The sequence below is a fragment of the Gossypium arboreum genome, chromosome 1 (genome assembly GCF_025698485.1).
Source record: "Gossypium arboreum isolate Shixiya-1 chromosome 1, ASM2569848v2, whole genome shotgun sequence".
Taxonomy (NCBI): domain Eukaryota; kingdom Viridiplantae; phylum Streptophyta; class Magnoliopsida; order Malvales; family Malvaceae; genus Gossypium; species Gossypium arboreum.
The window spans coordinates 11605842-11677930 of record NC_069070.1 but is presented as its reverse complement, the minus strand read 5'-3'; the positions used below and the strand labels follow the sequence as shown (position 1 = coordinate 11677930).

The 72089-nt window shown below is 35.2% G+C and overlaps 3 long non-coding RNA genes and 1 other non-coding gene across 4 annotated transcripts; 2 read left to right on the top strand and 2 right to left on the bottom strand.

The window, feature by feature from the left end:
• Positions 1 to 4698: 4698 nt before the first annotated feature.
• LOC128281980 (small nucleolar RNA R71) lies at positions 4699 to 4804 on the bottom strand. The gene has a single exon (XR_008272290.1). It is a non-coding gene; the product is annotated as a small nucleolar RNA R71 (small nucleolar RNA).
• Positions 4805 to 34333: 29529 nt separating this feature from the next.
• On the top strand, positions 34334 to 36872 carry LOC108465458 (uncharacterized). The gene is made up of 3 exons (XR_001868431.2): positions 34334 to 34928; positions 35020 to 35109; positions 36423 to 36872. It is a non-coding gene; the product is annotated as an uncharacterized LOC108465458 (long non-coding RNA).
• An 11607-nt stretch (positions 36873 to 48479) lies between these two features.
• Positions 48480 to 49557, top strand: LOC128293090 (uncharacterized). Its single transcript, XR_008283140.1, has 2 exons — positions 48480 to 48525; positions 48898 to 49557. It is a non-coding gene; the product is annotated as an uncharacterized LOC128293090 (long non-coding RNA).
• A 15924-nt stretch (positions 49558 to 65481) lies between these two features.
• Positions 65482 to 67907, bottom strand: LOC128293083 (uncharacterized). Its single transcript, XR_008283131.1, has 2 exons — positions 67405 to 67907; positions 65482 to 65770 (listed from the first exon to the last, which is right to left on the bottom strand). It is a non-coding gene; the product is annotated as an uncharacterized LOC128293083 (long non-coding RNA).
• Positions 67908 to 72089: the final 4182 nt, after the last annotated feature.

Genomic DNA, 72089 nt, shown 5'->3' with positions numbered 1-72089 from the left:
TTTATTTTGATTTTTATCTATTCTTGAAGACTTATATTTTATTATTTTGAACTATATTTATCTTTATGGTTTTTCTTGAGTAACCCCTTAATTGTCTTCCATAGTTGTGTTTAATTTTTTACTAGTAACTCAGGATCATGCCTTTTATTAGCATTATCTACAATTCTAGCTTTCGCTATTCCAAGGATTTCATCCAAAAATTCAAGGCAATTTTGCTTCTCCCTCTCTCTCTTCTGATATTATGCTTATAATTATTATTATCTGGCTTTGTACATTGAGGACAATGTACATTTTAAGTAGGGGGGAGGTTATTTATGATTTTCAGAAAATCCCTTAATTTTTATCTTGTTCTAAAATAAATCTCTCATATTACTATTATAATGAATTTTGATTGATTTATAATTTTTATTGATATGTTCTGCATTAAATCATAGGTAACTATTTGTTGATGGTTTAAACTTTTAGACATTAGAGGATCAAGCATGATAAGTTGACTTTCGAGAACTAAAATTGCTAGGTTATTTCCCTAAATTGAGCATTATCTTGAAGTTTTGAATTTGTAGGATTGACATCAAATATTCATAATTGTCGTGAGATTTTGAGCCTTTTAGAGCATATATCTTTCTTGCTCACTTATTTTATTGACTATGAGTGTGTCAACATTGATTTGCTATTCTAGAACTTGTATTGATTATACATGTCGAGACCACACCTTTGATTTGATATACTAAAATGATAAAGGCACTGAGGTTTTAACCCATTCACTCCACAAAAAGCCTTCCCACATAATTGACCCCTAGTTAACCCCTTTGAGCCTTAACTAATATTTCTTGATTTTCCCCTTAATAGTAACCCTCAACTTAACCCTTTTTGATTAGTTAAGAATTTCTTCCTTCTTATTAACTCCCTTTTTATCGATATTTGATTTGATTAGTTACCTAACTATGTTTGATCATTCCAATTGCTGAGTTATTTCTTATTATGTACTTTTCATTATTATACTTGTTCTTATTCTTAAAAAAAAAAGCATATATTTACATTTATTCAAATTACATATTGTTCTAAAAAGCTTGGAAAAGTTATCATACTGAGATAAAAGCTCACTTCATTAGTTCCGAATGGTTTTAATTTTGGCAATTGTTTGTAATTCAGTAATTAGATTTATTATTCTAAGTTTGGTAATTTATTAAATTGATCTCGATTCTAACACTTTATTTTCAGCCTTTATCCACACCTTTAACCCAAGCCCCATTACAACCCTGTTAAAGACCTTTTGATTTGTGTATCATCTCATTTATAGTGGTGGAGATTTGATTTTCATGCAAGCAAATGGTAATAACTTTTCATGTTTGACTATTGAGCGTTTAATTATTAAACCTTAAACACTTTAAGTGATTTAAGTGAATCTTTAATGAGGATGTCAACCCTTGTCGATTTGGAATTAAAGGTAATTACTTAAATAAAGGGGGATACCTATGATTTTATGATTGAAATGCTCAATTTGGATTGTTTGAAACTTTAATGATATTTTAGTTAAGCTCTTAACGTATGATTACTTGTGGATTATTTCAAACATTATTGATGATAATTATAAGTTGAGAAGAATTTATTTTAATTGTGAGTTAAAGATTTTGCTTGAGGACAAGTAAATGCTTAAGTGTGGGGATATTTGATAAACCGTAATATATACATATTTTTATCACATGTTTGGCATATTTATGAATGATTTTTCTTTAGTTTTAGTGAATTTAATGCTCCTAATCCTTTAATTTCATGTTTTATACTCAGGAGAGCTTAGGATAGCAAAAAGTGCAAGAAACGTGCCAAAAATGGACAAATTGGGCCGAATTCAGTGTTTCACACGGCCTAGGCACTTCCACACAGGTGATCCACATGTCCGTGTGTGACACACGAGTAGACCACATGCCCGTGTGTCATGGCCGTGTCGACACTAAACCAAGTCAGAATTACATACGGCCTGAGCACTTTTACACGGGCGTGGCACATGGTCATGTCCCTGTCGAGACCAAGTCTAATTCTACTCGAAAAATGCTAATTTTGAGGGTTTGGAGGCATTCTACAGTCTATATAAACATGCTAGAAGAGGATTGAAGGGGGACACGGAGAATAGAAGGTAGAAAATACTCGAGAACAGCCATCGGGATCAGCTCAGAAGGAGGATCTACATTAAGACTGAAAACTTCCATCCAATTTCCTAGAAGTTCTTTGGGTTCCTTTATAATTTGTTGCTTTCCAATTTTTGAGATGTTTTCCATTATTATGAACTAAACTCCCTAAATACCTAAGGGAGATGAAACCTAAGATGAATCTTATTACTCTTTGAATTATATGATAAATACTTGTTCTTATTTTTAATTGTGAGATTTAACCCTTGCTTTAATATTTCACGATATTAATTCAGGTTTTTGATGTGCTTATTCAGTGGAGCAAAAGTCCCTGTTTAAGAGTAGATTGTTCATAATTAAGCGGAGTTGTATGCAATCCTAGAGATAGGACGACATAAATCTGCCGGATTAGAGTCAAATCTAATAAGGGAATCCATAGATCGAATTAATGCGACAATTGGGGTTTTAATTAAAAAGAGATTTCGATTAATCAACCTAGAGTCAGTTGTTTTTAGTCTTGATAAAGCATAATTTGTACATATTTTTTACCTAATGCTTAGTATATTTTTAGATGAATTATCCTTAGATTTGGTGAATTCAATGCTCTTAATCCTTTAATTTCATGTTTTATACTTAGGTAAGCATAGGAGAGTAAAAAGAACGAGAAACGGGCCGAAAATGAAGAAAATAGACCAACAGGGGAAATCAACACGGCCTGGACTTCCTTACACGGATAAGTGACACAGCCGTGTCCATTTGGCAGGATCAAAGCACGACTTACACGGGTAGACCACACGCCCGTGCCTATTCAACAGCCTTGACCACAGTCTGAAGCAAACGCACACAGGCGTGTCCCTGTCGAGCCCAAGTATAGTCCTATTCAGAAAAGGCCACTTTTGAGGGCTCTTAGGCATTCTAAACCTATTTAAACACTTGAGGAGGTACTTAGGAGGAGACACATGGAGTAGGAGGCAAGGAATTACTCAAGAAAAGCTGATTGATCCATCACAGAAGCCGGATTCATCGTCAGGACTGAAGATCTTTCTTCAATTTCTTTCAAAAGTTTTAGGTTTTCTTTATGTTTTGTTATCTTCAGTCTTTTGAGATGTTTTCTTTCATAATTATGAACTAAAACCCCTAAATACCTAAGGGGAATGAAACCTAGGACAAATCTTGTTATTATTATCTGAATTGTATGATAAATATTTGATTTGTTCTTAATTATGTGTTCTTAATTCTTGTTTTAATATTCCAAGATATTGATTCAAGTTTATGCGCTTATTCAGAGGAGCAAAAGTCCCTGTCTAAGAGTAAATTTGTCATAATTAAGCGGAGTTGATTGCATGCTTAGAGATAGGGTGACAAGATTTTGCCGGATTAAGGTGAAACCTAATAAGGGAGTCCATAGATTGAGTTAATACAACACTAGGATGTTAATTAGAAAGGGATTTCAATTAATTAACCTAGGGTTAGACGTTATTAGTCTCGAGAGAGATAATAATATAACTTAGGAATTTCTACGGATCAAGTCAAATGAATAAATTCTCTGATTCAGAGTTAAATAACAAGTGAATTCTAGGTGGATTTTTCCTTGGATATTGTCTTAATCAATCGAGTTTTCCTAAAAGATTTTCCCCAATTTTCTCTCTGTGCACCCTTAGTTTATTTAATTAGTTTAGATACACAAATCTTTTAATTTTTAGGCTAGATAATAAAAAGAAAGTAATTACTAGTACTCTTGGTCCCTTTGGGTTCGACAATCCAGTCTTGCTAAAGCTATAATACTGTTCGATAGGTACACTTGCCTTCATCGTGATAATAGTTAGTTTCAAGAATGATTAATCATAAATTTTTTTAAAACCTGTCGCAAATATCACGCATCAAGTTTTTGGCGCCGTTGTCGGGGAATTAAGATATTAGGAACACTCGATTTTTATTACTTTAGCCATTTTACTTTTATTGCAATTTAAATTTTTATTTTCTTTTCTAATTTCTAGTTTATTTTCTTCTGATAGGTTTTTCTAGTTTATGACCAGAAGAAACCCTTTCAGGACCATTACTTTATGACAATGAGATCGATCGCATAGTTCATAGAAACCAAAGAGAAATAAGGCGAAGCTTAGGATACAAAGAGGAAGAGCAAGAGGACGATACTTCAACCACAACCGAGGAGATGGCTGAAAATCAGGAAAATCCGCTACCTCCTACTATTGCTGCTAATCAAAATCTTGCTCCACGTACTATGTATGATTATGCTAAACCTTCTTTAACAGGAATTGAATCAAGCATAGTTAGGCCTGCTGTCACTGCAAATAATTTTGAACTGAAACCTAACATAATTCAAATGATACAACAATTTGTTCAGTTTGATGGTTTGCAAGATGAGGATCCCAACGCTCACTTGACAAATTTTCTGGAACTTTGTGACACTTTTAAAATTAATGGCGTTTCAGATGATGCCATTCACCTTCGGTTATTCCCTTTTTCATTGAGGAACAAAGCTAAACAATGGTTGAACTCGTTACCACGAGGGTCAATCACTACTTGGGAACAAATGTCGCTAAAATGGCTAAATTACATAATGATATCTCTTCTTTTGTGCAGATGGATTTAGAAACACACTACGATGCATGAGAGAGATAGAAGGACCTTTTGAGAAGATGCCCTCACCATGGGTTACCACTCTAGCTACAGGTTCAAACGTTTCACAATGGCTTGAATTCTTTGACTAGATAGATGATTGACACAGCTGCTGGTGGAACTATCAATAATAAGCACCTGAGGATGCTTATGAATTTATAGAAGAGATGTCACTGAATAATTATCAGTAGCAAGTCATGAGGACAAAGCCAATGAAAACAGCTGGCATTTTTAACGTTGATTCGATCACCATGCTCTCTAATCAGGTAGAAATTTTAAATAGAAAAATTGATGATTTTCTTGGTTCTTCACAGGTTCACCCAGTAATGCAGTGTGAAGCAAGTGGAGGTGGATCAAGCAATTCAGAATACCCACCCTATGGCCACAACATGGAAAACGAGCAGTTAAATTACATGGGTAATAATCCTCGATCTCAAAATAATCGTTATAGTAACACTTACAATGCAGGTTGGAGGAACCACCCAAATTCTTCATGGGGAGGCCAAGGAAATCAGAGACCACCACCACCTCCAAGCTTCTAACAAAGACCTTACCAGCAAGAGAAAAGCCAAACCTTGAGGAGATGCTAACAAAATTCATCTTAGTGTCAGAAAATCATTTTCAGAATACCGAGACAGTAGTTAAGAATCAAGAAGCGTTGATCTAAGGGCTCGAAACTCAGATAGGACAGCTCACCAAATTAATATCTGAACGACCACAAGGTAGCCCGCCGAGTAACACTGAATCTAACCTAAGGGAACAACTCAACGCAATTACCATCCAAGCCAAGGAAGGGTTAGTGGAACCTGAACCAGAACCAAAGCAAGGAATCTTGGTAAGTAAAAGCAAAGGTGAGGTACACCACAGTGAACAAACACCGGTAAGTAAAGAGTACTAACCTCGTGTGCCATACCCCAATGCGACAGGGAAAGACCGCACAGACGAACAATTCAGAAAATTCCTTAAATTATTAATGAAATTACATATTAACTTACCATTTATTGAAGCTCTTTCGCAGATGCCAAAAGCAGTCAAATTCTTAAAAGAGCTTTTAACAAATAAGCAGAAGTTGGATGAGGCGGCACATGTGGAGCTAAATGCGGTTTGCTCAGCCATACTACAGAATAAGCTGGCCAACAAATTGGTAGCTTAGACGTTAATAATGCTTTGGCTGATTTAGAGGCTAGCATCAATGTCATGCCTTACAAAATGTTTAAGCAACTAGGTCTTAGGAAACCCAAACAAACTAGGATGAGTCTTCAATTAGCCGATAAAACAATCAGATTTCCTAGGGGTATTATTGAAGATGTACTCGTTAAAATTGACAAATTTATATTCCCAGTTGATTTCGCTATTCTAGACATAGAGGAGGATAATAACGTTCCTTTAACTTTAGGGAGGCCCTTTTTAGCAACTGATAGAACAATAATTGATGTTGGCACAGGTGAAATCACACTTCGTGTGGGAGTTGAAACAATCACCCGTCAAGCTCGTAATTTGAGTAACATATCGAAATTTGAAGGTGGTTGTATAAATCATTCTACTAAAACTAACCATGTGGTACAACCTACTTTGCAGGCAATAGGCTTGAAGAACATACATGAGCGATGTTCAAGCAACAACAAAGGACCTATTTATGAAAAACAAAGGCTACAAATCGAGGAGCTAGATGAATGGTGGACACATAAATCAAGAACACACGATAAACCAAAACCGTACCATGACAAGCTAAATTTTTCCCCAAATCAACTTAAGGTTGGAGACAAAGTGCTATTAGACGCAGTAGCCCCTCGTATTACCACTTCTAAACCGAATGAAGAAATCCCTCTTACGGTGCTTAGCATTTTTCCATACGGTATAGTCGAGTTACTTCATCCCAAATTCGGCACGTTTAAGGTAAATAGTACTCATCTTAAACCTTATGTTGATAAAATTTATAGTAAGGATGAGGAGTTTAAACTCCTTGAACCACCATGACCACGCAACAAGAGAGGTAAGTCGAGCTTAGACTATAAATAAGCGCTTCTTGGGAGGCTACCCGAGCACTAACAGTATTGATGTCTTTAAAGTTTTAGTTTTTAACATCTAATCACTAACTGAGTCCTTGAAACACAGGTTTTGCTAATCCATATCGTCAGGCACACGGGCGTGCCTTAGGCCGTGCTCACACCATGGGAGGAGACACGGCCATGCGGTACAGCCATGTGAAAACAGGGCAAAAATCTTTCCCCAACACAAGATGCGATAAGTTGCCACGGTCGTGCAATGTGGCTGTAGGCGAGTCTATCAAAACAACATGAGCGTGCGACACGCCTGTGTCTATAAACCGTGGTTGAGACTGACAATTTAGCAAGGGTGTACGACACGCCCGTGCCCACCACCCGTGCTCAAGACTGATAAAACAACACGGCCGTGTGCATCAACATGCCCAAAGAGCACAAGCGTGTGACGAATTTCTGGCGCGCCCAACTTTAAAAATTGTAAAACACACGGGCTAAAATTAGGGCATACGGGCGTGCCCCACGACCGTGTGCCCCAAAATCTATATAAACCCCTCACTATTCATCATCCTTTTCCCCAAAATCCCTAACCCTAGCCACCACAACTTCTTCACACACCCTCCCTGCCACACCCGTGCATCGACCACAGCATTACCCTCGACGACTCAAGCTTTTCCCTCTTACGTTTGTTTACTACTTTCTCTCTATTCTCTTCAAATATTTTACTTATTTCATTATTTTTTTTATTTGATTATTTTAAGTAAATATTCATAGTTATAATAATACTTATGCTCTTTGTTAGAAATTTTCCATTTTAGTCAATACATTATGCTACATTCATCCATTTTTTTGTGTCTCCATAGATTTCATGCTTACCCACACCATATTTCATATTATCAAACCCACATGCATTCATTCACTAGATATTTTCGTTAACATTATTCTCGTAGTCATATTCATAATAATGACCTGATATATCTGCTTTGGTTGTTTTAGTATATTTTTCATCTAGTAGAGAGCCTCATAAAGTATTCTTATTCAGTTTTAAGCATGCTTGCATTTTTTTCCACGCTATTCTTGGGGAGTATATAACTTCGACTTTGCATTGCAGGTATACAATGTCAACCTCACATGGCAAGAAGACTGTTGTCCCCGCTTCTAAGAAAAGGAAAGGAGTAGCGTCATCTTCGGGTCCTACCGCGGAGATCAGGCACCCCTTTATTCAGTTTCTCTTAGGACCCCAGGAAGAACTCTTTCAGATACTTCCGCCCCGACCCTTAGGTGCGGGCCATTGTATTAACTGGGCTACACTTGAACAAGTCCAACTGGCTAACACGGTCAGAGCCCTTCTTTCGACTGATCCATGGGAGCTCTTCTTTGGAATCATCGAGCCGACGTACCTCGAGCTCACACTAGAAATCTGTTCGACTTTTCACTTCTAAACCGTTATGACAGAGTTCGATGATCCTGGAACGGTCCAGTTTTGCCTTGATGGTTTAGTATGCCAGTTGAGCGTACCGGAGTTTGAAATTGTGGTAGGGCTGTATACGAAAGAGTTCATGGACGACAATGAATTCGACACCCTTCATCATCACATCCACTATTCACCGTCCAAATGTTGGAAGGACCTCGTCCCTGCCTCGGGCACCTACGACCCTAGCCGCTCCAAGGCATCGGCTCTCCCTCCATCGTTGAGGTACATACACGCCCTCTGGGCCTACACTCTGACAGGGAGATGAGAGAGCACCAGCGTCGTCAACACTCACGATGCCTACTTTCTATGGAGTATGGCAAATGGGCACATCTTTGACCTCGCCTATTTCATTGCCCTCTCCATTCGCCATCAAACAGAGCATCTCAAGCATTCTACATATGAGGATAATCAAAAAACGATGTGGAACCTACCCTCCTTAGTACCGCCTTGTCCAGCCCACCAAGGAAGAGGACCCAGAGGACATTACTAATGATGTCCCTCCACGTCATGAGGACCCACCGTCTCAGCCACCACCCATCCATCGTCCAGTTCATGCGGTGGCTTCATTCTCTAACATCTCTGAGCGCCTTACTCAATTTGAGCAGTAGTGTTTTCAGCGCTTTGATCACATTGATGCTACTCTTCATCATATTTGTCAGCACCTTCACATTTCATCGCCACTACCACCTCGCGAACCATCCGGCAATGAGAATTTTTAAATACTTTTTATTTTTTTATTTTTATTTCCACTTTTATCTTTATTTATCTTCTTTAAGTACTTTTTATTTTATTTTCCTTTAATATTATTTCAATTTTAGGTTTTATAATTTTTATTGATTTATTTATCGTTTCGGCTATTTCATTACGAGTAATTATGCTTCCTTATATTTCCTAAAGAGTTCTTGATTTTCTCACAGTTATAGAGAGCTTCAAAGCTCATCATCACTTAGGAATTAAAAACTCCACTGGAAAAGGTTCTCCACGACAGCCATGTCCTGCTCAACCACGACTATAGCTACCACCAGATATAATTTTCTTTTAGCGCAGGACTTGTGGACTAACGAACCTCTACCACCACCGAAGTATCCTCCGCTAATCTCATCATTACCCTGGCCGATTATTCTCCATAACTCCAATTCAAGGAATTCATTCATCATTCAGGAAGTTTCACTTCTCTCCCTATCTTATGATTATATATCTATACTTTTCAGTATATCTTTCTTGGTACATTGAGGGCAATGTACATCTTAAGTGTGGGGAGTCTTTTATATCATCATCAAAAAAATCCCTAAATTTTGTCCTGTTATCAAATAATCTTCTCATATCATTATTAGAATGAATTTTGATTAATTTATGATTGTTATTGATATGTCTTGAATTAAAACATAGGCATTCATGCATTGATGGTTTAAACTTGAAGGAATTAGAGAATCAAGTATGAAAAGTTGATTTTTAAGAATTAAAAGTTTTTAGGTTGTTTCCCTAAGTTTAGGTATTATCTTGAGTTAAAATTCCCAGGCTTAACATCAAAAAGCCATAATTTTTGTGAGATCTTGAGCCTTTAGAGCATATTTTATTTCTTTCATGCTCACTTTTAATATGAGTGTGTCAGTATTGATTTGTTATTCTAAAACTTGGCTAATTATGCATGTCAAAACCACATCTTTGATTTGATATTTCAAGATGATAAAGGCACTTAGGTTTAACCTACTCACGCCACAAAAGCCTACCTTCATAATTAACCCTTAGTGAACCCCTTTGAGCCTAACAAACCATCCATTGATTTACCCTCAATATTAACCCATAACCCATTATTGTTGAAATCCCCTAAATTAATTTGATCCTTATTTTTGTCGAGATTTGATTTGAATAAATTGCTTAGCTATGTTTTTTCTTTGACAATTAGTTTGACTTGTTCTTAAAAAAAATACAATACATACATATATATTAGTAGTTATTCATTGTTTTTTGAGCTTAAGTGTTAATTGAAGCTCACTTGTATTCAATTAATGATTAGTTATTTTTCTAGTTAGGTAATTTTTCAATTCAATCTCGATTCTAACCTTTTCTTTTAGCTTGTGACCACACCCCCTAAGCAAAGCCATGTTACAACCCTCTAAGGACCTTTTGATTGACATATCATCTCAATATATAGTGGTGGAGATTTGATTTTCATGCAAGCCTATGATAATAACTTTTTATATTGACTAATCAGTGCTTCATTTATTATCCTTAAACACCTCAAGTGATTTGAGTGAATCTTTAGTGAGGATGTTAAACTCTGTGATATTTTGAATCAAAGGTAATCACTTAGATAAGGGGAGATACCTACTTTTTTGTGATAAAATGCTCAACTTAGAATGTTTGAAACTTTGATGTTCTTTTAGTTGAATTCTCAATGTGTGATTACTTATGGTTTATTTTTAGATATTATTGATAAGATTATAAGTTTAGAAGAATTTATTTTGATTGTGAGTTGAGGATTTTGCTTGAGGATAAACAAATGTTTAAGTGTGGGGGTATTTGATAAACCATAATTTATACATATTTTTTACCTCATGCTTAACATATTTTTGGATGAATTATCCTTAGATTTGGTGAATTTGATACTCTTAATCCTTTAATTTCATGTTTTATACTTAGGTAAGCATAGGATAGTAAAAAGAGTGAGAAACAGACCGAAAACGAAGAAAATAGACCAACAGGGGAAATCAACACGGCCTGGACTTCCTCACACGGGTAAGCCACACGGCCGTGTCCATTTGGTAGGATCGAAACACAACTTACATGGGTAGACCACATGCCCATGCCTATTTAACAGCCTTGACCATGGTTTGAAGCAATCGCACACGGGCGTGTCCCTGTCAAGCCCAAGTATAGTCCTATTCGGAAAAGGCCACTTTTGAGGGCTCTTAGGCATTCTAAAGCCTATTTAAACACCTGAAGAGGTACTTAGGAGGAGACACACGGAGTAAGAGGCAAGGAATTACTCAAGGAAAGCCAATTAATCCATCTCAGAAGCCGAATTCATCGCCAAGACTGAAAATCTCTCTTCAATTTCCTTTAGGAGTTTTGGGTTTTCTTTATGTTTTGTTATCTTCATTCTTTTAAGATGTTTTCTTTCATAATTATGAACTAAAACCCCTAAATACCTAAGGGGAATGAAACCTAAGATGAATCTTGTTATTATTATCTGAATTGTATGATAAATATTTGATTTGTTCTTAATTATGTGTTCTTAATTCTTGTTTTAATATTCCAGGATATTGATTCAGGTTTATCGGCTTATTGAGAGGAGAAAAAGTCTCTGTCTAAGAGTAAATTTGTCATAATTAAGCAGAGTTGATTGCACGCCTAGAGATAGGGTGACAAGATTTTGTCGGATTAGGGTGAAACCTAATAAGGGAGTCCATAGATCGATTAATGCAACACTGGGGTGTTAATTAGAAAGAGATTTCAATTATTTAACCTAGGGTTAGACGTTATTAGTCTCGAGAGAGATAATAATATAACTTAAGGATTTCTATGGATCAAGTCAAATGAATAAACCGTTTGATTCAGAGTTAAATAACAAGTAAAGTCTAGGTAGATTTTTCCTTCGGTATTGTCTTAATCAATCGAGCTTTCCCAAAAGCTTTTCCCCAATTTTCTCTCTGTGCACCCTTAGTTTAGTTAATTAGTTTAGATAAACAAATCTCTTAATTTTTAGGCTAGATAATAAAAAGAAAGTAATCACTAGTACTCTTGGTTCCTTTGGGTTCGACAATCCGGTCTTGCTAAAGCTATACTACTGTTCGATAGGTACAATTGCCTTCATCGTGATAATAGTTAGTTTCAAGAATGATTAATCATAATTTCTTTTTAAAACCTATCACGAATATCACGCACAAGTCTCAAGAGAGATATTAACATAAATCAGGGATTTCTACAGATTAAGTCAAGTGAATAAATCGTCTAATTTAGAGGTAATAAGTGAAGTCTAGTTGAATTCTTCCTTGGGTATTGTCTTCTCCATTGGTTTTCCAAATATATTTTCCAACTTTAATCTCTGTCGCAATCTTAGTTAATTAGATAATTAATTGTAAACTAAAAATTCTCTTAATTGTTAGCTAGATAATAAAAAAATAGTAATTATTAGTACTTTTAGTCCTCGTGGATACGATATTTCCGATCTCACCATAACTATACTACTGTTCGATAGGTGCGCTTACCTTAGTCAAATTTTTTGTTAGTTTAGCGACCATCAACGTAGCATGGACACATGAAAAATGTCATGAATCTTTTCCAACTCTGGTGGTAAAGCCAATCGATAGGCAATCGGTTCTACTCTCTCGATAATCTCATAAGGCCCTATGAAACGAGACTCAATTTACCTCGTCTACTAAATCTGAGGACTTTCCTCCACAGGGACACTTTTAAAAATACCTTATCACCGACTTGAAATTCAATTTCCTTTCGTTTCAAGTTTGAATAGGATTTCTGTCTATCCGAGGCAGCCTTCAAGCAGTCATGAATCACTCTAACTTTCTCTTCAGTCTTCTTGACTAAATCGATCCCGTGAACCTGACCCTCTCTAAACTCAGTCCAATATAAAGGCGTTCAACACTTTCGCCTATACAAAGCCTTATAAGGAACCATTTTCAAACTTGTTTGATAACTATTATTATAGGCGAATTCAACCAACGTTAGATACTTTTCCCAACTACCTTGGAACTCAAGGACGCAACACCGTAACATGTCCTCTAATATCTGAATTACTCTCTCTGACTGACCATCAGTTTGCGGATGGAAAGCTGTGCTAAAACTCAACTTTTTTCCCAAAGTCTCTTGTAACTTTTTCTAAAACCTCAAGGTAGATCTCGAGTCTCTATCTGAAATAATCGATATGGGCACCCTGTGTAGTCTCACAATCTCAGAAATGTACAAGTCGGCTAATCTCTCAAGGAGTAGTCAGTACGCAGAGGTATGAAGTGTGCCAACTTTGTTAGCCTATCTACAACAACCCAAAAAACATCTTTTTTCTTCGGGGTTATCGGCAAACCTGTTACAAAATCTATAGTGATTTGATCCTATTTCCACTCAGGGATCATGATAGGCTAAAGTAGACCGAAGGTACTTGGTGTTCAGCCTTCACTTGCTGACACACTAGGCACTTAGACACAAACTCTGAAATGTTTCTTTTCATACCCGACCATCAATACATTTTCTTAAGGTCGTTGTACATTTTCATGCTACTCGGGTGGACGAAAAAACAACCACTATGTGCCTCTATTAGAATCTTCTGAATAAGCTCATTGTCCTTGGGTACACAAACTTTTTCTTTGAGTATTATACATCAATCGGTACTAATACGAAAATCTGATTCAACTCCCGACTCACACTGGGTTCTCTTGGCTTACAATTTCTCATCACTTTCTGAGCTTCACGGATCTCTTGAAGAAATGTCGATCTAGCTCTCAACTCTGCTAGAACTGAACCATCTTCAGACAGTGCCAAATTGGCATTCATTACTCACAATACAATTAACGATTTTCCACTCAATGCATCGGTGACCACGTTCGCCTTTCCCGGGTGGTAATCTATTACCAACTCGTAATCTTTTAACAGCTCTAACTATCAGTGTTGCCGCAAATTCAACTCCTTTTGAGTCATCAAGTACTTTAAGCTCTTATGGCCGGTGAATACCCGACATTTCTTGTAACGCCCCAATTTTCGGGAATTCTGTAAAAGTTGTAAAATTTAAAATTCTGTGTTCTGTTTGTTATGTGTAGGATTAATCATGTTGGTAGGCCTCTAGAAGGCCCAAGCTTAGGATAAAACCGGTAGTTTTAATTAAATTTAATTCTATAAGAGAAAGGGTTCGATAAATTGGGCTTTTAGGAATTATTTGTGAAAAATGGATCACAAGGAAGCAAGTGGTAAAGTGGCATGTGACGCCACTGGGAAGGAGGTAGTGGCGTGTGGAAGCTTGGGAGGACCTGTGTTCAAGTCACAATGACAAACAAATTAAGTGATTAATTTTTATGTACAGAAAGGGAAGTAGTGGAACCGAAATAAAAGTCATCGGGAAGAGTTTAAGAGGGTAAGGGATTGAATAAGGATAGAGATAAGGGAGGAAATCTAGGAGCTGATTAGGGTGAGTGTGTTGGCGAATTTTGGACTCTTCATGAGCAAGAGGTGGCCGCCAAGGGTTTCTTTAGGGGTAAATTCGACTAGGTTAAAGTGCCAAGATAAATTCGGTAATAGAGAGGAGTTGTGCCGTTTGTCGCTTTTCTCACCTTCTCCTTTAGCCATTTTGCTTTCTTCTTATTCTCTTTCTCCATAGCCAGAACCTTTCAAACCTCTTGTCCATCTCCATCCTACTCTACATCACTTTCCTCCATTAATTTTCTTAGACTAAAGCCGAACCTCAAATCTCAAAATCCCAAAGCTATATTCTTGTGCCATTTTTCCAAAGCCATATTCCTCAATATGTTTTCCTTTTGACCAACATTCCTCTCCTCTAAACCCCTAGCATCTATCGACAACATTACCCAGGGTTATAGCCTCAAATCATTATTTTCTATATCACCTAGAAAAGCCGAAACTACTATAGAGTTAAGGACTTGTAGCCGAAACTTCAAAGCTTCTAGATTCAAGTTTCACTATCGTTTAAAGGTTGAATCAGACGATCTACGTGGAAAGGAAGGAACAAGTGGTAAGTGCTCATCACTCCAAATCTAGTCTTATTTTTCAAGTTAGGAAAAGTCAAGTCCCTAAAATCTAGGAGGCTATCGATTTGGGCATAGGGCATAAAGGGTCTTTAACCGATGATTTATTTTGATGATTAGTGTCTTCTCAAGGGTAGGATCGAAGGCTTGGATCTTTGGAGCGATCAGACTTGGATCTAGCCATCGGATTTCGGCAAGAAGGTAAAGTTTTAAAGGCTTTTAGGGACAGAGTCGAATATGGTTAAGTAATTATGGAGATTAGTGTTGTGATTTGCAATCTAAGAATTGTAGCAACGTAATTGTAGGCAGTTCGTGCGTGGATCTTGTCAGCAAGTCGTCACAAATCAGGTGTGTAACTAACACCCTTTCATAGGCTAGATCGGTAAAAGCTGAAAAGCTGAAATACCGAAAAACTGGTATTTTGGGCGTTTGCCAGTGTGCGAATGCTCGTGAGACGTATGGGTAATTATTATTGGTAATCGGAAGTGATAAAACTGCAGTACGCGCGATTTCATGCTTTTTGATATTTTGGGCTTAATGGGCCAAAACTGGGTTAATGGGCCAACTGCCCAATTGTAAGAACGCTTTCGGTAAGTGTTTTCGCTAAACGTAATAGCTAATATATGCATGAAAACCTTAGAAATAGTTAGATTTACTAGAATACCCCTATGTATGCAAAATTACCATTATACCCCTATGTATGCTAAATGACCTTTATACCCCTAGGTTAATTTTATCTGAAAAGCATGATGAATTAAATCAGTATGATGTATGCCATGAATGTATATCATTGCATGGGGACATGGGTTATATTATGGAGGAACGTCCGGTGGCTATGCCACAAATTATCTGCTCGTGGCCCCGCCACATATATCGATTCGTGGCACCGCCACAAAATATTCAGATCTCGTGACTCTGTCACATTTTTCAGATCTCGCGACCATGCTGCATATTTCGTGGCGATGTAGCAGTTGGGTGGGTCGAGTAGTCTCCCACATGGTGAAAGGATGGTATAATGTATGTGGTTGGATATGGTTGGGTTTCGCATAAGCATGATATATCTGCTTCAGTGCATTCGGGCCTACGGGCTTTATTTCGATATCATTTCGGCCGAGGCCAACTTATTCTGCTCTCGTGGTTTGAACTGATTCAGCTATGGTTGGGTTGAATTACACATTGAGTTTTCCAAAACTCACCCTTATTTTCATCCTCGCAGTAATCCTCAACCATAGTGGGCTTGGAGTCGTGAGGATTTGGGTGCCACATGTTTCTACGAACTCGGTTTCTTTTCGGTGAACTGGACGTCCTTTTAATTTCATCTATGGTTTTGGGTTTTAAGTGTAATAAGGCCTTTTAATTATTTTTATGGTTTTGTTTTACTTTTATTATTTTATTTTACTATGATGAAAAACTATGATGACTAAGGAAAATGGGTTAGCTTGAGGACGCGTTTTCAAAAACATTAAGGGATTTCAAAATAACACGATTACAAGTAAGACTTCCGCTAAGCAAACGTTTTCAAACTTAATCATTTTCTTAAGATAGACATAACCGACGGTTTTTCTCAAAATTACATGAGTTGTTAGGGTGTGGCAATGGTGGTGTGCATGTCTAGGATTGGATCCGAAGGAGCTTGGTACTTAGCGGTCCGACGGACTCACCTCCTCTTCTTCCGGTTTCCTACGGTGCATGCCTTCTATTCACCTTAACTCGCTTTTAAAAGTATCTTTACAACCCAACTAAGTTTTCCAAACTAAGTAAAACGAACGTTTTGAACGTATCGATGTGGCGCACCGGATCTGGTCATAACGTCTAGGCCGGGTTTGGGGTGTTACATTTCTCACCATATAAATGGTGTCTCCAAATTTTCAACATGAATACGATGGCAACCAACTCTAAATCATGCGTTGGGTAGTTTTTCTCATGTAGCTTCAGTTGCCTAGAAGCGTAAGCTATGACCTTACCTTCTTGCATAAGCACGCACCCCAAACCATTTAAGGAGGCGTCGCTATATACCAAAAACTCCTTGCCCGACTCCGGTTGCACTAACACTGGGCTTTGGTCATAAAGCCTTTAATTTCTCAAAACTTTGTTGGCACCTTTCTATCCATTCAAACTTGACATTCTTTTGTAGTAGCCTTGTCATTGGCGTAGCTATCATAGAAAATTCGTTTAAAAACCGTCTGTAGTATCTAGCTAAACCCAAAAAGCTTCGGACCTCAGTCATATTCCTTGGCTATTTCGACTTTACAATAGCTAAGATTTTGCTTTGGTCAACTCGGATCCTGTCTCCTGACACCATGTGTCTTAGGAATCCAACCTCCTTAAGCCAAAATTCACTTTTATTGAACTTGGCGTATAATTGCTTGTCTCTCAAGTTTGCAACACAACTCTCAGATGCTCCACGTGCTCACTCTCATCATGCAAATAAACCAATATGTCATTGATAAAGACAACGACAAACTTATCTAGATACAGTCAAAAAATGCAGTTCATCAAATCTATAAACACCACTGGGGCATTAGTCAAACCAAAGGGCATGACGAGGAACTCATAATGCCCGTATCTTGTCAGAAACACAGTCTTTGGTAAATCCTGTTCTTTTACTCTTAACTGGTAGTATCCGGATCTTAGGTCAATCTTGGAAAATACAGTGGTTCCCTTTAACTGGTCAAATAGGTCGTTGATCCTTGGCAAAGAATACTTGTTCTTCACTGTTACTTTATTGAGTTGTCTATAGTCGATACATAACCTCATCGACCCATCTTTCTTTTTCACGAAGAGAACCGGAGCACCTCACGGTGAAAAACTCGGTCTCGCAAAACCCTTATCCGTTAGCTCTTGCAACTGTGCTTTCAACTCTTTTAACTCCGTTAGAGCCATCTTATACGGAGCAATCGAGATAGGTGTCATACCGGGAACCAACTCAATTCCAAACTCTACTTCCCTTACCGGAGGCAATCCGGGTAATTCTTCCGGAAGCACGTCTGTAAACTCACACAAACCACTGGTACCAATTCAATCTTCAACTCAGACACTTGAGTATTCAACATAAAAGCGAGATAAGCCTCATATCCTTTCCTTAAATATTTCTTGGTAGTCAAAGACGATATTACTATAGGCAGATTATCTAACTCATCTGATCCAACTCAAGGAACATTCTCGTCTTCAAATCTCAACTCAATTATCTTTTTCCTCCAGTCCACTACAACACTATGAGTAGTCAACCAATCTATCGCAAGGATTACATCAAACTCATTAAACGACAATAACATCAAGTTAGCTGGAAAACAATGACCTCTAATTATCAAAGGGCAATTTCTATATACTTGGTCCACTAGCACATATCTGCCAAAGGGATTGGACACTTTTATTACAGACTCAGTCGACTCTACTAGCATACTCATACGAGGTTTCAACTCCATACAAATATAAGAGTGGGTAGATCCCGGGTCAATTAAAGCGACAATAGATATTTAATAGATAGAAAAGGTACTCGTGATCACGTCAGGAGACTCTGCCTCTTCCTGGGCACACATAGCATAAGTCCTTACAGGCACTCTGCCCTCGGACCTCATGATAGTATTTCTCAGCATGCCTCTACTGCTAGCCCCACTTTCGAGGTTCTTCTATGGTCTACCCCTCAAAGAAGCACTACTTGCCTTCACATCTTGTTTTCTCTCTCTCTCTCATCCAATTCAGGACAATCACGGATGAAGTGTTCCAATGATCCGCAGTTGAAACATCCCCTTTCATTCCCTCGACACTCACCAAAATGACACCTACCAGATTGTGAGCATTCTGGCCTATTTGGCCAAGTGCTACCGACGCTTGTGACCGAAGTAGTCTGGGCTTTAGAAGTTGTGTTCTGCTGGTTCTTGTTCCTATTTGAATACCTCACCGAAGCATTCGATCGGGTAATGAACTTTCTCGATATTTTGGATGAGGACTGATGTGATTTCCCCATCTGTCTCTTCTTTGAATCCTACGACTCAAAAGTCACTTTCCTCCTTTCTTTTATCATCTCTTCGGCCTTACAGGCTCTTTCAACAAGTACTACAAATTCTTGCAGCTCTAAGATGCCAACAAACACTCAGATATCTTCTATTGAGGTCATCCTCAAACCTCTTACACATGGTGGCTTCTGTAGATACGCACTCCTACGCATACTTGCTAAGCCTTACAAACTCACGTTCATATTCCATCACTGACATTCGGCCTTACTTTAGCTCTAGGAATTCCTTCTTCTTTTGTTCTATGAATCTTTGGCTAATATACTTTTTCCAGAATTCCTCCTAGAAGAATTCCCACGTGATCCTTTCTCTCGGTACGACTGACACGAGAGTGTTCCACCATTGATAAGCCGAATCCCATAGAAGTGACACTATGCATTTCACGCACTCTTCAGGTATGCATGATAGTTCATCAAATACCCTAATGGTATTTTCTAGCCAAAACTCTGTTCTCTCCGGGTCTCATCTATGCTAGCCCGAAATTCTTCGGCCCCTTATTTTCAGATCTTGTCTACCGGAGGCTTGTCTCTTCTAAACATGTCTGTGCCTTACGAAACTACCGGGGCATACTGAGGAATCGGAGGAGGTGGGGGAGGTGAAGTGTTTGGATTCGCATGAACAAACTTCGTGTACCAAGTGCCTATCATACGAAGGTAGGCTTCTCTAGCCCCTCCGTTTTGGCCCATAGTTAAAGGCTCACTCTCTACTGGCATGACCCTTTCAACGGGAGCCGGCACGTTACTTTCCATGTTATCTGTCGTGGCTCTATTAGGATCCAGTTACTATATAAAAACATAATTTATAATCGTCAGAAATCGTCACACTATCAACATACAGTTATGGCATGTATAGCTAGACTTGTACTCTCGCTAGGTTAGTTTTAGAACCGACTAAATCATAGCTCTGATACCATTAAATGTAACACCCTATGCCCGTAACCCACGCTGGGGCAGAATATAAAGCATTACCTAACTTGACCTCATGCATACAACCAATCTCAAGTCACCGAAACTCAGTCCAAAATAAAACTTTTTCAATTTCTACTATAAATTTTTTATTATCGGCCTACGAGCCCCAAATTGATCGTTGACAACTATTTGGGACCATCCCAGGTCCTTAAACCAATCTTAAGAAATTTGCCTCTAAAACAGGGCACATGCCCGTTTGGAAGGGTAACACGCCCGTGTGGCTCACACGGCCTAAGCACCCCGGGACACGCACGTGTAAAATTAATTTCTAATTCACACCTACAGGGGTTTTCACATAGCCAAACACACACCCGTTTCCTTCACATCACCACAACACACCGTGTCTGATCGCGATTTTCGTGACAGGTAAGTTTTATGTATTTATAATTAATCATTCTTGAAACTAACTATTATCACGATGTAGACAAGTGTACCTATCGAATAGTAGTATAGTTTTAGCAAGACTGGATTGTCGAACCCAAAGGAACTAACAATACTAGTAATGACTGTCTTTTTATTATCTAGCCTAAGAATAAGGGGGTTTTGTTTTAACTAACTAATTATCTAAACTAAGAATTCACAAAAAATAGAATTGGGGAATTACTTTTGGAAAAACGATTGAATTAATACAATACCTAAGGAAGAATCCACCTAGACTTCACTTGTTATTCTGACTCCGAATCGGACGATTTATTCATTTAACTTGTTCCATAGAGATCCCTAAGTTATGTTATTATCCCTATTCAAGACTAATAACGTCTAATCCCTAGATTGAATAATTGAGACTTTTCTCTAATTAACACCCTAGGGTTGCATTAACTCGATCTATGGATCCCCTTATTAGGTTTCACCCTAATCCGGTAAAATCTTGTCACCCTACCTCTAGGCGCGTAATCAACTCCGCTTAATTATGACAAATGTAGTCCTAGACAAGGTCTATTCCTCTTCTGAATAAGAGTTTATCTTGAATCAGTATCCTGGAATATCAAAACAAGAATTAAGAACACATAATTAAGAACAAGTTAAATATTTATCATACAATTCAGAAAATAATAACAAGATTCGTCTTAGGTTTCATTCCCCTTAGGTATTTAGGGGATTTAGTTTATAACTAAAAACATCTCAGAAGAATAATGAATACAAAACATAAAGAAAACCTAAAACTTCTGAAGGGAAATTGAGGGGAGATCTTCAGTCTTGATGGTGAATTCGGCTTTTAAGATGGATCAATCAGCTTCCCTTGAGCAGTTCCCTGCCTCCTTTTGTCCGCATTCCCTTTTCTTCCTCCTCTAGGGTGTATTTATAGGCTTTGGAATGCCTAAGAACCCTCGAAATTATCCTTTTCTGAATTAGACTCAACTTGGGCTCGGAAGGGACACGCCCGTGTAACACGCCCTTGTGCGATTATTTTAGGCCGTGCTCGAACCTGTTAGAATGGCACAGGTATGTGTTCTACCCGTGTGAGTCGTGCTTTGATTCTGCCAAATTGACACGGCCGTGTGGTCTGCCCGTGTAAGGAAGTCCAGGCTGTGTTGATTTCGTACTTTTGCCTATTTTTTCCGTTTTTGGCCTGTTTCTTATTCCTTTCGCTCTCCTATGCTATCTTAAGTATAAAACATGAAATTAAGGAATTAGGAGCATTAAATTCACCAATTCTAAGGAAAAATAATCCATAAAAATGTGTTAAGCATGGGGTAAAAATATGTATAAATTATGATTTATCAGTGTCCTAGCTCATGTGCGAAAATATGAACATTCTGTTTCTGACGTCAACATGCTCAAAATGTCACATGGCCAAGGCACACGCCCGTGTATTTATCACCATGCATACTGACTTGAAATTTTTACGTGCAGGGGACACACGGCCGGGCTACACGCCCATGGGGCAGACCGTGTGTCTACCTGTGTGGACAATATAAGGCTATTTACCAAGCCTCATTGGCACCCTTACATACCTATCTTCATACAAATGCCAACCAATACCAAAACGAATACAATTTCTATAATCAAATCAGCCACAATAGACATTCATTCAACCATAATAATGCATCTTTTATAAATTCTAAATGAATGTTAGCCATCATTTAAAGCTTAATACAAATTGAATGGTTTCCAACCCAAGCAAACACATTTGGCCAATTCTCAAAGACACAAAATAATAAAGTTTAAGTCTTATACATGCGATATTCAAAAATATAAATCCAACTATACCAAAAGCTTCGGTTGATAGTGTGATCAATATCTCAGACTTCTAGTGATCCTTGAGCTAGTTAGGCAACACTGAAAGGAAATGGAAAGGAAAGGGAGTAAGCACAAAAGCTTAGTAAGTTGCATATAAGTATACAACAACAACAATCTATCAATAATCCACATGCTCATAATACCAAGGTAGGCATAAGCATAACTTACTTATTACCATCCATACAAGTTACATATTATACAATGAGCTCATATCTTATACGTACCAATTAGGTACCTGTACCACTCACAAGACGGTTATACTTTCCTCATTAGCTTAAGAACATAACGTTCACCTTTGAACATCTTGGAACACTACCGGATATTCATTAAGCCTCAAATGTGGGTAAAGTGTCGATGCTATGTCCTAGACACGGTCTTACACTGGCTCATATCTCAAGTCGATGCCATGTCCCAGACATGGTCTTACACTGACTATCATCTCATAGCTGATGCATGTCCCAGACATGTCTTACACTAGCTCTCGTCTCAATGTCGATACTAGGTCCCAGACATGGTCTTACACTGGCTCTCATAATGTGGCCGAAGCAATACCCAAACATGTCTTACACTAGCCAATAATAACCCATATATCATGGCATGAATATTCGATTTATTTCCTAGGTCAAACGGGAACTTTACTAACTCCATTATCATCATACTTTCTCTATTTCAAAATCAAGCAATTCATGCTATATTAATTCAAATATAATTCAACACATAAGCATTAGTGATGTAGTTGTATTATTTACATACAACTTACTTCGGATTACAAAATGTGGCAACTAGTCGGTTTAGTCAATTTGCTTGGCTTTCCCCCGATCTAAGTTTGGATTTGGCAATTCTTGATCTAAAATAGAAAAACGCACTCATTTAATCGCTAAATAAAATTAAGCAATTAAAAATTCACATCTTCGATAAAATGACCATTTTGCCCCTATACTTTGGCAAAATGACCATTTTACCCCTATGCTCGAAAATCAATTTTTATCAAATTTCTTCGCGTCTTAAGCTTATCTGAACTCTTTTTACTCTTATAGCAACCCCAAATTCTCTCTATTTCACACATTTATCACTTATTTTACAACTTGTGTAAAATAGTCCATTTAGGTGTTTTTATGGTAACACTTTTCACAAAAGTTGTCTATTACACAAATAAGACTCATATTCTTCCATAAAATTTCATAAAACACCCTAAATTCTCTCATGGAAAAATCCTATACTTTCAACCATTTTGGAAGATAGTCCCCTCATTTAAAAGCTCATGCTTCAAAGGTCTCAAAAATGCAAAAATCATCAACAAAGGGTATGAAAATCACTTACTTATGAGTGCTTCAAGTTGCTGAAAATTTTAAGCTCTCAAACCCCCTTCAATGGAAAATTTTTGATGGAGAAAAGAGATGAGAAAGGGATGATAACATCCTTCTTTTATTTATTTTTATTTTAGTCAAATTAAGCCACCTAACTCACCAAATTTTAAAATTTTGTCTCCTCTTTGACTCAATGGCCGGCTATGCTCCTTTAAAAGGGTATAATTTCCCTTTAAAATCCTTCAATTTTGATTCTCTAATAAAATAACACCTTTAGCTGTCAAAATAGGACTTTTGCACTTTATGCGATTTAGTCCTTTTTCGCAATTGGGCTCACAAATGTCAAAATTAACTCACCAAATTTTTCATGTACTAATATAAACATGCTATGACTCTAAAATAATAATAAAATAATTTTGTGTGGTCCCGAGACATTATTCTGACTATCCCTAAAATCGGGTTGTTACAGAAACTAGGATTGATGTTGAAAAGGGGAGTTTGAGGTCGAAATGTATGGATGATAGGTCTAGTCTGGTAAAGTCTAAATAATTTTTGGTGAGAGTTCAGGTCCAAAATCTATTTGATGATAAGCTGGATCCAATTACTCTCTTGAAGTACCAAAAGTCTATGCAGGTGGGTAAAGATATAGTTACTAATGACGTACAAGATAAGGTTGAATTAGTGCATGGTCAAGGGAAAGATAAGGAAATTTATTTAGGTGAAGGCATGAACTGTGATTATATAGTGGAGCTACCAGAAGAAGAGGAATCAAAATGTAGGAAGCAGGCTGATATTTAGGTATGTAAGGAGCTTAGAGAGAGCATTTTATCTATTGAATTTAAGAATTTAAATTTAAAAAGAAGGCGTGCTACTTAGAATTAGAAATTGGGGAAAATGATCAACAGAGGAAAAGAATAAGGGTTCTATTTGAGTTGCCGGGAAATGTTAATGGTCTTAAAGATAGTTTTGAGGTGGGGATAGTTGTTAGAAATATGAATAAATTGAGGAAGATGCAAAAAGTAAGAAAGGGTTTAAGGGAGAAAACTAGGAAAGTTTCTTTGAAGGGTTTGGTTGAGGTACCAATTAAGGTGGATATGAAGATAGGGCATACTGGAGAACTTAAGGAGGAAAGGTGTTTATTTGATGGTTATGGTAGCTGGCCTTTAATCGCCACGAGGAGGATATGATTGCTATAACTTGGAACTATCAAAGAATTGGATCAGCCTTGACAATTCAAAATCTGAAGGGGTTAAAAGGGAAGTATGACCCAGACTCTGTTTTTTATCTAAAACTAAAAATAGGAGGGTAAATTTGGAAATATTAAGGTGTAAATTGAAGTTTGATAGTGGTTGGTGTGTGGAACCATTGGGGTTAAGTGGTGGTCTGGTACTTTGGTGGAAGGAGGAGTGGCTAGTGAATATGTTGGAGAGTGAAAAAAATATAATTGGTACTAGATGTGTAAATAATAGGAGTGGGGAGTCATATAAAATTTTTTGGGTTTATGTCCCCCTAGTGTTTGAGGATAGAAAAGAGGTGTGGAGGCATATACAGTTTAAAATTTGTGGGATTAATGAAAAATGGTTATGTATAGGGGATTTCAATGATATAGCTCATGAGTTTGAAAAGGAGGGAGAAAGGAATAAGGAAAGATATAAAATGAAGTGTTTTAGAGAAATGATTGAAGTGAGTCAGCTATATGATATCAGTTTTAAGGGGCAGAGCTTTACTTGGTTCAGTTTGAAGGATCATGTTTAGGTTAAGGAGAGGCTTGATAGGGTACTAGTTAATTTACGTTAGATGGAGGTTTTTTTAGATTTTAGGGATAAGAAAGTGAAAAATAATTTTAAGTTTGAAGATATGTGGTTAAAATATGATAGTATTAATGAGGTAGTTAGTAGATACTGAGGAAGGAGTATGGGGATGGGGGGTTTCCAAAGTTAAGTTGGAAGTTAAAAAAATGTAGTGAGATGTTGAAAGAATGGAGTAGAAAGAATGTTAGAAATGGACAATGTCAAAGTCAAGAGCTGAAACCGAAGATTGGTGATATTATGGAGAAGAATGAAGGATCTGATATGATGCATTCTCTGGGAGAACTTAAAGAGGAGCTTAAAATGGTTTGGGAACAAGAGGAACTTTTCTGGTTTCAAAGGGCTAGGAATGATTGGTTGATGTTTGGTGATAAGAACACTCGATTTTCTCACAAAGTTGTTGTTCAACTTAGACAGCTAAATAAAATTCTCAAAATAAAAAATAGGGATTGTTGGTTTAATGATGAGGAGCAGATAATGAATTACTTCACCTCGTTTTATAAGGATCTGTTTAAAAGTGAAAGGGTAATGTGGAATGATGAGCTTTTGGGTGTTATACCTTCAGGAGTCACTTGTAAGATGAATAAAGTGGCTGAAATTTCTGAAAAAGAGATCACTGAAGCTGTGTTTCAAATGGGGTCCTAGAAAGCACCTAGGCTTGATGGGTTTGGTTGTATTTTTTATTATAAATTTGGGGATATTATAAAAGGGGACGTAGTGGAGATGGTCCGGGGTTTTTTAGGGAGGGGGTTATGCCGAGTGGATTAAATGAAACTGAGGTTGTCTTAATTCCTAAAGTCAAGCGTTCGGAGTTAGTTACTAAATTTAAGCCAATAAGTTTATGTAATTTTGCATACAAAATTATTTCTAAGGTTATGTGAACAGAATGAAAGGAATTTTGAGGGATGTAATTTCTCAAAATCAGAGTGCTTTTGTTGCTGGTAGGATGATACATGATAATATTATAGTGGCTCAGGAGGTGTTTCATTATTTGAATTTGAAGAAGACATGTAGGAAGATTGTTATGGCGGTTAAATTCGATATGAATAAAGCTTACGACAGGGTGGAGTGGGATTTTTTAGAAGTTGCCCTCAAGAGATTGGGTTTCGATGCTAAATGGATAAGCTAGATAATAGAGTGTGTGAGAAGTGTTTCCTACACTTTATAGATTAATGGTAAGCCTAGTAGAATGTTCTATCCCTCTAGGGGTCTTAAGCAAGGAGACCTACTATCTCTTTATCTATTTCTTATTATTGCTGATGTTTTATCCCGTATGATCCTACAAAGTTTCCAATTGAGTCGTATTAAGGTGGTTAAATTAAGTCAAAACTGTCTTATTGTGCCCCATTTATTTTTTGCTGATGATTCACTATTTTTCTTAAAATCTAATGTGCAAAATTGTAGGAATTTGATTGATATTATCCAAATTTATTGTCAAGCTTCTGATCAAAAGGTGAACTATGAAAAGTCAAGCCTGGTTTTTAGTTTGAAAACTACAAAGGACCTAAATAATGCTATTCGAGCGAAGATGAATATTGCTGTGGCTACTAATCTTGGAGTGTACCTATGAATTCCAGATTTTGAGGGGAAAATGAGGAGTAAGGCTTTAGAGTATGTGAAAGATAAGGTGGTGTTGAGGTTAAAAGGTTAGAAAAGCCAGTATTTGTCTATTAGGGGGAAAGAGGTGTTAATAAAAGCTATTGCGTGTTTCATTCCAACTTATGTTATGTTTTGTTTTAAATTTCCTAAGAAAGTATATCTTGAGATCAATGCTGCAATGGCCAATTTCTGGTGGGGTCAGAAGGCTAACGAGAGGAGGATCCATTGGAAGTCTTGGGAGCTTTTAACCCTTGGTAAGTAGGATGGAGGTATGGGTTTCAAAGAGCTAGAGACTTTCAACCTAACTTTGCTAGCAAAACAGTGCTGGAGACTAATGCATGAACCTGAGGCATTATGGGTGAGAGTTCTACGAGGCATCTATTTTGCTAATTATTTTTTCCTCGAAGTGAAGAAGGAGGGGCAAGACATCTTGGGTGTGGAGTAGTTTACTGGATGGTCGGGAAGTTTTGAGGTCTCACTTGATTTGGTAAGTTTTGAATGGTGAAACTATTCAGACTTGGAACGACAGATAGGTGTCGAGCATTCCAGATGGCAAACCAAGGCACTATGGTCATTCGGATGTGTCTTTAGATACACGTGTGGTGGAGATTATGTGTAAGGAATAAGATAGTTGGGACCTATCTAATATTTCTTATTGGTTGGATGATAATTTAATTGAAAAAATTTTAAAAATCCCAATTTATGATACTCAAAATGATTGTAGAATTGTATGGCCATTTAGCAAAAATGGAGAGTATTCTGTTAAATTGGGATATCCTGTGTTAATGAAATATAGGAATAGAAGTTGCAAGTTGAAGCCCTCTAGCTCTCATTTGGTTGATCCCAAGCTGTGGAAAATTATTTGAAAGATGGATGTTCCATGTAACAGCCCGGTTTTAGCTAAAGCAGAATAGTGGTTTCAGAACCACAAATCTGAGGTTAGAAAATTATTTTAATATTTTTTTGGTGTTTACAGTATGTGAATATGCATGTGTGAAAATTTCGTGAGCTAATTTTATCGTTTAATAGCTCGATTTGAGAAAAAAGACTAAATCGCGTAAAATGCAAAAGTTGCATTCCACTTGTTAAAAGTGCTTAATTGCCATGTCTTATTAAATGTGAGGTCCTGATATTGTAAACGACCATTGATAGTGGGAATGGACATAAATGGGCATAAATTTGATGTTTATTAATGTTTTAAATCAAGGTTAAATTTGTAAATTAGTAATTAATATGTGTTTAATTAAAACAAAACAAAATGTTCATCATTTCATGCATTCATCAATCGAAATATCAAAGAAGAAGAAGAACATTTAAGGCTTGAACTTTTGGCACCTTTAATCCTTGATTAAGGTATGATTTTGATTGATTTTTGATGATTTATATGTTTTTGTGATCGTTGCTTCGAGTACTAGCTAGCTCGTGCCTTAATTTTTTAGTTTGTTAGTGATTTTAAAAAATGCCATTGCTAAATTCATGAGTTTTATGATGTTTGATGATGAATTATTCAAGCTTGGTGTTTGATATACATGTTTTGTAAAGTGATTTTTTTGATAAAAATGTCAATTAGGGATTTAATTTGAGGAAAGTGTAAATTGAGGGGTTAAATTGTGAAATAAATTAAAAATATGGCCTACTAGGGACCTATAGAAAATTCGGCTAAGCATGAGTCATATTAAATTTTTTGAATTTTGTGTATTTATGAAATAGGGATTAAATTGAATAAATGTGTAACTTTAGGGGCCAAAGTGCAAAAATTCCCAAATATGTGTTTATGGATGAAATTGAATGTGTTGATGAATAAAAGAGTTAATTTTGAATGTATATAGATCAAGAACGAAAGAAATTGGATCTAGATCGGGGGAAATCTAAAGTTATCGAATAGTCGATCCAATCCCTTTATTCCGACTACGAGGTAAGTTCATATGCAAATAAATGTCTTTAAATTGAATTATATGTGTTTATTTGTTATTGAAATGCTATGAATGTTGAACGAGCAAGAATCGACGAAGTTACAATATTTGAAAGTCCCGTATGAACCTTAGGAATAGTATAGGATACGAATGTCATGACATTAGGTTACCGAGATGTTATTACATGTAAGACCTTGTCTAGGACATTGGCATTGTATTAAGATCACGTGTAAGACCATGTCTGAGACATTGGCATCGTTAATCGATTTCGTGTAAGACCCTGTCTAAGACAGTGGCATTGATATGTGATAACATGTAAGACCATATCTAGGATATGGCTTTGTACAAGCTAAATGTGATTGCCAAGTATCCTTAATGATTCCGAACAGTTCAATAGGCAAGGTCTAGTTCAGAAAGAATATGTGAATGAGCTAAGTGACACAGGTACGTAAGAGATTTACACGAGTATTGAAAGGGAAAGTATTTGATAAAACCGATTAAGATATTGAACACATGTTCAATGAGAGAGGTTTGTGAATTTGAATGTGAATAGCTATGTTCAGCATATTTGATTTGTTATGTAAATATTCTTGTGATGACTTTATTTGTATATGACTTACTAAGCTTTTAAAGCTTACTTTGTGTGTTTTTCCATGTTTTATAGATTATCGAAGCTAGCTCAGACATAGGGAATCTTCAGGAACCATTATCACACTATTGACTACTTGTTGGTACTTTTAGAGCTTTGTATATATGGTATATGGCATGTATAGGCTAGTGTCATTTTGGTATGTTTTGAGTTATGATTTTAGCCATGAGATTTGGCTTGTAAATGTTGGTGTGTATAGCCATTTAAGTTGGCTTGAATTATGTGATTGATAAGTGATATATGTGTGTGTGTGTGTGTGTGTGTGTGTGTGTGTGTGTGTGTGTGTGTGTGTGTGTGTGTGTGTGATGTATAAAATGCCTTATATGTTGGCTTGTTTTGGTATGTTTGCCATAGTTGTTGATATAGCTAAATGGTTGCTCATTTGGTTGGTTATTAGTTGTTGTATTAATGCTTGGAAGTTGGCATATTGTGATTTGATTTTGAGATGATGATATGGATGATAATTTGATGAGTAAATGCATTTAGAAGTTATGTAAGTTTTTGATGATTTTGCCATAATGAATTGGTATATTTTGAATATGGAAATGAGTAGTTGAAATGGTTGAAGATAGATGGCATGATATGTGTGAGATTTGGTATGTTTTGGCTACCTATATATGTGTTAAAAAATACCATTTTGATGGCTAGGTATGTATGAGAAAAGGGTGGCAAATTAGCTTTGCAAATAGCCTATTTTTGTCCACACGGGCAGAGACACGGGTATGTGTCTTAACCGTGTGTGACACACAGTCATGTTACACGGTCGTGTGTCTCACCGGGTACCCTTTCGAATTAAGGCAGTATACCCTACGGTTTTGACATGGCCTAAACACAAGGATGTGTCTACTGGCAGTGTGTGACACACGGGTTCGCACATGGGCGTGTGACCGGCCATGTGACCCGAAGTCAGTAACCTCCCCAGTTTTCCCACGGCCATAGCACACAGGCGTGTCTCCTACCGTGTGGTGCAAGTCAGTATGTATGCCCTGTTTTCACATCCTGTAACACAGGCGTGTCTGGTGGCCGTGTGAGGCACACAGCCTATTCACATGGGCGTGTGACCCTTAAATTAAAGAAAATTTTCTAAGTTTCCCTAAGTTTGCAAATGTTATTGGTTTAGTCCCAAACCACTTCTAAGCATGTTTTAAGGTCTCTTAGAGCTTTATAAGGGATATTGTGAATGTTTTGAATGTATTTTGATTAGGAATGAATAAATGTATGTGAAATAGGTGTATTATCCAGTAATGCCTCGTAACCCTATTCCGATGTCGGATTCAGGTTAGGGGTGTTACATTCTAAGTAAGATGAAAGTCTTTTACTAAAAATTATGCTCTAACGCAATTCCATTGAGGCTCAATCTTTGGAAGAGAAGTTGTTCTCCAACACTTTTATGTTTGTTGTGTGGGATGGAGGAGGAGTCTATTGAACACATCTTTTTTGGATGTAACTGGGTAAAGGGTATTTGGTTTTAATGCTATTTTGGTTTGCGAATTTATAAAGAGCATATTCAGTCTTTTGATGCATGGTTTGATGAAGTTTTATCTAATAGTGGGGGTTGAGGGTCTGTCCACTAAAGTTGTCTTTATTTGCTGGTTTATTTGGAAAATGAGATGTGAGGTTATTTTTTGTGGTAAGCAAGTAGATATAAATGGGGTTGTATGTAGAATAAAACTTGCCACTCAAGAATATTTAGCAGTGAAGAATGAATATTTGGTTGAAAGGGTTTCAAAACTGGAGGGTTCTGTTGTAGAAGTGTGGGGGAAACCTCTTGTAGGTTAGGTAAAGATAAATTGCGATGGGGCCTTAGATGTTAAACATGGTGTTGCTAGTGTAGATGTTATTTGTAGGGATTGTAATGGTATAGTTCTTGATGGAGTAGCTGAGAAGGTGATTACAAATGAGGTTGAGATTGTGAAAGCTTTAGCGGTCACTTACTGTGAACAATAGGTGGGAGAAATCAATTTTGGAAACTAATTCTCTGATTGTCTTCTTGGAAACTAAGAAAAAGGATTTTGAGAGGCGATGGAAGCTTAAACCGATTTTGAAGAGATTTGATATTCTAAAAGATCAGTTGCATAATTTTTTTTAATCCAAAGGATCAGAAGGGATGCTAACAAAGCTGTGGATTGGGTGGCTAAGCATGCTAAAGCAGAGATGTGCTTGGAGGGTTGGATAAATCATCCACCATCTTTATTGGTGTTCATTTTGAATAAGGATGGTTTGCCAACTCTGCCTGTTGCTTAGTTTTGGGTTTGGCCTCAATTTGGTAGAGTTGATTTTATATCTTCTCATTTATCGTTGTTAAGCTTTTCTTTCTCTGTTGTCTCTGTGTTGTTCTTCTCTGCTAATACGGTGATATTTTGTGTTTTTCCAATGATTTTATGAATATGTTTTACTGGCAAAAAAAAATGTTTTCCTTGATACTGTTATTTTATCCGACTCTATGAAATCAAAATCTGAGACTGCAATTTGTAACAGAAATTTTTTTAATAATGCCAAGGGAAAAAAAAGGACTCAGATCAAATAAATCTATTTTGAGTTATAAAAAAGGTAAACATATTTGTATACAAAATGATTTTAATTGATATATATATATATATATATATATATATATTGTTTCCTATATTGAATGAGTTTTGTTCAATAAATTGTTAAAGGGAGAGATTATTGAAAATATGGAATGATTAAAATGTGTTTAAGGAAGTACCCACTTCCTTAAAACACCGCAAGAGACTGACTTGTTTTCATATTTGTGTGATTGATAATTTATTGACTCATATATTTGGGTTGAGCTGAAATCATGGATAGTATCTAGCCTATAAATGAATATTATATCACTTGGGGGAAATATATTTGTAGTATCTGATTGAACCATGTTTATCTAATCTCTTGGATCGAATTGGAATATTGAAGAATTAACTGCCACCAATGATTGTTTACCTTGTTTGTAATTATTATATTGTATTTTGCTGGTTTAGCTATTGTTTAATAGGGATTGATTTATCTTCATCATGTTAGCAAGTCTCGAAAAATTCTATTTGATTGAGAGACTTATATAAGTTTATGTATTGAAAATTGAAAACACTTAATTTGATCAAGTGAGAACATTATTTATGTGAGTGCATTTGATTGTAAAACCTTTATGTTGTGATTTTTCAAGCTAAGTTCTTAGGAATAAATTAAGTGGTGAGAGTTCATATAATCAAATATACAAAAGTAAGTAAATTATCACTGGTGTTATAGATTTAAGTTCACTTGTTGTAAGTGTTCGAAGATAGTGAATATTTCTCACTGAATTAGTCACTGCAGACATAGGAAACCCGAATTGCGTAAATAATTTTTGTGTCCCCTATTTTTATTCTGCAGTGTTTGAAGAAGTGTCAACTTCTCCAATCACTTTTGCTAGCACTTAATTTATTACTTAACTACTTCAAGTCAACACATACTTTCAAAAAGTTTAACACAAATTTGAAAAGGAAAGTGGATTGAAGTGTAAAAAAAATAATTAGTAGTGATTTATGATAACAAATAGATTTAAGTGTGAATTTATCGATTTACACTTATGAAAAAACCATATATATGTTGATTGCATAAAATTTAAGTAATTAATTAATAATTTTAATATATTTATAAATTCTTATAAAATGCTAAATTTAATCCTTTTAAAGTGCAAATGGAATAAATTAAAGAATAATTTTAACTCAAGCTTTTTTTTAGTGATTATGGTAACAAGTAAATCTAGATGAGGTAAATATAATTAGGAAATATTTAAAAATATAAAAAATTATAATCATATAAAAATTGTAACACTCAAGTAATTAAATAATTATATATCTTAATTAAAAAAATTTAAGTAATTAATAATTTTCATTATATTGATTAATTTTTTTGATGAAAATAAAATGTAATTATAATTTAATAACTATTAAGAGACTCTAAAGGCTTTATGCTTGTTGAAGAATTGTAGCCACTAAATCAAGCGGCACTTATTGATTTAATTCTTTTAAGATGCTAATTTTTACTCTTTTAAAGTGCAAATTTAAAAATTGAGAATGAAATAAGTTTAACTAAAATTTTCTCATAAATCTATATTATTATTTAAACTCTTAATTGAATTAGTATTACAAATCAACTAGACACTAAATCGATCTTAGAAGTTATTAAAATTTCTTTATATATATATATTTAAAATAAATAATATTATTATTATCATACTTTTGTCTTTTTATTCTCTTTCACCCAGGTTGCTTGTATATATTGATAACGTCGCTCATTAAATTAGTGCCACAATTCAACTCAAGATCGATGAAAGCTTTTTTAAGTTACCGTGCTCCCAATGATTTAATTATTAAATAAATATTTTATAACTATATTTTCAATGTTGAAATTTTCTTTCACCAACATATTAAATAATGCTATAGAAAAATGGTAATAAGGATTAGAAAAAATTTGAATACATTTAATATTCTTAATCACATTTATTTATCTATTTAAATATAATTTTACTTATAATTTAAACTAATTTATTTTAACTTAATTTTGCACATATTACGTATATTTTATAATTATTAAATTCCAATCATATATTTCAATTTTTTATTGAATGTTATTTGTAATTCTAAAAGCATAATTATATATGCAATGATAGAACTTTAGTAGATAAATTCAAACTTTGTTAGATGACTACTTTGACTTGTTTTGATACCTGGTTTCAAAATCATAATTTTACCTTCAATTAACTACAGTTTGAATAGGCTTTTCCAATCATTGTTTTAATTTTAGGATGTACGTTTTTCAATGATATTAATGCTTTTAGAATAAATTATTGACAAAATCTACTTTTTATTGTCATATAAGGTTTTTTAAATAATATTGGCCTGCTTTATTAAAACCAACATTAAATAAAGTGTTCAGTACCGATAAGCCAATAAAATACAAATAAAAGCAAAACCATAAAACATTAAAACCATTAACATAAAACCACGAAAAGAAACCCAACGATTTCCTATGCACACCAGCTCAGAGACCCTTCATTTCTGATCCCAAATCTCCAGTGAAGGTTCAAAAATGAAGAATGTCCATGAAATTGCTGCTTAGATTCACAAGTACAGCTTTCTCATACCACGAAGAGGTTACGAATCGGCGCGATTGATCCTCATTTCCTCCATCGCCACTGTTTCCCGTATCATCGTTGGGCCCTCTTCCGCCCATTGCATGTCACGTTTCCGGCGAAAGTCTTCCTTGGCTAATATGTGAGCAACTCGATTCCCTCCCCTTTTTATATGCTAAAATTTAAACTTCTCAAAACCCATAAGTAACTACTTGGCTTCCCCTGTATATATATGCTAACCTCCGATCTATCCAAATGTTGCGCCTTTATTTTTGAGATGACCACCATTGAATCCCCGTGACTTTACGAAAACCCATGTCCTGGGCAAAACGAACAGCTTGAACTGCAGCCAAAGCCTCCGCCGCTTCAGGTGACTGAATATTTCTATTCCAACTACAATATGCCCCCATTAACAGACCATTTTCATCTCGAATAACAACTCTTATACTGGATTTTTGCAGGTCACTGCAAAAACCCTCGTCAAAGTTGGCCTTAACCCATCGGGTCTTTGGAGGGGTCCATCGCACAGGCTGATCTTGGCTAGCCTTTGGGTAAATCTTTTCTATCATTTCCAGTTCTTTAACACACCTTAGAACAAATGAACTGAACTCATTAACGGTTTGCCTACTTCCCTCATGCACCAGTTTTTTCCTTGACAACCAGAGAGCCCATATTGTAATTGTGATAAATGATCGGTGATGGGTATTCTCATCAGGGATTTTAATATCAGTCCGATACCGCTATAGCAGCCGCTATATAGCGGTAGCGGCACCGTCTTAAAATGTTATTGCTGAAAATAGCGGTGTGAAGCGAAATCACACTAATAGCGGTGAGTCGCGCCTAAAGGTGTGCATGGGCCGGGCCGGACATAACTAAAAATTTAGGCTCGTTTGTTAGGCTCGGGTCTGACCCGGCCTGAAAAATGGGCCTAGAATTTTTTTCAAATCTAACTCGAATAAAAATGTTAAAATTTGGGCTTGATCTAGCCTACCCATATAAAATTTTATATTATTTTTATATAGTTTTAAAACATATATAAACCATCAAAAATACTAAAAACATCAAATAAATATTTTTCAACAAATTAAAATTAAATTTTAAAAAATATGTATACTTAAATAACTTAACAAACAAATATTTTTAAAATAATAACAAAATTAACAAATGTCTTTAAAATAATAAAAATTAACAATAAAATAAGTTTTATACAATATTCAAACAATAACTACAAAATAGTAGCAAAATAGTGAGAAAATAATAAGAAAATAATATTAAAATTTTTTTTTCATGTAGTGAATTCAGGTCGGGTCAGGCTGGGTCCGGTTCAAAAATACCTTACCCGAGGTTCGGCCCGTTTTTTAAACGGGCCTTTTTTTTTTACCCAAGTCTATTTTTCAGGCTTATATTTTTGTCCAAACTTTCTCACATTTCGGGCGGGCCTTCGGGTCGGGCCACGCGGTCGCAATTTAACGGGTAACGACCAATTGCGGCAATAACGGGCCACTATTCTCGTTATTTTTTGTTACAGTAAATTAAAAAAAATCCATCTTTTCTAAACAAAAATCAACAGAAACAGTGAAATATAATAAAACAAAAGAAAATATATTCCTCTACTCGCAAAACCAGAGTGTTTTCAATCAAAAAAAAGCAAAAAAAAGACCAAATAAATAGAAAAAAGCTATCAAAATTCAAAACTCAAAAGCAATAGAAAATATGAAATTATATTTCTCATATTTCAGTCCCTAAACTCCAAATCAAATGGCAAACAAAGTAAACCCTGATCACTTTCACATTCAGTGATTGAAAATTTTCAAATAAGTATCTAAAATTGTCTTGATTCGTGGCTTTTTGCTTGTTTTTGCAGTGCAAATATGTTTTTTAGACTTTAGGTTAGGGATGAAGGGAAAAGGCACAACCAGCATATTCCAAGAATTTGATAGAGTTTTGAAAGGATATAAGTTTTGAGAGGATGATAGACTTTAGGCCTCTTCAGTTTTCTTTCTAAATTTTCTGTCATTTGATTTCTTTTTTTCTTTATATTTTCATTTTTATTTTCCTTTACTCCTAGCCAAAACCAAGACACTGTCTAGGCTATCAATAGTAGGACAGCTGCCATGCATTTACACCTAGCTAGCATATTTCTTTTTTATTTTCCTTTACAGGTAGTAAGACAAGCAGGACAACTGTTAGGAATTAAGATCAATTTATTCCTAATCACTCTTTAATGGGAGTAATGTATGACTTAATATGCAATAGGTACTTGAAATTAAAGCTCATAAATGAAATTCATTATACTGGTTAAATATATATATAATCATTTTTAAAATAAAACCACTATATATTATTTAATGAGAATGATATCCTCACTATGTTTATTAAAATTAATATAAAAATAAGATTTAATTTGAATGATAAATTTGAGGATTTGAAAGTTTTAAATTTTTTATTGTTTGTATTTTTCTATATGTATTTTGGATTTAAATTGATTTTTATATTGTATAAAATGTAAAAATATTTTTGTATTGTAATATTTGCTACTTTGTAAAAAGGTTATGTTTTTTTTTAATTTCTAATCAGGTTAGTGTTTAGTTGACTCTTGACATTAACTTATCGACAATGAAGTATAATATAAATATTCATATTCTATTTGCTTAATTTTAATTGATATAAATTTTAACATATTAATAATTTATGAAATTAAATTTTACATACACATATGGAGTTTTAATAATTTTTTATGTAATTATATATTATGCTAATGCAACCATAAAAATCATTTATACTATAAATTAAGGAGTTGATTGAGTTGATGTAACCTAATAACCGAGACCAAACTCAATTAGAAAATTATTATCCATTCATTTTATAAAACAACAAATATTATTTTGAGGTATTTATATATTTTTATATTTGATAAATTTAGAAAAAATACATGCATATAAATGTAAATAATGACATTTGAAACCGAACATTAAAATCATCTTAAATTTATTATTTCATGCCTTTAATTTTCATAACAATTTTTTATAAATATATTACGTAAATGTTTTCACCTGCTATTTCTATAAACTAGCTTAAGTACTTAAAAGTGGAAAAAAGTGAATCCCACCTCACTCCCATCATCTTTTAACTTGTTGAAGCAAAGTATATTTGGGTTGATTTTTTAGAGTTTGGAGAGATTTTACAGAAAATGAAAATTATTTTGACAACAATCGATTATTATATTTTTAATATGAAAGCCTCAATCTTATCAAGTTTATAATTTTACTTTATATGTTATTTTTAATTAATATTGTAATTATAATTTATAATGATAATTATTTATTATTAATTATTATTATTTTAAAATCTCATAACTTTCATAATTTATTATTTATTATTATTATGTATGGATTATGCAATAAATTTAAATTTTCCATGTTAATGATGTTTACTTTTTTTTTTGTATTACATTGTTGATAATATAAGTAATGAGTTGCTTATATTTCTAAATATAATTTTATGTTTCTTATATATAAATAAAAATAAAGCATGCCACCATGTGAAGAGTTCCCAACTAAAGGATTGGAGGGTGCACCAAGTAATGATATAGGTTGGCACTTTGGAACTCCAGTGCCAAATACGAAAGGAAATATTATACGCAAACTTTGTGGTAAAGTTGTGAAAGGAGGAATAACGCGATTTAAAGAGCATATTGCTCATAAAACTGGCAATGTTGCACCATGCCCTAATGTTATTGGTATATGATACTTTATTATTATTTTTAAATGTTATTGTAAATTTTCTATAAAGATTATATATAATTGATAATAATATAAAGTGTGAATTATTTTTTTTATTAATAGGTGTCATTAAAAAAAATATAATGAATATACTGAAAGGAAGTAAGACAAAGAAAATAGACAAAAAGAGGAGAAAAGATGAATTTTTATCTCAATTAAGAGAAGATGAGGATTAACACGAGGAATTCATTGATGAGGTTTCTGCTATACGGCAAGCAACTCGAGAAAGTATCCAATCACAACACGAGTGGCATAGAAGGGAAGAGTTCAGACGAAGTACTGGTGGTTGGAATAACATTTATGCAGAAGGGCGATCTTCTCATGGATTAACTAGAGAATATTGTAGAAAAAGAACAAGTAAATCCATCCCAAGTGAGTCTGAACTTACCTTAAGGGGAGTTATACCTAAATTGGTTAAAAGCAAAAGTTCAAAGCAAGCAAAGGTTAATGAATCTTTTTTAAAGAGTTTTCAAAGGAAGATAGGTGAAACGATATCTAAATTTTTAATATATGAAAAACTTACTTTTCAATTAGCAAGCTCTCCATGTTTGTATAACTTAATTCAAGTGTCAACAGAATTTGGACAAGGTGTAAAGTTCCTAACACCTTATGAGGTTTCAGATGTGTATTTGGAGTCAGAGTATCAACGAGTTCGTGATTGGGTAAATGGACTAAAGACTTATTGGAATGAATTGGGTGCAACTCTAATGTGTGATGGTTTGACCAACAGTTTGAATCAAATGCACATCATTAATTTTCTTGTTTATTGTAATAAAGGAACCATTTTTTGGAAATCGGTAGATTCTCAAGTGTTCGTAGTAGAGATGCTGAATTCTACTACAGTTTGCTAGATTCAGTTGTAGAAGAAATTGGAGAAAATTACATTGTCCAAATAGTGACTGATAATGAGGCAGCAATGAAAGCTGTCAGAAAAAAATTAACGGTGAAAAGAAAACATTTATATTAGACCTCATGTGTAGCTCATTGTTTAGATTTATGCCTTAAAGATATTGAGAAAAAGCCCAGTGTAGCAAAAGTGTTAGATGAGACAAAGAAAGTGACTTGCTTTATATACAATCATATTTAGACTGTTGACTTGATAAAGAAGTATACACAAAGGAAACAAATACTTCGACCCGCTCTTACTCAATTTGCAACTCATTTCATTCAACTTGAAGAGATAACAAAACAAAAGAAAGATCTGAAGGAAATGTTTAATTCAAAGGTTAGTGTTTTATAATTAGTTAATATAATTACTTAAATATAGCAACTTTTAAAGATTTTATTAGTTCCAAATAATTTAAATTATATTATTTTAAAATGTTTCTTATGAATATATAAGAATTTAAAGAATCAAAATGGGGACAGCAAAAGTCAGGGCCTGCTTATGACACCAAAAAAATTATTTTGGAAAAATATTTTTGAAAAAAAGCAAACGACCTCATAAAAGTTTACTAGCCCCTAGTAAAAGTATTGAGACTTGTGGATAGCGATGAATAAACCAACAATGAGCTTTATTTATGAGGCTGTTGATAGAGCTAAACGAGCAATTCAACAAGATTGTCGATATTTCATTGAGTATGAAAAAAATTCTTGACAATAGATGGAATTTTATGCATTCCGACTTGCATTCAGCTGGTAAGGTAAAATGTTTCATATAATAATTAAGAACTATTTTTATATTTTATTATTTTAAGTTTTAGATTATTGTTATTTGATGATATTCTTATAAATTATACTTAGGTTATTTTCTCAATCCTCAATTTCAATTTGGGGTGGAGCATTTTGAGAATGTACTAATAGAAACAATATCAGGTACACTATCAGTAATTGAAAGATTAGAACCTTCTCTTGATGCTCAAGTTAGAATGGTTAATCAGGTTAGATTCAAATATTATTATTTGTAACTTAGTTACATAATTTGAAATAGAATTTTTTTACTCTTTTATTTATGCAGTTGTTACTATTTAGAGATAAACATGAGACATTCAGTACTCCACAAGCACAAAGAGCTTGGAAGCAAATGAGTCCAGGTAAACAGTTAATTAAATTATTTAATTTAATTTATATTATTTAATTATATTGTACATTTTGAAGTTATTTTAAAATTTAAATAATATTATGTAGCTGAGTGGTGGATAATATACGGCATATGTTTTCCCGAATTACAAAAATTAGCAATTAAATTGCTTAGTCAAACAACTTCAGCATCAAATTACGAATGAAATTGGAGCACATTTAGTTATAGTCACACCAAGGCAAGAAATAGGTTAAAATATAAAAAACTTGAAAAACTAGTGTTTACCTATTATAATATGAGGCTTCAGATAAGGTATCAAAAAAGAATTACCAATGATGATATAAATGCTAGTTTTAATCCTATCAGCCTTGATCATATCTTTGAAGATGTTGATCCACTATCAGAATGGCTTCATGAGAAAGAGAATCCATTATTAAATGGTGAAGATGTCATTGTGTTGCCTGTGGATACCTCTGATGATGAAATGGATGTTGGTCAATGATGGTCGTCAAAACTAACTGAAAATTTGACTTAAGGCAAGCGCACCTATCGAATAGTAGTATAGTTATGGTGAGACCGGAAATATTGTATCCACGAAGACTAAAAGTACTAGTAATTACTATCTTTTTATTATTTAGCCTAAAAATTAAGAGAATGTTTACCTAAATCTAATTATCTAATTAGCTAAGATTACGATAGAGGTTAAGGTTGGAAAATACTTTTGAAAAACTGATTGAGAAGACAATACCCAAGAAAGACTTCACCTAGACTTCACTTATTACCTCTTAATTAGACGATTTATTCACTTGACTTATTCCGTAGAAATCCGTAATTTATGTTAATATCCCTTTTGAGACTAAAAACAACTGACTCTAGGTTGATTAATTGAAATCTCTTTCTAATTAAAACCCCTATAGTCGCATGAACTTGATTTATGGATTCCCTTATTAGATTTGACTCTAATCCGGCAGATTTATGTCGTCCTATCTCTAGGATTGCATGCAACTCCGCTTAATTATGAATGATTTACTCTTAAACAAAGACTTTTCCTCCACTGAATAAGCACATCAAAAACCTGAATTAATGTCCTAGAATATTAAAGCAAGAATTAAAACTCACAATTAAGAATAAGAACAAATATTTATCATATAAATCAAAAAGTAATAAGATTTGTCTTAGGTTTCATCTCCCTTAGGTATTTAGGGAGTTTAGTTCATGATAATAATGGAAAACATCTCAAAATATTAAAAACAACAAAACATAAAGAAACCCAAAGAACTTCTAGAAAATTGGATGGAAATCTTCAGTCTTGATTTAGATCCTGCCTCCGAGGTGATTCTGATGGCTGTTCTTGAGTACTTCCCTGCCTTCTACTCTGCGTGTCCCCTTTAATCCTCTTCTAGGGTGTTTATATATATACTTTGGAATGCCCAGAATAGCCCAGAATTAGCCTTTTCTGAGTAAAATTAGACTTGAGCTCGACAGGGACATGACCGTGTGCCACGCCCGTGTGCAAGTACTCAGGCCGTGTGCAATTTTGACTTAAATTAATGTCGACACGGCCATGACACACGGGCGTGTGGTCTACCTATGTGTCACACATGGGCATGTGGATCACCCGTGTGGCAGTGCTTGGCCGTGTGAAACACCGATTTAGGCCCAATTTGTCCGTTTTTGGCTTGTTTCTTGCTCTTTTCGCCTTCCTATGCTCACTTAAGTGTAAAACATGAATTTAAAGGATTAAGAGCATCGAATTCAATAAAACCAAGGAAAAATCATCCATAAATATGCCAAGCATGGGGTAAAAATATGTGTAACTTATGGTTTATCAATCAATCTCAACAATAAAATTTATCTCATTCAAGTTCTAGTTCAACGCCAAGTCAGAGTGGCGATGGACCCGATGGTAGTGGTTTAAGTCCAATTGATGAGGATGATGGATATAGGGTGATAGAGGTGAAATTAGGTCTTGTAGTCAGTATGGAGGAGAATATGGGTTGGTACCACTAGTGTACATTTCCATGATAGATCATAGTTTCATAGAAATATGTTTCCTGAACCTAGGAGAGGTAGAAGTGAACCTAGAGCTCCATCAAAAGGAAAAGGCAAGAAACATACTTCTATAAGCTCTTCATCTGGTAGGAGATCGAGTTCTAGTAACCTTGGGTACAGTAATTCATCTACTAGCACTCAAGTTTTTTATCCACCAGAACAACCTTCATATTTTCAACCTTCATATGGTTATCCACAACCATATGGTTATTACCTACCATTTCCTAATTATGGTGTGCCATACCAGCCTCAAATGCATCCTCCACCACCAATGTATCACCCACCTCCACCTCTCACTCCTTAAATATACCTCCATATCAATTATATGAAAACCAAGGTGAACACGTCACTTTTTTGGATATATATATTTGGACAAAAGCCAAGAGAATTAAGTCAAGAACGCTCTTAAAGTGAAGGTGAAGGTGAAGGATCTGATCTTCCTCGTCATTCCACTAATTTGTGAAAACTAAATTGTACCACTACCTTTATTTGTAAGGTATGTTTTTCTTAAAGAAAACTTTTGTTAATGTTCTTAATTTTGATGATATTAAAACATTTAAAATATATATTTAGATTAATGAATAGAGTATATTTTATGAAAAGATAATTAAGAATCGAAGCATGTTAAACCATATATGAAAGTAGAATAAGAGTGACAATAAGTGGTAGGAAATAGGAATAATTAATTAGAATCTATACATTTATCTATTCCTTTTTCCTTTTGAAACATAGAATGTTTATATTTTCACCATCTTCAAAGTGTCAAGAAATATTGAAGACATTTTTCGGTATGAATTTTCAATTATTTTATCTATACAAACTCTCAAACTTATTAAATATGATAAATGTTTAATATTTCCTCTCTCTTTTACTTTGTTATTAGTTAATATAACATTCTCGGAAAAGTCGTAAATAAATATAAGAATAATTAATGATTATAAAAGTTGTGTTCTCATACATATCATATTAATAAAAGTTCATAAGTGTTAGAAAACACTCTAAAAATCATTAAAAGTGACTTTTTATAATTATAATTATAATTATTATGATTTACAATAAGTTGTGCGAATTTTAAAAAAAATTCACGACCGCGATACCCACAATGACCGCAATAGCATCCGTTATGTCTGCAACCGCAATAAATGCAACGCGACCGAAAACACGACCGTGACCGCAATTTAAATCCCTGATTCTCATAATACAAATGACAGAGCCAGTCTACCAATGTCGCCTTATTCCTTCGAATATCCCAGTTGATCTCTAACTAAGCCCAAATTTGTGTAGCATAAGGGAAATCTCGACAGACGTGTCTAGAAGTTTCAGCTTACAACCCACACACATAACACGCAGCATCAGCAATTAGTCGTCAATTGTGTAAATTATGTCTAGTTGGAACATAGTTGTTAACTAGTCACCAAGTTGTAATTCTCATTTTCTCTGGGACTTTTGTCGTTTATAGATGTTTGTACAATGTCCGTCTTTCGGGCTCAATATCTCTGTAAGAATCACTACTAGAACCTGGGAAACCTCTTAGCTGCAATCAATACCCACTACGAACGGTATAATCACCAGACCTCTCTGGGCACCACTAGGGATTTAAATTGCGGTTTCAGCCGCGTTTTAGGTCGCGTTACGTTTATTGCGGTTGCAGACATAACGGATGCTATTGCAGTCACTGCGGGTATCGCGGTCGTGAATTTTTTTAAAATTCGCACAATTTATTGTAAAGCATAATAATTATAATTATAATTATAAAATGTTACTTTTAATGATTTTTAGGGTGTTTTCTAACACTTATGAACTTTTATTAATATAATATGAGAACACAAATTTTATAATCATTAATTATTCTTATATTTATTTACTAATTTTCTAAGAATGTTATATTAACTAATAAAAAGTAAAAATAGGAAATATTAAACATTTATCATATTTAATAAGTTTGAAAGTTTTATAGATAAAATAATTGAAAATTCATACATAAGAGATGTCTTCAATATTTCTTGACAGCTTTGAAGAAGGTGAAGATATAAACATTCTATGCTGCAAAAAAGAAAAAAGGAATACATAAATTTATATATTCTCATTAATTATTCCTATTTCCTACCAGTTATACTTACTCTCATTCTACTTTCATATATAGTTTAACATGCTTCAATTCTTAATTATATTTTCATAAAATATACTTCATTCATTTATCTAAAGATATATTTTAAATATTTTAATATCATCAAAATTAAGAACATTAATAAAAGTTTTCTTTAAAAAAATACCTTACAAATAATGGTAGTGGTACGATTTAGTTTTCACCAATTAGTGGAATGACCAGGAGGATCAGATCTTTCACCTTCACTTTGAGAGCGTTCTTGACTTGATTCTCTTGGCTTTTGTCTAAAAATATATCCAAAAAAGTAACATTTTCACCTTGGTTTTCATATAATTGATATGGAGGTATATTTAAGGAGGAGGATACATAAGAGGTAGGGGTGGGTGCTACATTGGTGGTGGAGGATGCATTTGAGGTTGGTATGACACACCATAATTAGGAAATGGTGGATAATAACCATATGGTTGTGGATAACCATGTGAAAGTTGAAAATATGAAGGTTGTTCTGGTGGATAAAAACCTTGAGTGCTAGTAGATGAATCACTATACTCAAGGTTACTAGAACTCGATCTCCTACCAGATGAAGAGCTTATAGAAGTATGCTTCTTGCCTCTTCCTTTTGATGGAGCTCTAGGTTCACTTCTATCTCTTCTAGGTTCAGGAAACATATTTCCGTCAAACTCTTATCTATCAAAAAAATTTCCACTAGTGGTACCAACCCCATATTCTCCTCCATACCGACTAGAAGACCTAATTTCACCTCTATCACCACTATGTCCATCATCCTCATCAATTGGACTTAAACCACCACCATCGGGTCCATCGCCACGCTGACTTGCCGTTGAACTAGAACTTGAATAAGGCAAATTTTTTTGTTGAGATTGATCAACATCCATTTTCGGTCTCACCATAACTATACTACTGTTCGATAGGTGCGCTTGCGTTAAGTCAAATTTTTAGTTAGTTTCACTACCATCATTGATCAACATCCATTTCATCATCAGAGGTATCCACATGCAACACACCGGCATTTTCACCATCTAACAATGGATTCTCTTTCTCATGAAGCCATTATGATAGTGGATCAACATCTTCAAAGATATGATCAACGCTGATATGATTAAAACTAGCATTTATATTATCAATGCTCATTCTTTTTTAATGTCTTATCTAAAGCCTCATATTATAATAGGTAAACACTAGTTTCTCAAGTTTTTTATACTTGAACCTATTTCTTGCCTTGGTGTGAATATAACTAAACGTGCTCCAATTTCGTTCGCAATTTGATGCAGAAGTTGTTTGACTAAGCACTTTAATTGCTAATTTTTGTAATTCGAGAACACATGTGCCGTATATTATCCACCACTCAGCTGCATAATATTATTTAAATTTCAAAATAACTTCAAAATGTACAATATAATTAAATAATATAAATTAAATAAAATAATTTAATTAACTTTTTACCCAGATTCATTTGCTACCAAGCTCATTATGCTTGTGGAGTACTGAATGTCTCATGTTTATCTCTAAATAGTAACAACTGTATAAATAAAAGATAGAGTAAAAAAAAAAATAATTCTATTTCAAATTATGTAACTAAGTTACAAATAATAATACTTGAATCTAACCTGATTAACCATTCTGACTTGAGTATCAAGAGAAAGTTCTAATCTTTCAATTACTGATTGTGTACCTTCTAATGTTTCTATTAGTACATTCTCAGAATGCTCCACCCTAAATTGAAATTGAGGATTGAGAAAATAACCTAAGTATAATTTATAAGAATATCATCAAATAATAATCTAAAGCTTAAAATAATAAAATATAAATATAGTTCTTAATTTTTATATGAAACATTTTATCTTACCAGCTGAATGCAAGTCGAAATGCATAAAATTCCATCTATTGTCAAGAATCTTTTCGTACTTAGTGAAATATCTACACTTTTTTTGAATTGCTTGTTTAGCTCTATCAACAGCCTCATAAATAAAGCCTATTGTCGAAACCTCCTTTTAGAAGGCGAAGAGGTATTTTGAAAACGAGAGTCGCCACCAACCTTTTAAAGTGTGATTGGATCACTTTATAAAACATTTTGGTCTACAAAATTATGAGAAAGTGAGTTCAGAGTCGGTTACGTACGAGGAAGGGTTAGCACCCTCGCAACGCCCAAAATTGGTACCAAATTGAATAATTTTGTCTTAATGTCAAGAGTTTGAAAGAACTTAAAAATGAGATCTCTTTTAAAACCGTAATAATTTTGAGTAAAAAAAAATCAAGATTCCTTCGTTTCAAAAGAATATAAATATCACATCCAGCATGATTGGACACAATATTCTTAAACTTTCATAACTAAAATCATCTTGTGATTTTCAAAACTCATCTAGAAGGATTTTTTTAAGCATTTAGATAGACGAGAAATCGCAACCCAGCATGTTAGGGCATTACTTCCCGAATTCCTAATTACCAAAAACGTTGCCTTATTTTTTAAATTCTTTTTGGATCGAATGAAATATAAAAGTTTTTTAAAGTGATGATGCATTTAACATATTATAAAGGATTAATAACTTAACTTACATAATACATTCTTTAACCTTCCATGCAAATATAATATATAAAAATAAAGAATAATGGCATAAATTATACAATATACGTTATCATTTTATGCATATATAATCATAAATAACATAAATGTACATGCATTATCGTTACATGCAAAATACAACATAGCGCATAATGAATACAACAAATATAAATTGCAATATATATATATATATATATATGATAATATTTTATCAGATAGTAACTTAAAATAACATAAATAATTTATTTCATGCGAATATATAAAAACAAAACACGAAATAACAAATAATCTATGAAAATTTAACCTACTAAACAATATCAAAATAAAAGAATTCAAAAATAAATAAGCAAATTATAAACATATAAAATAAAAATCAAATAAAATAAAAATAAAGATGTTTAGAAATATTTAGAATAATATATGAATGACAAAGGAAAACCTTTTTAAAAAATGATTAATATGTATATACCATATTATAGGATATAATAACAAAATAATGTACTAAATGTTAATATTACACATATTTATTTAATAATAAAATAAAACATATGTAATTAATAAGCGATAAAATAATATATATTTTATAATAAAATAAAAGTATGTAAGAGATAATATATGGAAAAATATAACATATAATAAAATTTATAAACAAAATATATAATAATATAAACAATATGATAAGTAATATATAAAATAATATATATAATAAAATATAGGTAACATAATATATAATAATTTATAATAATATAATAAATAATATACAAAGAAAATAATAAATACACTTTTATATAACCAATGTTTATAAAAATATATATAGTATTTAGAATAAATTGAATTTATAAAAAAATTAATTTAATTTAAAAATTTAGGGTTAATTACGAATAAATGAAATTTTTTGGGCCAAATTAAAAGGCGCGTTAAACCAGAGGGACTCATTGGGCAATTAGCCCTTATCCCAGAAAACGACGTCGTTCCTCAGAATAGATTTTAATGGACGCTGGGACTAAATTGGCATACACGTAAAAATTTAGGGCCAATTTAAAATAAAAATAAAAATGAAATTAAAAATTTCTGAAAAACGGAGGGATCAATTGGGCAATTTGCCCATTTACCAAAAACATGCGGATCCTTCCCCGGGTCACTGGTCAACACTCGGATCCTCTATTTAAACGGTGTCGTTTTAGTGCTTATTGAATTAAGCAAAACGACGCCGTTTTCGTAATGCTATATATGTCAAAATCTAACCCAAAATTCATTTTACAATGGGTTTTAAAACAAAAGTTTTGAAATTCTCTGAAAGGGAGAAGAGAGGAGTCCCCAACTTCGGCCTCATGCCACTGAGCAGCACATGCCCACGCGCCACACGCGCCACTTCCCACGGTGGTCGGAGGGTTAAAAACCCTCGTCCCTTCAAGCAAAACACAGGTAACCTCTTATTCCTTTTAAATATCAACAGTTTTTTGCAAAAACAATTCGTATACTCGTTGAAAAATAAATAACAGAGTATGAAATTTAAATCACCTTTTTAAAGAAACTGCTTGAACTTCTCTGAATATTCGTATATTTGTTCTCTTTTGTATATATTTCGTATGTATCAAAAAAAACCTCTAATTACAAATTTGAAGAAAGGCTTTATAGCCTTTAGACTATGCATGTCTAGGAAAGAAATCTTTGATTTCTTTCCTTGTTTGTTTCAGTTTATCTGCTGCTATTTCTTGCTATTTTTGTCTGTTTAGTTTCCTTTTCTGCTCCGTTTTTCTTTTCCGTGTCTATTGGTTTCCTTTTTCTGTCTTGCAGGTACCAAAAATCAGGCGAAGATCGCGTTATGGATGCGAATCTTGCCTGGTGACCACAAGACGGCCTCTGCTGCGAAGATCTCGGTACCGATAGAGGCGCAAAGGTTAGTGGTGAGGCCTGAGATCACAGTGCACTGATGGTGGTGATGTTTAAACCACTTGATCGTTGTGAGGCAAACGGCGGTGACGTTCGGAGTGCCTAAAGTCTCTGGTCAGTGCTTTGATGGGATCTCGTGTGAGGTGGCCATCGATCTGACCAGCATTGATAAGGGCTAGCTGGGGTGACGTGAGGGGACAAGGCTATTGATGGCCCTTGCTTCGGGATTTGGAACAGCTCTGACGTGACGAAGCTTCTGGAACTGCTTCTGCGGCGCTGAGGTTCCAAGGAAACCCTAAGGTTTGCTGTGGTGTTTTAAGTCATTGGGCCTTTTGGGCCCGAGTGACTTGGGTCTGTAGTAGATTGGTTTGGGTAGTGGGTCTGTTTGTAAGGGTTATTGGGTTTGGACTTTTTAACGGACTTTTAAAATAAATAAATATTCATTTATTCATTTATTTTTTGTTTTAGGTTTTAAAGCCCGGGCAGATTTGGGCTGCTACAGCTACCCCTCTTTGTTCATTGCTGTGTAATAGGAATCGAGCAAAGACTTATAGACAGACCAAATTTTCCCGGTCTTATCAGATCCTTGCCTTCAATTTGCTCCTTGCAAACTTAATACTGTCATGCTGATATTTCGATCTGCTCTTCGTCGAACACAGAGACGCCAAATTTGCTTCTTCAATTTGTTTCCTGACAATACAGAGATGCCAAATCATCTTAGATTCGCTTCAGTGTAAACACGTGAAAGCCAAATCTGCTACGTCTTCGATAAGCTCCTTTTAAACGCAAAGATGCCAAATCATCTTGGATGTGCTTCGATGCAAAAACATCCGAAGGTTAGATCTGCTATGTCTTCGATCTGCTCTTCGTTGAATATGGAGATGCCAAATATGTTTCTTCGATTTGTTCTCTGACAATACAGAGATGCCAAATCATCTTAGATCTGCTTCAGCGTAAACACGTGAAAGCCAAATCTGCTATGTCTTCGATCTGCTCCTTGTAAACGCAAGGATGCCAAATCATCTTGGATCTACTTCGATGTGAAAACATCTGAAGGTTAGATCTACTATGTCTTCGATCTACTCTCCGTCGAATATGGATATGCCAAATCTGTTTCTTCGATTTGTTCTCTGACAATACAGAGATACCAAATCATCTTAGATCTGCTTCAGCGTAAACACCTGAAGGTCAGATCTGCTATGCTTTAGCCTATTACCCTACTGCTTAGGGGGTTAAGGTGCATCAATCTTTATTGTCCCTTGAAGGACATAACTTGTATAATGTGTATGAGTTCATGCCTAATGATTAGGATGCTATGATCAAAGTGAGTCAAATGCTCCTAATTAAACCTGTTGTAATGAAAAATATTTATGAATATGACCCCTATTCCAGATGTCACCACTCATTCCTTCGTCGAAGTTTATTCTTATTTCTCTCGAAGTATCATTCCTACTCGGCCTGTGGGTTTGTACCATTCTTCAAATGCTATGACTCACCAAAAATGTCTGTAAGATGATCCTCTCTTAGGATCGAATCATTTGATTTGTCCAATCATCATTTTGGACTAAAGAAAGAATTTCCTCGAATTCTTTCAAACCTCACTTATGTGAATTCCTCGAAAAATTATTCTGTCTTAGTTTCTTGTATTATCTAGAAATTTCCAAAGTAATGAGCAAAACTTTATTTGTGAAAATTATTTAGTCCATCTATCATTATTTTAATGCAACATACTTTAAGAATAATGGAAGATGAATTTAATCTTGAGAATGATTAGATTTGAATAAATTTGTTAAAAATACAAAGGAAATTAATCTGATAGCCTATCTTTGAGAAGAAAGAGAATCTAAAGATAGCAAACAGGACAAAAGTTAAATGCCCTAGATATCACCACTTGAGCGTCTATACATCAGCTCCATGAAGACTTTCTTGAGTTCAACATGTGTTTAAAAGATCCAAAGTACTTTGTTGATGCCCTGATATGCAACACGCTTCGCTCTTTGTTGAATCAGATATAGCAAGATTACCGTGTGCTCTTCAAAATTTAAGCTGCCCTTTCGGGTTTTCAACTTAAAAATCCTTTGGTCACAGGGCGCCCTTTGCGAGTTTTCACCTTGGCCTCTCTATTTTTTTTTCGAAAACTCAAGGCACCCTTTGCGAGTTTTCACCCTGGATTCTCCTCTCCTTTAGACAAAGTACTTTTTGACTGAGTCTGAATTCACTGGATTGGGTAAACTCTTCTCATCCATTTCCGTTAAGATTAATGCACCCCCAGAGAAAGTCTTTTTCACGACATTCGGCCCTTCCCAATTCGGTCTCTATTTTCCACTAAAGTCCTTCTGAATGGGAAGGATCTTTTTCAGCACAAGATCCCCCTCGTGGAATTCTCTTGGTCGCACTTTCTTGTCGTAAGCTCGCATCATTCGCTTCTGATACATCTGACCATGACGAATGGCCCTTAACCTCTTTTCCTCAATCAAGTTCAACTAATCATATCGTGATTGTATCCATTCAGCTTCATCCAACTTTATCTCTGACAAGACTCGGAGAGACGATATTTCCACTTCAATTGGTAACACTGCTTCCATCCCATAAACCAACGAGAAAGGAGTTGCCCCAGTAGAGGTTCTGATAGATATTCGATAGGCAAAGAGTGCAAACGGTAGTTTCTCATGCCAATCGCTATAAGTCTCAGTCATCTTCCCTACTGTCCTCTTGATGTTCTTGTTGGCTGCTTCTACTGCCCCATTCATTTTTGGGTGATACGGAGAAGAGTTATGATGCTTAATCTTGAACTGACTGCAAACTTCTGCTATCGTTCTGTTGTTCAAGTTCAATGCATTGTCTGATATGATCCTTTTAGGCATCCCATACCGACAAATGATCTTTTTCTTCAAGAATTGACTCACAGCTGACTTAGTAACATTCGCATAAGAAGCAGCCTCTAACCACTTCGTGAAGTAATAAATGACCACAAAAATAAAGCGATGCCCATTTGAAGCTTTTGGTGATATTGGCCCAATGACATCCATGCCCCACATGGAAAAAGGCCATGGAGAAGTCATAACATGTAGAGGTGAAGGTGGTACATGAATCTTGTCTCAATAAATCTGACATTTATGGCATTTCTTGACGTAGTTGATACAATCCCCTTCCATAGTAGACCAATAATATCTAAACCTCATGATTTGTCTAGCCATCGTGAAACCATTAGCGTGTGTCCCACAAACACCCTCGTGAACTTCTTTCAAGATTAACTTAGCTTCCACGGCGTCAACACATCTCAACAGTACTTGGTCTTTTCTTCTTTTGTACAAGATGTCCCCATCCAAAATGTAGTCGTAGGCTAATCTCCTTAAAGTTCGGTTTTCATTTTCAGTTGCCTGTTCTGGGTATTTACGATCTCTCACATACCGCAATATATCCTGATACCAAAGGTTATCATCCTTTTCTTCTTCCTCAATGTTACAACAGCGAGCTGGAGCCTCAAAAATACTCATCTGAATAGGTCTCATCTCCTCCTCTTTTTTCGCTTTAATCATTGAAGCCAAGGTTGCTAGAGCATCTGCCATCTGGTTTTCGTCTCGTGGGATATAATTGAAAGTGATGTCATCGAACTCATCAAGTAACCCCAAAACTACCTTTCGATAATTGATCAATTTAGGATCCATTGTTTCTCATTCTCCTCTAAGCTGGTAAATTACCAACGCAGAGTCTTCATATACTTCTAAGGTTCTTATTTCTCGCTCTATAGCCGCTCGAAGTCCCATGACGCACGCTTCATACTCGGCCATATTACTTGTCCAATCAAAATCCAACTTGCACGTGAATGGATAATAATCGCCATTTGGGGATACTAGGACTGCCCCAATTCCATTTCCCACCGTATTGGATGCCCCATCAAAGCTTAACTTCCAAGGATAATCCTCTGTAGTTGCTACACACATCAACTCCTCATTTGGGAAATCAAAATTCAACGGCTCATTGTCCTCTAGAGCTCTACTAGCCAGAAATTCTGCTATCGCGCTTCCTTTTATAGCCTTCTGGCTCACATAGACTATGTCAAACTCTGAAAGTAGAATTTGCCACCTCGCCATTCTCCCATTCAAAGTTGTTGACTCCATCATATACTTCAAAGGATCAAGTTTTGAAATAAGCCAAGTAGTATGATATAGCATGTACTGTCTTAACTTTCGAGTCGTCCAGATTAAAGAACAACACCATTTTTCAATTGGCGAATATCTCATCTCACACTCTGTGAATTTCTCGTTGAGATAGTATATCGCCTTCTTCTTTCTTCCCGACTCGTCATGTTGGCCAAGCACACATCCCATAGAATTACTAAACATTGATAAGTACAGAATTAATGGTCTATCTGGACTAGGCAGAGATAACACTGGAGCATTTAACTAGTATAGCTTAACCTTATCAAAAGCATTCTGGCATTCCTCATCCCAAGTACCTTGGTTGTATTTTCCAAGGAGGTGAAATATAGGATCACATTTCTCGATTAATTGTGAAATAAACCTAGCAATATAATTCAATCTTCCAAGAAAACCCCGAACTTCCTTCTGAGTATGTGGTGGAGGCAATTCTCGTATGAATCTAACTTTGTCTGAGTCAACTTCTATTCCCTTTTCGCTGACCATAAAGCCTAATAACTTCCCCGACCTAGCTTCGAAGATGCACTTTGCCGAATTAAGCTTCAACTGAAATTTCCTTAATCTCAGGAACAACTTCCTCAAAACTTCAATATGTTCCTTCTCTGTTCGAGATTTAGCAATCATGTCATCAACATACACCTCAATTTCTTTATGCATCATATTATGGAATAAAGTCACCATAGCCCTTTAGTATGTTGCCTCTGCATTCTTTAGCCCAAAGGGCATTACCTTGTAACAAAAGGTGCCACACAATGTTATAAAGATGGTTTTATCCATGTCCGCAGGATGCATCTTTATTTGATTGTACCTTGAGAAACCATCCATGAAGGAGAACAACGAATATCCCGCTGTGTTGTCTACCAAAGTGTCTATGTGTTGCAGAGGGAAATTATCTTTTGGGCTAGCTTTGTTCAGATCTCTGTAATCAACGCACATTCGTACCTTCCCATCCTTCTTAGGGACTGGTAAAATTAGCTACCCATTTAGAGTACTTCACCTCTTGTAAGAATCCTGCATCGAACTGCTTCTTGACTTCGTTCTTTATCTTCAATACGATATCTGGCCTCATTCTTCGCAACTTCTGTTGGACTGGCTTACAATCCTGTCTTATTGGAAGACGATGCACCACAATATTGGTATTTAACCCTGGCATATCTTGATAGGACCATGCGAAGATATCCTTGAACTCACTTATCAACTCAATCAGTCCTTGCCTTCTGTCCTCGGCAATATGCGTGCCAATTTTCACCTCTTTCCCTTCCTCTAGGACTACATTCTCTATTGCCTCTTTCTCATGGGGCATGATTTGTTTCTCCTCCTATTTTACCATCATCAACAGATTTGGAGACACATCACAATCCTGGACATCTTCAAAAACCTGAAATTCCTCTAAACACATGTCTTGCTTGCGAGAGAAATCAGGATTTGTAATATCAGTGCTCGTCATTGATATCTAGGGACCTGTGAAGTATAAAGAATATACAAAGAATGAATGAATTTAAGAATGATTATTTATGTGCTACAAATGAAAGAATAAGAACTGCAAAAGTTTAACGGAATATTGGTTGATAAAAATGAAACAATACTCGTTCAAATTGATAAAAGTTATGTTTTATTAAAAAAAAAAATAGATGATCGTAAGCCCATTCCACAAATGTAATCCTATTACTCCTAGGCCCTAGAGTAACAAGAATGTTTCAAGAATTACTCTGAAAAATTCCTAAAGACTACAGGAAGTTCCTCCGCAGTCCAATTGTTCAGAGAGCTTCCCAGTTCGTAAGGGCGAATGCCCTCAAGGTTTCCTTGCTCCGATCCTTCATCGTGTATAGCATTAATCTGATGACTTTCTTTTATAAGTAACCCTCCTGATATAAAGGTTTGGGATATTGGAGGGAATGTCATCGGCTCCCACTCCACTTCTCTTCCATTAAGGCGCGCCCTTCTTCTCTCTTGGGGCTTCTCAACTTCTTTCCTCCTTTGCTTATAGTCTGGCTTGAAGCCCAGACCAAAGCGATCTCTCTTCTCTTTTAGTTCTAGGATTTGAGTCCCTCCTTGCAGGTATTTTCCTAACCCTCTTCCTGGTAAGGCTCCCTTTCCCACCATCATTTGTAGAGCCATCCTCATGGCTCTTGCTATCTTTGGCACTGGTAGCTCACTCCCTTCTGAAATGAAGGTTGCATTCACAAATTCTAAGGAGCGAAAGGAACACTTAATAGACTCTTCGTCCGTCTCGACATAAGAGGCTTTGCTAGTGACTGCGGCTATAATATCCTCCTCTGCATTGATGGTTACTAACAGTCTATCCGTCACTAACTTTAATTTCTGGTGCAACGATGAGGGCACCGCTCCCGCTGAGTGTATCCATGGCCTCCCTAATAAGCAATTGTAGGAGGGCTTGATACCTATCACCAAGAAGTCTACTTCGTATATACTCGGCCCAATTTCCAAAGGGATTTCAATCCTTCCTATCACCTTCCTTTCTATACCGTCAAAGGCTCTTACCATATTTTGACATGTCTTTATGTGAGAACCGTTAATGGGTAATCTGTTCAATGTAGACAATGGTAAAATATTCAATGCTGATCCATTATCAACGAGTACGCTTGGAAGTGTGTACCCCTTACATCGAGTGGTGATGTGCAAGGCCTTAATTGACCCCCTGCCCCCCAGTGGGATTTTATCATCATTAAAGTAGATGAAATTATCTGTACTTATGTTATTCGCCAACCGGTCTAGCTTATTAACGGATATACCATGGGTGACATATGTTTCGTTGAGCACCTTCATCAATGCATCCCGATGCACCTCTGAACTCAGAAGTAGAGCCAATACTGATATCCGAGCCGGCTACCTACGCCACTGCTCGACCACGCTATACTCGCTATGCTTAAGGAACTTTAGAAATTCCTTAGCCTCCTCCTCCTTTACTGGCTCCTTGACAGGCACTTCAGCCTCTTTCTCTTTCTCCGCACTAACATTCTTTGTTTTTGTGGGCTCCTCTCTGACGCCCACCGTATCATACCGCTTCCCACTCCATGTATGGGAACCCTCAACTTGTACATCCTTAGATGTACTGGCTATACTCTCCTCCTCCGGCACTGTCACACTGCAGTCATAACTCTATGGTACCCTATTGCTATCCTTATAAGGAAAAGCGTAGGCTTATGGATAATGACCTTAGGCACGGTTTGTACCCCCACTTCATTATTCTCTAGTAGGGAAATAATAATCCTTGGCCGGCTAGTTCCTTTCTATTCATCCTCCAGCATACATACTTGTTTTTCACAAGAGCTACCTTTAAAAATTTGTAGCTCTTTGTTGTCTATAAAGCCTTGCACCAAGGCCTTGAATTCTTCACAATCTTGAACTTTATGTCCTTCTTTCTCATGGAACTCACCATAGTTCTTTATTTCTCTTCTCTCGTTTTTAGAGGTTAACGTACATTTCTTCATCATCTCCTCTCAAATCACCTTCATAGGGATCCTTACTTCAGCAACATCTTCCTTCATTCTCCTCTCACTAGCTTCGCCAATGGCATTCACTCCTTGATCGCTATGATTTGGCAATGGGTTTTCAATATTAGGGGTATTTTCAAACTTCACTACCCCCATCTTAATAAGCCTCTCTACGGTCTTCTTAAAATCGGTACAGTTTTCGATCGAATGCCCTGGTATTCCAGCATGGTATTCGCATCTGGCATTTGCGTCATACCATTTGGGATATGGGGGTTGCAGTGGTTTCAAGTGAAAAGGAGCAATACCATGTGCATCGTATAAGCTTTGATAAAGTTCACGATACGTCACGGGGATAGGTGTGAACTGCATCCTTTCAGAATTTTGCCTTGTACCTGACTCCTACCTTTGAGAACTCTGTTGCTCAATCGCAGTTGCTTTAGGTTGACCAACTGTGATTTCCTTCGTATTGAAGGTGCTTATGTTATTCACTTCACTATCTTTTCTCCTTGGGGCCAATCTTTCGGTCGTTTCCCCCTCGAGTTTGCCACCCCTTATGGCATTCTCGATCATATCTCCCGTCATGACTATATCTGTAAAGCTTTTAGTGGTGCTCCCAATCATGTGAGTAATGAATGGAGCCTTTAGAGTGTTAATAAACAACATGATAGTCTCCTTCTCTAACAACGATGGTTGAACTTGCATTGTCACCTCTCTCTATCTCTGTGCATATTACCTAAAATTTTCATTAGGCTTTTTCTCCATGTTTTGCAGCGTGATCCTATCCGGAGTCATATCAGTCACATGATTGTACTGCTATATGAAGGCTTGTGCAAGATCCCTCCATAAATTTATTTTGGCCCGGCTCAGTTGATTATACCACTTGGCCGCTGCCCCAACCAAACTATCCTGAAAGCAATGGATCAATAATTGATCATTGTTTACATAACCAGTCATCCGTCTACAGAACATGGTAATATGGGCTCCCGGGCAAGTAGTCCCATTGTACTTCTCGAATTCTGGCATTTTGAACTTATGAGGAAGCACCAAATCTGGGACTAAACTTAAGTCCTTAGCATCTATTCTCTGACGATTATCAGTGTTTTCTAGTGCCCTAAATTTCTCCTCTAACCATCTGCAACGTTCCTCTAATTGCCTTGATAATTTGAGTCTCATTTCTTCCCTCTCAGCTACATCTAGATCAGGTATAACCGAATTGGAAGGATTGTCTCCAGGATTGAATCCAGAACTAGTTTGAAAGTTCATGGGTATTCTAGCATCGACTTGACCCTGTTAAGGCCTTATTGTGACAGACGGCCCTCGGGGATATACCTCAGGTTGGGTCTGTACGTGAGGTGGAGTGAAACCAGGAGGATGACCCTCGTTATCTTCTTCAGTGGTAGTCATAGGGGCTTTTCTTTTATCTATTGTTCCTCTCAATAGCTGAGCCATCTCAGCCATCATATTCCTTTGAGCCTCCAACATTTGATCCTTCATCTCTTATTGGATTTCTTTCTGAATCTGCTCAAGTCTTTGATCCATATTCTTTGACTTAGCGCGTGTACCGTAAAGATGTGTTGCTTCCAGGTTTTCTTTCTCTAAGGATGTGTTGCTTCCAGGTTTTCTTTCTCTTACTCTCTTTCTCCATATTAATTTTAACTAATTAGGGTCTTTCTATAAACTTGAATGCATATGATGTGATGAGATGCAAATGCATGAATGCTAAAAGATATCGATTCTGATTCAGTTTCTTTTTAGAAAACGTTATTTAAGAAACAAAAATCTTTACACAAAACTGATTACAAATATGCCTTTGCCCTCAGGCCCAAGGTTTTAACCCTATCCAACAACAAAGCTAACTCTAGACCTCTATCTGACACTAACTCATATTTTGCACTCAATACATTAGCTTGTGCTGCTAGGTCTTGCAAATGATCAGCAACTTCTCGAATCTGGACTATAGCTTCTCCTATGAGATAATCCCTATCTCCAACTTGATCCTGAAGATGATAAAATTTTCCCTTCCACTGTTCTTCTTTTGCCTCGAGCTGCTCAATCCGTAGCTCACAGTCCTGTAGTGCTGCTTCCAACCCTCCAATATTGTGCTTCATTTCCTCGATCTTATCCAAGCTTGCCTTTAACTCGATCGCAGAGTTACGACTTCAGTGATGATGAAGAGATTGTCCAAGCTCAGCCACCTTAGTTTTTAATCCTTGATTTTTCTTCTCTAGGGCCTGATTACGTGACTGCATCTCTTGGAACTTCTTCTCCCAATACTCGGTTTTGGCTCTTTCCTCTAGAATCTCTTGTTGCCACTGCTCTAAAGATCTCCCTATTCGAACCTTTTCAACGTTACCTGGGCCTTCTTGTAGTGCGTCTTTAAATTATCTCGATCTTCTTCGATCTTTCTCTTTTCCTTTTTCACCTTCTCGACTTCCATCTTTTGAACATCGACGTCGAGACTCAATCACATTTTTTCCTCTTCGAGCTTCTCAATCCTCTTTTCAAGCTCCGAATTCTTTCTCTCGAACTCTTGCTTCATAACCTCCAACTCTGATGGAATCACTCGTAAGCTCTCTTCTAATGATCGAGCCACCTTCAAAATCGGCCCAGGGACATTATCGTTGACTCTCCTACTAAACCACCCTTTATACTCAAGGGTTGACGTCGAGCCTTCAGTCAAGATCTTCATATAGAAAGGCTTCTTCCAAGCCTCAGAAATCTCTCGCATCCTCTTCTTATAGTGATCTCCTTTATAAGAGAAATCACTCTGAGCTAAACCCTGTGTAGCCGGTATAAACTGCCTCGCTCGATATTGCCTTAGAACAAGCAATGGTGCATATCCAATGACTCCCCAAATTCCTGGGAAAGAGACCCAATCAAAACTGCCACAGCGGTAAAGGACTTCACTAGGAACCAACCAAGGAGCTTTCTACATAACATCTTCCTTTCGAAGATTCTGAAGAATGTCTATCCACCTCTCCTCTGAAATGTCATCTCTCCTAGGCATGTCTACTGCTTCCTTTTAAGGGAGAATAACCCTCAAAGAATACTCGGCAAGGAACCTTATCAAGCTTCCAGAAGTGGCTATGGAGCTAGACTAGCAACAATTGCACACATCCAATAAATCTACCCTCGCCGGCCCTTCGACATGCACTCAAAGATCTAAATGTCTCAGCTAAGATTGCTGGTACCTGTGTATTCTACTTACCAACGCGATCGAACAAATTCGCGACTGCCTCATCTATGTGCCCCAACGCCTTTGGGAAAATCACCATGCCGTAAATACTCAAAGCTAGGACATCGACCCTTTTCTTTACGTCTGGATGTGTCGATATCAAATCTCTCAAAACGGCCCATGGAACACACTTACTATCACCCTTTTGCTGCACACGAGCTACATCCCACTACTCACTCATCCCAGTAATCATCACCAACTTCTTCGCAAAAGTTGGAAGGCTAGTAGGCCTAACATAAGCCTTGTGACCCTGAACCCTCGGGCAACGCAGTAAAGTCGTATACTCCTCCAAAGTAGGTACAAGATCAACATCACCAAATGTAAAGCAACTATAAGCAGGGTTTCAGAACTGTACCATAGCTCGAAACAAGTGCCTATCTACTTTGACGTCTAGCAAATAGGGAAGGTTTCCATAATTCTGATAGAAAAGCTGCTTAGCCTCGTCATCCCATTGGGCCCAAATGTCTCTCAACCCCTAAAACTCATTCTGCGTCGAATTAATACGGGTGAAGTCCCATAACTCTGATGTATGCCCCTCAATGACACTATCTCCTTTCTCTAACTGGGTTTTCTCTGACCAGGTACAGACAGAGGCATTTTCCTCCACTTTATCAAGATATCCGTTTCCCATTACAAAACTTTCTAACCCAGAAATCGAACCGTGAATCGATACCTTTGAATGCGATGATAGCAAAACAAAATAAATTAGTATTGTATAAAAGTATAACAAACAAACACTTATAAGGGTAGTTTACTAAAAGTTATCACCATAATCCCTAGGGTAAGCACTTAAAGTTCACTATATGAGTTTCAGTTCTAAAGCGAGGGTACCTGAACCAGCAGATTCCTCGGTCCTCACCCATTATAGGCTCATATAGACCAAGTTCAGTTCAGAGGGACACATTTTCCTATGGCCATGCGGAGATGAAAATCTCACGAAGACATAGGTACAGTATCCCAGAAGCAATCCACTAGCTCATACGGAGGTGAAAACCTCACGAAAGCGTAGCTTCTCACTCCCACTTAAAGGTGCGACCATAGCGGTCATGCGAATGCAAGGTGCGAAATCAAAGTAACAACATATGTAGCAAACACATGTAAAATGATCAATCTTTTAAAATTTTCCAGGCTTTTGACATTAAGACACAAAAAATCAATTTCTTGGCTTGACTCTCTTATAATTCCCCAGCGGAGTCGCCAAGCTGTCGAAACCTCCTTTTAGAAGGCTAAGAGGTATTTTGAAAACAGGAGTCGCTACCAACCTTTTCAAGTGTGATTGGATCACTTTATAAAAACATTTTGGTCTATGAAATTATGAGAAAGTGAGTTCGGGAGTCGGTTACATACGAGGAAGGGTTAGCACCCTCGCAACGCCCAAAATTGGTACCAAATTGAATAATTTTGTCTTAATGTCAAGAGTTCGAAAGAACTTAAAAATGAGATCTCTTTTAAAACCGTAATAATTTTGAGTAAAAAAAAATCAAGATTCCTTCGTTTCAAAAGAATATAAATATCACATCCAGCATGATTGGACACGATATTCTTAAACTTTCATAACTAAAATCATCTTTTGATTTTCAAAACTCATCTAGAAGGATTTTTTTAGGCATTTAGACAGACGGGAAATCGCAACCCAACATGTTAGGGCACTACTTCCCGAATTCCTAATTACCAAAAACATTGCCTTATTTTTTAAATTCTTTTTGGATCGAATGAAATATAAAAGTTTTTTAAAGTGATGATGCATTTAACATATTACAAAGGATTAATAAATTAACTTACATAATACCTTCTTAAACCTTCCATGCAAATATAATATATAAAAATAAAGAATAATGGCATAAATTATCCAATATACGTTATCATTTTATGCATATATAATCATAAATAACATAAATGTACATGCATTATCGTTACATGCAAAATACAACATAGCGCATAATGAATACAACAAATATAAATTGCAATATATATATGATAATCTTTTATGCAAGAGCAACTTAAAATAACATAAATAATTTATTTCATGCGAATATATAAAAAATAACACGAAATAACAAATAATCTATGAAAATTTAACCTACTAAACAATATCAAAATAAAAGAATTCAAAAATAAATAAGCAAATTATAAACATATAAAATAAAAATCAAATAAAATAAAAATAAAGATGTTTAGAAATATTTAGAATAATATATGAATGACAAAGGAAAACCTTTTTAAAAAATGATTAATATGTATATACCATATTATAGGATATAATAACAAAATAATGTACTAAATGTTAATATTACACATATTTATTTAATAATAAAATAAAACATATGTAATTAATAAGCGATAAAATAATATATATTTTATAATAAAATAAAAGTGATGTAAGAGATAATATATGGAAAAATATAACATATAATAAAATTTATAAACGAAATATATAATAATATAAACAATATGATAAGTAATATATAAAATAATATATATAATAAAATATAGGTAACATAATATAAAATAATTTATAATAATATAATAAATAATATACAAGGAAAAATAATATATACACTTTTATATAACCAATGTTTATAAAAATATATATAGTATTTAGAATAAATTGAATTTATAAAAAAATTATTTTAATTTAAAAATTTAGGTTAATTACGAATAAATGAAAGTTTTTGGGCCAAATTAAAACGCACGTTAAACCAGAGGGACTCATTGGGCAATTAGCCCTTATCCTAGAAAACAACGTTGTTCCTCAGAATAGATTTTAATGGACGCTGGGACTAAATTGGCATACATGTAAAAATTTAAGGACAATTTAAAATAAAAATAAAAATGAAATGAAAAATTTCTAAAAAACGGAGGGATCAATTGGGCAATTTGCCCATTTACCAAACACGTGGATCCTTCCCCGGGTCATGGGTCAACACGCGGATCCTCTACTTAAACGGTGTCGTTTTAGTGCTTATTGAATTAAGAAAAACGACGCCGTTTTCATAATGCTATATATGTCAAAATCTAACCCAAAATTCATTTTACAATCGGTTTTAAAAAAAAGAAGTTTTGAAATTCTCTGAAAGGGAGAAGAGAGAGTCCTCACTTGACCTCCCGGCCGAAAGCAAAGACATGCCCACGCGCCACACGCGCCACTTCCCACGGTGGTCGGAGAGTTAAAAACCCTCGTCCCTTCAAGCGAAACACAGGTAACTTCTTCTTCCTTTTAAATATCAACAGTTTTTTGCAAAAATAATTCGTATACTCGTTGAAAAATAAATAACAGAGTATGAAATTTAAATCACCTTTTTGAAGAAACTGCTTGAACTTCTCTGAATATTCGTATATTTGTTCTCTTTTGTATATATTTCGTATGTATAAAAAAAACCCTAATTACAAATCTGAAGAAAGGCTTTATAGCCTTTAGACTATGCATGTTTAGGAAAGAAATCTTTGATTTCTTTCCTTGTTTGTTTCAGTTTATTTGCTGCTATTTCTTGCCATTTTTGTCTGTTTGGTTTCCTTTTCTGCTCCGTTTTTCTTTTCCGTGTTTGTTGGTTTCCTTTTTCTGTTTTGCAGGTACCAAAAATCCGACGAAGATCACGTTGTGGATGCGAATCTTGCCTGGTGACCACAAGACGGCCTCTGCTGCGAAGATCTCGGCACCGATAGAGGCGCAAAGGTCAGTGGTGAGGCCTGAGATCACGGCGCACTGATGGTGGTGATGTTTAAACCACTGGATCATTGTGAGGCAAACAGCGGTGACGTTCGGAGTGCCCAAAGCCTCTGGTCAATGCTTTGATGGGATCTCGTGCGAGGTGACCATCGATCTGACCAGCATTGATAAGGGCTAGCTAGGGTGACGTGAGGGGACAAGGCTATTGATGGCCCTTGCTTCGGGAGTTGGAACGGCTGTGACGTGGCGAAGCTTTTGGAATTACTCCTGCGGCGCTGAGGTTCCAAGGAAACCCTAAGGTTTGCTGCTGGTGTTTTAAGTCATTGGGCCTTTTGGGCCCGAGTGACTTGGGTCTGTAGTAGATTGGTTTGGGTAGTGGGTTTGTTTGTAAGGGTTATTGGGTTTGGACTTTTTAACGGACTTTTAAAATAATAAATATTCATTTATTCATTTATTTTTTGTTTTTGGTTTTAAGGCCGGGCAGATTTGGGCTGCTACACCTATTGTTGGTTTTTCATCGCTATTCACAAGTCACAATACTTTTACTAGGGGCTCGTAAACTTTTATGAGGTCATCGATTTTTTTTCAAAAATCTTTTCCCAAAACAACTTTTTTGGCTTCATAAGCAGGCCCTGACTTTTGCTGTCCCCATTTTGATTCTTTAAATTCTTATATATTCATAAGAAAAATTTTAAAATAATATAATTTAAATTATTTGGAACTAATAAAATCATTAAAGGTTGCTATATTTAAGTAATTATATTAACTAATTATAAAATACTGACCTTTGAATTAAACATTTCTATTAGACCTTACTTTTGTCTTGTTATCTCTTCAAGTTGAATGGAATGAGTTGCAAATCGAGTAAGAGTGGGTCAAAGTATTTTCTTCCCTTGTGTATACTTATTCATCAAATCAACAGTCCAAATGTGATTGTATATAAAGCAAGTCACTTTCTTTGCCTCATCTAACACTTTTGTAACACTGGGCTTTTTCCCAATATCTTCAAGGCATAAATCTAAGCAGTGAGCTGTACATCAGGTCCAATATAGATGTTTTCTTTTCAACATTAATTTTTTTCCAGCAGATTTCATTGCTGCCTTATTATTAGTCACTATTTGGACAATGTAATTTTCTCCAATTTCTTTTACAATTGAATCTAACAAACTATAGTAGAATTCAGCATCTCTACTACGAACACTTGAGACATTTGCCAATTTCCAAAAAATGGTTCCTTTACTGCAATAAACAAGGAAATTAATGATGTGCATTTGATTCAAACTGTTGGTCCAAACATCACACATTAGAGTTGCACCCAATTCTTTCCAATGAGTCTTTAGTCCATTTACCCAATCATGAACTCGTTGATACTCTTACTCCAAATACACATTTGAAACCTCATAAGGTGTTGGGAGCTTTACACCTTATCCAACTTATGTTGATACTTGAATTAAGTAATACAACCATAGAGAGCTCGCTAATTGAAAAGGAAGTCTTGCATATATTAAAAATTTAGATACCGCTTATCTTCCTTCTAAAAGTCTTTAAAACAGAGTTATTGATCTTTGGTTGCTTTGAACTTTTACTTCTAGCCAATTTAGGTATAGCTCCCTTTCAGGTAAACTCAGACTCACTTGGGATGAATTTACTTATTCTTTCTCTATGATATTCTCTAATTGATCCATGAGAAGATCACCCTTCTTCATAAATGTTATTCCAACCACTAGTATTTCGTCTGAATTCTTCCCTTCTATGCCACTCGTGTTGTGCTTGGATACTTTCTCGATTTGCTTGCCTTATAGCAGAAACCTCATCAATGAATTCCTCGTGTTCATCCTCCTCTCCTCTTAATTGAGATAAGAATTCATCTATTCTCCTCTTTTTGTCTATTTTCTTTATGTTACTTTCTTTCAGTATATTCATCATACTTTCTCTAATGACACCTGTTAATAAAATAAAAATAATTTACACTTTATATTATTATCAATTATATATAATCTTTATTGATAAATTTACAATAACATTTAAAAATAATAATAAAGTATCACATACCAATAACATTAGGGCATGGTGCAACATTGTTGGTTTTATGAGCAATGTGCTATTTAAATCGTGTTATTCCTCCTTTCACAACTTTACCACAAAGTTTACATACGACATTTCCTTTCATATTTGGCACTAGAGTTCCAAAGTGCCAACCTATATCATTACTTGGTGCACCCTCCAATCCTTTAGTCGGGAACTTTCACGTGGTGGCATGCTTTATTTTTATTTATAGATAAGAAACATAAAATTATATTTAGAAATATAAGCAATTCATTACTTATATTATCAACAATATAATACAAAAAAAGTAAACATCATTAACATGGAAAAATTAAATTTATTGCACAATCCATAATTTATTTATTTTTTAAAACAACAATACACCATAACCCATTATTACTTGGTTCCAAAGTTTTTGTATAAATTGTTTGTTTTGTTCCATCTTAATAAAATTTAAATCTAATTTGGATCAAATTTAAAATTCAAGTTTTTCATATTATACAAACTAAAGTCAATAGAGATTTATCTAATGTTAAATTGAAGTCATCTATCGATTTGATGAAGAAAAACACAATGAATTAATTTGTCTTGAATTTTAACTTTTATAATACAAGTCATAAGTGATGAAGGCTATAAATTTTTTCATTAATTTTGTGTGTAACCCTAAACAAACCCTAAGTAATGAAAGTTATGAAATTTTAAAATAATAATAATAAATAATAAATAATTATGATTATAAATTATAATTACAATATTAATTAAAAATAACATGTAAAGTAAAATTATAAATTTGATAAGTTTAAAGCTTTCATATTAAAAATATAATAATATCATTGTCATCAAAGTAATTTTCATTTTCAGAAGATCTCTTCAAACAATTCTAACTTATTAATCTCCAATTTTATAGTAATTGCTTTAGATGCTACTTGATTTCACCATAAACATTATAATTTTAAAACTTCAATTTCATTTGATTTGATTTTCATATAAAATTTTAATAAATATATATTTTTATATAAATCTTATTCTTGTATCATAACTACATTTTGAATGTTTTATAATTTAATATGAAGAAAAATAATTCATTTGGTTGACCTGTTGTCTCTATCAATTTCATAATCAATAACTTTATTTTATTTTCAATTAACTTCAATTGGTAAAATCTTATAAAATCTTAAGTTAATATATGGTAAAATTATAATATCTTCCTAGAAAATGTCAAAATTTCAATTTAATCATTTTGAGAACTATCAAGATACAAACTAATACAAAATCACATTTTAACTTTAATAAAATATATAACTTAATTTTAAATTGATATTTTAAGTTGTAGTGTAGGATGGTTTAAGGGGCTTTTAGAAGTTAATTGTTGGGTTGGATATAGAGAATGGGCAGCACACAAGAGACCAAACAAAGATTAAAATAGACACCAAATCTAACAAAAATAAAATATAAATCCACAAGCCCAAAAAAATATAAAAAAAAAAATCTTATAATATAAAAAAACAAATGGATTAGAAAAAAAATCAAGGCCATCAGCTCTCAAATCTCTCAACCGTCAATAATAAATTCAAAAGCAACAAAAACATTAGGAACCCCCACAATTTTTTCAAAACCCATTGGTCTCATTCAAACCATCTATCCTTCCAAAACCTTTCCCCTTCTCCCTAACTATTTCTCATCAGTCATCCCTAACCTAAAGGATATATTTGTAATTTAAGACTTGTTTGTTATCTATTCACTAATCTATCAACTGCTTCTCGGGCATGTTACAAGTTACAACAATATTTGCATTTTATAGCAAAAAAAGCAAGAACCAATACAAAAAATTTCAGGTACTTTACTTACTTGAAAATTATGAATCTCTGAATGTGCAAGTGATCAGGCTTTGCTTCTCGAGTTCAATGCTAGCTCTGCTGTGTTGTGATTTTGTTTCGTTTGGAGTTTAGAGTCTAAAGTCTAAACTGAAATATGTGAATTTCCTATTTTTCTATTGCTTTTGATTGCTTTTTTCTGTTGTATTTGGATTTCTTTTACTTTTTTTGATTGAAAACTATCTGATTTTGCAGGTAAGGAATATATTCCCTTTTGTCTCTATCGATTTTTTTTTAGAGAAGTTGGATTTTTTTTTAATTTTACTATAACTGAAAATAACAGGAATAGCGGCCCGTTATTGCCGCAATTGGCCTTTACCCGTTAAATTGCGGCCACAATCCACCGCTATTGGTGTGACTCTGCTTCACACAACTATTTTTAGCAGTAACGGTTTCAGACGGCGCTGCTACTACTATATAGTGGCCGCAGTATCGGACTGCTATTTACATCCCTGGGCATCACCTCAATGTATCCAAAAGTCCATTATCACCCAAAGGAATACTTAGAATGTGCTTTGCTTCATGCAAACTAAAGGGAGCCATTATTACATCTTTTTTCATGACCCAGTCTGTGAATTAATTAAATCAGCTACCATCACAATTTCATTTACCCGAGGAGATTGAATAATATATGGTTTATTATCAGGCAACCAAGCTACGTCCTAGACTAGAATGGACGTGCCATCCCCAACAATCCAACTGTAGGCCCTTAATAGGAGCCCTTTTGTTGCCCAAGTGCTCCTCCAAATATTTGAAGGTTGATTTCTTAACTCTGATCCCATAAAATCACTATGAGCATAATATTAGCTTGCAAAACACTCGCTACTAGAGAAGTAGGATTACAAGCTAGCCTCCAACCCTACTTAGCAAGAATAGCGACGCTAAATTTCAATAGTTGTCTAAATCTCATCCCACTACCTTCCTTAAGTTCGCATAACTTTTCCTATGCACACCAATTAACTGTCATTCCACTCTATCATACACCTTGCTCATATCCAGTTTGAGTGCAAAAGACCCACTCCTACCCCCAGTCCGCTTTTTGAATGAATGTAACAATTCAAAAGTTACAATTACATTATCCGTTATTAATCTCTTAGGTACAAATGCACTGTGCACCTCATCTATACAATGTGCCATTATTATTTGCAATCTATGCACAATAGCCTTGGTAACAATTTTAAGCAACACATTACAAAGGCTTATAAGTCTAATTTGTGTCATATTTACCAGAGTATTCTACTTCGAGATAAGTACAATGTTGGTATAATTTATTTCCGACATAGATATCTCATTATTCAAAACTTCCAAGCAATAAAAACTTACATCGGGGCCAAAAATATGCCAAAAATGTTGATAAAATAGAGCTGGCATGCTATCATCCCCCGGTGCCTTTGTAGGATGCATACCTCGCACTTTCGCCCCAATTTCCTCTTCTATAAAACTCGAACCCAAAAAGTCATTCATGCCATTATTAACATGAAGCGAAATTCTCGTAATTAACATTATATTTTCTCTTATTCCCCTCGACGTGAACAAACCAGTAAAATAATGGCATGCAATCCGCTCAATCTCTTCCTCCCCCGTTATGACTTGACCATTCTCATCCTCCAATTAATGAGGGCCTCGAATCTTCCTACGATGAGAAGCCAGCCTATGGAAAAAACTTGTATTACGATCCTCATTTTCAACCAATTGGCCCTTGTACGTTGCTCCCAATACCTCTCCCCTTTGTCAATTTCTATGTTTAGATGCGTCTTCGTTATGACCTACTCTTTCAAAACATCATCATTCAGATCCATTCCATTTAATTTATCTAACCTATGTCGCAAGCTTTCCATGGTCATACGTGACATCCTCCGAACCCCTTTAGCCCATTTCATCAAATTCCTTCCAACAAATTGAATCCTATATGGCACCGAACCAATCGAATTGACCTATAGCCGATGAACCTCTTCTTCACACGAATCCTCTAGCAACCAGACAACCTTAAACCATAAAGTATGTGACCTTTGCTCTTGTCTATCAATCCAACCAGAGGTATTTAGTAGAAGTGGATAGTGATTCGACTCCAAATGAACATAATGCTTAAGGCAATAATTCAGGAAAAAGGTCATTCCATCTTAGATTTGAAACCCCTTATCAAGTCTTTCTCGAATATTGTTATGAGATAATCTTTCTCGTTTCCATGTAAACCATTGCCCCTCATAAACTACATTCACCAACTCACAATCATCAAGGGCCGATCGGAAAGCATCCATACACCTTTCATCCCTTAATCGTCCTCCTTATTTTTCATGAGCAAAGGATCTTGTTAAAGTCTGCCATAACCAGCCAGGAATCCACAGCATAAAGATCTCTTAGCAGGTCCCACAAATGATGTCTCATATTTTTCACCAGATGCCCACAAAACCCAGTAAATCTCTACCTAACTCCCTCAAGATGATCCACTACATTTACATCAAATGATTCGTTGAAAAGCTTCGTAACTCCATAATAACCCCTTGTTTCCAACTTAACAATAATCTACCCTTTGTACCATCATTACAGACATTAATTCCCTCTAATGAGCCCCTAACTCCTCATAACTTTCTCCATCCTCGAACCATGTACTTAATTTCTATAAAGGAAGCCACATCAGGATTAGTCTTCTTTTTCCCTATTTGGTTCAACATTTTCCACCCCACCAAAATCAAAATCCAATTCCCCCCTCCCCCCAAATTTAGCCAAAGATTAGCCCCCTTCTGATGCAAAAGTTTTGAATTTCAAAATAAACCCTGTTATTCCTTTCGTCACCTTCTTTCCTTTTTTCCAATGATCTCCTCAACTCACTTAGTCCTAGCCCTTCCCCTTTCTCTCGCAACTATGGGCTTGAAGCCACCATTGCCCTTCTAGGAATTGCTTTGATAGAAAGATCCCTTTCGAACTCTAATTCCTTCTTCCTATGAACAATCCTAGCTGGACACGACCTTTCTGAATGTCCTAGTTTACCATGAAAAACAAAATATCGATAATTTTTTGTATTGAAAGTGCACATAGATACAACCTTTATCGCCTAAAAGAAGTTTATTTTTCTTCGTCAAGGGATTTTTTACATCAAGATGCATACGAATCCTCATATAACCCCCATTCTTTTATTCAACAACTTGGCATAATACTTTAAAAATTGACCTAGAAAATCCCCAAACTGTCTAGCCATCGTTTCAGACATCAATCCCACTGAAAGATCGTGAACCTAGACCCAAAAGTTAGACCAAAACAACGACACAACCATGGGATCTTCCCTTTCCCTTAATCTATGAAATAGAAACAAATAATTGTTAAATGTCCAAGGGCTTCCTTCTAAAAACCGATCCAGATCAATATTGCAACAAAATTGGAAAGAAAATGTTTCTCCCTCAGATCTATAATCGTACCCCCAGTGTGGATGCCATTAATTTGCTAACGTTGTACACATATCCTGGAATTGCACCACACTAGCCGTCAAAAAACAACCCACCAGACACAGCCATTGATTCCTCCTCTCAATCCACTTGCCACACCACTTCTTCCCCACTCTTAAGTGACAGCATCGCCAAATCTTCCTTCATCTCCCAACCGCTGTTGTCAGGACTACCCAGACATAACTGCAGACACAAAACCTAATTTGTTTCAAAACGTGCTATAAGAAGCAGACGCAAGACGTACTTTTAGAAGCAGACTAAAAATTTATTTATTTTCTTATAATTTTTAAAACTACCATATTCTTTTATTTCCATCTTAATTTTTTATTACTTGGTATACATGTATAAATCATATCTATGTTACTTTCTAAGATACTTATCTAGAATAATAATTAATAATGGTTCAAAAAATTTAAGTTTTATGTAGTTTTAATATATATTTATTTTATTTTTATTCAATTTCTTATCTATTTATTATTTTAAATATACCTATTTTGTTATGAATATCTTATTAAGTGAATGTTCATCAAGATCAATATAAGTTTTGATGTACTTTAAATTCTAATAGTGATTAGAAGTAGATCTCTACTTCATTTATACTTCTTATACCTATAGATAGAGAGATTTTGGAGAAGTATTGTAAATATTCTGAATGATCAATAAAATACGTTCTCTTTTTGCTCTCACATTCTCTTTGTTCTTTATTCTCTGTCTTTTATTTTATAACATGTTATCAACACGATTCTCTTTTAATTATTTTTCTAGATAAGTCACAAAAATATATCAAAATTTGCTATTGTCGATTGCCTCCTAGAGTTACTGCTATTTCAATTAAGGCCTATGCACTATGGGTAATCATTAGAACCTTTAACCACTCAATGCTCCTAATAATAATCAAGGTGATGACGATGATGTTAAAGATCTTCAAGTGTATTTTACTATGATTTATTTATATCATATTTATTATAATTGGAGACTGATCATGACAACATGAATAGATAGATTTTGATTTGCAATCCACGGATGTCTACAATGGTGATTATGAAATAAAGAATCTATAGGGACGATTATAAGTTTGTCCTAGTAAATCTATTGCATTCCTTGAAGGGAATGCAAGCACAAAATAAAATAAAAACCAATATTATTTCAACATTTGGTAGTACAAAATTAGTCAAAAGCTCCAGAAGAGCTAATATATTAATATCTTGTGATGGTTGAT